Here is a 72089-nt window from a genome sequence, read left to right as displayed (position 1 = left end):
TACCCGTATTTGACACCGGAATACGGTACGAGGAATTACCAGAACACATACACTTATAAACATGTTTAACCGAGTTATAAAATTTCATTCAAATTTAAACTCTTCAAATTTTTAACATGCTTTTATAAATCTTCACGTTATAACTTCAAAATACTATATTTGTAGCAAATAGGGCTTTTGAGACCCAATACATACTCATGCAATTCAATACTTCATTTCCACTTCATTTAATTCATGATTCTCATGTTCACGATTCAATTCAATTTCTCAATCCAATATACATTTCAATACCACAATAATTGATTTAATTCAAATCAAATCATTTGCAATTTCCATTTAATTCACGTACAGTTCAATTTCATTAAGTTCAATACTAATACATATTTATCGTTTAACTTAACGTCCCCTTTTTGCGTCATTTTACACTACAAGCATGAACTTAGTATTTTATTTCCTTTCCACTCTCGTTTCCTATGCATATCACACAAGATATAAACATTAAACTCAACCATAGTCGCAAGCTAGTGCATTTAATCTATATACCATTCATGGCCTTACTTCATACCAAATCATATATCAAATATACCATACATATATACTGCGAAACTTTATTTTCCAATATGAGCTTAGACCATGATCAATAATATACAAATGTAAGCATCATTTCTATTTCCACGTTTATCGATTATAATCGATCATATAACCAATTATACATAAATCATTCATATATATATTTAATTTTCCTCCTCCTCCTCTCCATTCCACATCCTTAGTGTACTTAACACTCTTAGAAATAACATTTTCTATAGTTTCTTTATTCACCCTTATGTATATTCAAAGCTATCTATCTGAGTCTGTATCACTAAATTATTTTTATCTAGAGCTACAGAACTCCAAATTAATAACCGTTAATTTTTCCTGAAACTTGACTCACATATTCTCTTACCATAAAATTTTAAGAATTTTTGGTTTAGGAAAATAGTACATTTTATTCTTTAAAGTTTACCATATTACGCAGTCTGACAGTTCTAACCACTCTTCACTCAAAATGAATTATCTCATTGTACAGAATTCAAATGGTGTTCTCATTTGTTTCTATTGAAAATAGACTCATTAATAATTCTAATAATATAAATTATAACTCATAATTATTTTTGAACAATTTTTAATAATTTTCCAAAATCAGAATAGGGAATTCCAAAATCAATCTGTCCCTGTCTCACTAAAATTCAAATATCTCAAAATATATAACTCTTTTGCTTGCTATGTTTCTTTTATGTAAAAATAGACTCACTAGGATTTCATTTCATTTCTTATTCACCCTCTAATTCTATTTTCACCATTTTTGGTGATTTTTCAAAGTCACATGATTGTTGCTGTCCAAAACTGTTTTGTTGTTAATTCTACTTTTTCATAATTTCACTTTTTCACTTTCAATCACTATTCAATTCAAAATTCACTTTGCCATTTTCAAGTCAATATTCAATTAAATTCCATGCATATATTCATTATTCAATTACACTTAATCATTACATGATCTCATGTATTTTCACTTAGTCAATTTCCCGATGAACACTTCGGAATACTAACAAATACACGGTGGATTCAGCACAACAACCACCCTTTGTAATCAATGAAATCCGGTGGGATCAGTACATAGCAACCACCTTATAATTAATGATACTGGTTCACATAGTAGCCTACAGATAGTACTACACATGTGACCATCACTATCCAATACACGTAGTAGCCTGTACATAGTACTACACATGCGACCTTTCTTTCTGGTACACGTAGTAGCCTGCACATAGTACTACACACGTGACCATCACTTTCACTTTCACATAGTGGCCAACACACAGTCCGTGCCACACATGTGATCATTTCTGTCACTTCATTTGTATCCCTGTTTATTTCGAAGGTTCAATAGGGAATTTCTCACTTTTTCTCACTTTTCTTTTTCACTAATCAAAGTCAATTCTTTGTCTTTCTTGACTTATAATGACCCATTTAACTTATTTAACACTTTCATTCATCAAAACAGTCCTTGAATCGAACTTTAGAAAAATTACAATTTTGCCCCTAAACTTTTGTATATTTACACTTTTGCCACAAAGCTCGGAAATTGAACTTCAGCTCTTATTCTTATGTTTTCTGACACGTTGAACATTTTTCCCTTCTATGGCAACACCAAATTCCCACTCTAACACTTACTTATGAAAATTAGGTATTTTTACCGGCTCTATCATTTTACTCGTTTTCACTTAAAATCGCTTAGTAAAAGTTATTTAACATAATTTCTAGCTTCATATTCTACCATAAAATATCAAAATAAACACATTTCACCTATGGGTATTTTTCCAAATATAAACCCTAGGTTAAATTATTGCTAGAATAAGTTAAATCAAGTTACTGAGACTCTAAAAACGTAAAGAACATTAAAAATGGGGTTAGAACGGACTTACAATCGAGCTTGGAAGCTTGAAAACCCTAACCATGGCTTCCCCCTTGCTAATTTCGGCCATGAGGTTTAAGATGATGATTTTTGGCCTATTTTGTCTTTTTAATACTTTTTAATTACCAAATTACCAAAATGCCCCTAACTTAAAAATTTCCTATTTCACTTATCTTATGTCCATTTTTGTCCACAATTTAGTCAATGGTCTAATTACCATTTAAGGACCTCCAATTTAAAATTTCATAACAATTGGACACTTCTAACATGTAGAACTCAACTTTTGTACTTTTTACAATTTAGTCCTTTTGGCTAAATTGAGTGCCCAAACATCAAAATTTTTGAACGAAATTTTTACGAAATTATTTTGTAAAATTTTAGATCACAAAAATATAATAAAAATAAATTTTTCCTCGTCAAATTTATGGTCCCGAAACTACTGTTCCGACTAGCCCCAAATTCGAGCTGTTACAACTCTTCACCCCTTTAGGGATTTTCGTCCTCGAAAATCTTACCATATAGTAGATTAATGATTTGCTTCCACACAGTACATTTCAAATTCACACATGATTTTGGACTTTCATATCTCTTACAGATAATCACATAGATTCATAAAAAAAAATCAGGATAGTGATATTTCAACATTTGAAGCTACACAAAATATTAAAAAAAATTACAATTCATATAGAATGATATCAATTCTGATGATATCCCAGAAAATGTTTAGAAAGATCAATGTCACTCATAAATACTGGAATCTAAAGTAACAGAGGCAATATAACTTCACGTATATTCAACAGAACAATAACCAGTAGAAACAAAATATTAGCCTCACTCGGACTTTACCGTCAATTTTCGTATTCACACAAGGGAATAATTACCAGAAAAAGACTTGGCAATGTCAAACATAACCCAAACAGACCAATAATAATTTCATCTATTAATATGTTTAGCTAATGTTATCATACGATAAGAATTCTTTTTGAGACTAAACAGTCACATATACTTCTGAAGATAATTGTACACACAATGTCTAAAAGGAATCATAGTAACTACCCAATTATAGCTACTGTACTCAACTATTAATACAATACAAACATTATTCAACTGTCTAATTCTGTCATCAGAATTTACATTATCTCTTCACTAACAAAAATCAATCCAGAAAAGATTCTGGTTAATTCTTTCTTTAAATAACATACCTAAATAAATCATTTAATCGGATTTAACTTCTTTTGTGACAGTAACTTTGCATAACCTGAGTAGTTTTCTGAACTATCCAATATCTCTCTTTTTTTTATATTGTCTTCATTTGCTAATTCATTCACTTTTCCGACCACATTATTAATCTTCTGTACCCAACCTTCTGTAACACTACATTCGTAAGCTTATTCAACCCAAATCTTACAAATATCATTGTAACATTTTACTAATATGGGAGTGAGTCTAGTAAAGCCTTAAATTTATCTTACACATAAATGCGCATAACACATACCATCATAAATGGCCAGTTCATTGCTAATGTCACTTTCTCAAAGCATTTAATAAACATTTGCTTTTAATCACTTTTGTTCTTAACACATAATTCATATGCCAACTCAAAACACTAATTCACAATCGAAATTTCTATATAGCATCATAATCCAAATATAATAACTCATGTGCTCATATAATTATAACATTTATCAATAACAAAATGTTATACTCTTTGATCCATACCTTTACGAGTTTCAACTCATAATCAATAAATTTTCACTCAAACATTTAAGTGTTTACTTCTATACTATCAGAATTAACTCAGTTGAAAAACATATCTGTTTCATCAAGATATTTTGTCATAAAACAATACTGATAAGGGGGTGATGGTGAGGTCATAATGCCTCTAACTTACTCTCATAAATACATATATTTATGACTTTGCATTCATCATCAATGCAATATCATCATAACCACGTAGTTCATTCCAAGCAAATTAACACATCTATTTATTATGAATATTTTCTGTCACCTACAATTTTACATAATGAATTTACTTTCTCGAGCTCAATACTAATATCTAATTAAATTCCAATACTTAGCTTCCATTTTACTTACCGACATTTATTTAATTAAAGAACGTCTTACAGAATTGAGTACTTCGTTTTCTCTATGCCATAGTATAACTATGGTCGTGCACATATTTACATATTGATGCCATAACCCAGCTATGGTCTTACACAGTAGCACATATCACACCGATGTCATATCCCGGATATGGTCTTATACGGAAATCACATATCACATGTTGCCATGGTCCAACCATGGTCTTTTTCGTCAATTCATCACATATCACTGAACGAAAGTACTCATTCCTGTGTTCTACTCAATTTAATCTTCTAATTCAATTTCCATACTATTATAATATTCATGATTCAATAATAAAGACATAAAACAAAACATCATATTACCTCTAATTTAACAATTAAACATAAGATCCTATCATATGAACGTACCGATTTCACTTATTCAAGCAAATGTACATAAACACACATTCTATCTATTTAAGTAAATTCGCTTACCATATTCACTTAATCAAATATGTTGAGCACATAGCATCATATGATCACCAACATACTTGGATGAGCTTATCACAACATAAACTTTCATTTCGTTTTTTTTCAACTTATGATCATCTCTTTTCATACATGAACACATACATATCACGAATTTCTATTCTTACCTTTCCAAATTCCAACATAACGTGAGCATATTTCATTTATCTCAACATCATTTTCAATATTATCGAAAATAGCTCGGTTGAAAAACATCTCTGTCTCAACAAAACAATTTTGTTAGAGCCCGGAGATATCACACCATCACGAGTCATAACATGGCATGTATAGCTGGACTCACATATGCTACGTTTAGTCTGAGAACCGACTAAACCGTAGCTCTGATACCACTAAATGTAACACCCCTTACCCGTATTTGACACCGGAATACGGTACGAGGAATTACCAGAACACATACACTTATAAACATGTTTAACCGAGTTATAAAATTTCATTCAAATTTAAACTCTTCAAATTTTTAACATGCTTTTATAAATCTTCACGTTATAACTTCAAAATACTATATTTGTAGCAAATAGGGCTTTTGAGACCCAATACATACTCATGCAATTCAATACTTCATTTCCACTTCATTTAATTCATGATTCTCATGTTCACGATTCAATTCAATTTCTCAATCCAATATACATTTCAATACCACAATAATTGATTTAATTCAAATCAAATAATTCGCAATTTCCATTTAATTCACATACATCTCAATTTCATTAAGTTTAATACTAATACATATTTATCGTTTAACTTAACGTCCCCTTTTTGCGTCATTTTACACTTCAAGCATGAACTTAGTATTTCATTTCCTTTCCACTCTCGTTTCCTATGCATATCACACAAGATATAAACATTACACTCAACCATAGTCGCAAGCTAGTGCATTTAATCCATATACCATTCATGGCCTTACTTCATACCAAATCATATACCAAATATATCATACATACATACTATGAAACTTTATTTTCCAATATGAGCTTAAACCATGATCAATAATATACAAATGTAAGCATCATTTCTATTTCCACGTTTATCGATTATAATCGATCATATAACCAATTATACATAAATCATTCATATATATACATATATATAATTTTCCTCCTCCTCCTCTCCATTCCACATCCTTAGTGTACTTAACACTCTTAGAAATAACATTTTCTATAGTTTCTTTATTCACCCTTATGTATATTCAATGCTATCTATCTGAGTCAGTATCACTAAATTATTTTTATCTAGAGCTACAAAAGTCCAAATTAAGAACCGTTAATTTTTCTTGAAACTAGACGCACATATCCTCTTACCATAAAATTTTCAGAATTTTTGGTTCAGCCAAATAGTACATTTTATTCTTTAAAGTTTACCGTATTACGCAGTCTGACAGTTCTGACCACTCTTCACTCAAAATGAATTATCTCATTGTACAGAATTCAAATGGTGTTCTCATTTGTTTCTATTGAAAATAGACTTATTAATAATTCTAATAATATAAATTATAACTCATAATTATTTTTTAACAATTTTTAATAATTTTCCAAAATTAGAATAGGGAATTTCAAAATCAATTTGTCCCTGTCTCACTAAAATTCAAATATCTCAAAATATATAACTCTTTTGCTTGCTATGTTTCTTTTATGTAAAAATAGACTCACTAGGCTTTCATTTCATTTCTTATTCACTCTCTAATTCTATTTTCACCATTTTTGGTGATTTTTCAAAGTCACATGATTGTTGCTGTCCAAAACTGTTTTGTTGCTAATTTTACTTTGTCATAATTTCACTTTTTCACTTTCAATCACTATTCAATTCAAAATTCACTTTGTCATTTTCAAGTCAATATTAAATTCAATTCCACGCATATTTTCATTATTTAATTACACTTAATCGTTACATGATCTCATGTATTTTCACTTAGTCAATTTCCCGATGAACACTTTGGAATACTAACAAATACACGGTGGATTCAGCACACAGCAACCACCCTTTGTAATCAATGATATCCGGTGAGATCAGAACATAGCAACCACTTTATAATTAATGATACATGTTCACATAGTAGCCTACACATAGTACTACACATGTGACCATCACTATCCGATACACGTAGTAGCCTGCACATAGTACTACACATGTGATCGAAGCTATCCGGTACGCATAGTAGCCTGCACATAGTACTACACATGCTACCTATCTTTCTGGTACACGTAGTAGCCTGCACATTGTACTACACACATGACCATCACTTTCACTTTCACATAGTGGCCTACACACAGTCCGTGCCACACATGTGATCATTTCTGTTACTTCATTTGTATCCCTGTTTATTCCGAAGGTTCAACTGGGAATTTTTCACTTTTTCTCACTTTTCTTTTTCACTAATCAAAGTCAATTCTTTGTCTTTATTGACTTATAATGACACATTTAACTTATTTAACACTCACATTCATCAAAACAGTTCTTGACTCGAACTTTGGAAAAATTATGATTTTGCCCCTAAACTTTTGCATAATTACACTTGTACCACAAAGCTCAGAAATTAAACTTCATCTCTTATTCTTATGTTTTATGACACGTTGAACATTTTTCCCTTCTATGGCAACACCAAATTCTCACTTTAACACTTATGAACATTTGGTATTTTTACCGATTATGTCGTTTTACTCGTTTTCACTTAAAATCGCTTAGTAAAAGTTGTTTAACATAATTTATAGCTTCATATTCTACCATAAATCATCAAAATAAACACATTTCATCTATGGGTATTTTTCCAAATATAAACTCTAGATTGAATTATTACTAGAATAAGCTAAATCAAGTTATCGGGACTCTAAAAACGTAAAGAACATTAAAAACGGGGTTAGAACGAACTTACAATCGATATTGGAAGCTTGAAAACCCTAACCATGTCTTCCCCCTTGCTAATTTCGGCCATGAGGTTGAAGATGATGATTTTTGGCCTATTTTGTCTTTTTAATACTTTTTAATTACCAAATTACCAAAATGTCCCTAACGTAAAATTTTCCTATTTCACTTATCTCATGTCTAACCAATGGTCCAGTTACCATTTAAGGACCTCCAATTTAAAATTTCATAACAATTGGTCACTTCTAACATGTAGAACTCAACTTTTGCACTTTTTACAGTCCTTTTGGCTAATTGAGTGCCCAAACGTCGAAATTTTCGAACGAAATTTTTATGAAATTATTTTGTGAAATTTTAGACCATAAAAATATAATAAAAATATTTTTTCTCGTAGAATTTGTGGTCCCGAAACCACTGTTCCGACTAGCCCCAAATTCAAGATGTTACATATAATATGCCTTGTTTGTTTGAAGTAATGTTCTAGTTAAGTTGTAAAGTAACTTGGATAGGAACCAACTAGATAGACTAGTTTGATATCTATAATGCAGGATTCTCATTTATGTTTCTCTCGGAAACTGTAGGGCCATTAAGAAGGAAAAATTATGAAGTTTGTGACACTTTTTAAGTTCCACTATGTAGGATGGGTCATATTTATAAGTGTCAGAAGGTTTTGAAAGGGGTTCTTCTTCTTCCTTCAATACTATTCTCTAATTCTTTTCTTAAGTCTAATTGCATCTCTTCCTCGTTAAGTTTGAAGCTATGGTTCTTAGTTAATGAGTGGTTATTTCATCTCTGAGTAAGTATTACAACTCTACAAGTTAAGTTTTGAAAGGTTTAAGTCTGTAAGAGGTATATGAATAGTAATTTGTAAGTACAAGGTTTTGCATTGAGGTTATTAATGATTGAGATGATAGTAATTTGTATGAAAATGAGTTTTAATTTGGTAATCCTATGTTCTGTAAGTTGTTGTTGCTGTTGGTTCGAGAAGGATATTTGAGTTTGGAGCTTCAAACTATTATAAGTAAGTATTAGATGAGTCTCTATCCTGACTCATTTATGTGAATTTCTTAGGTAGAAGCATAAATATCTATATAGGATGATGATATCTACAATAATTGGTAAGAGTATGAGTATAGTAAGGATGAGATATGGGCTATGATGATATGTATAAAGTTTTGCTAAAAAGAGTGATGATTTGGTAAGCATGCAGGTAAGGTCTGATATACGAGATGTATGAACAAGTCAAAATGTGAACAAATCTGGGTAAGTGAATGCTGAGCAAACGTTCCTTTGTGAAGCCTCTAGTACGATAATTATATTGCTAACCAGATTGGCAGATCACAGTATGAAAGGCTAGTATAAGACCATGAGATTGAGACCCATGGCATCGTATGATATGAAAACACCCATGGTGTAGCCTCCAGTAAGATGGAAACTAGAATGGTAGATCAAGATACATGATAGTATGTAAGTCCATGTGGTTGAGACCCATAGCAAGATATGTTTGTATGTGTGTTCATGATGTAGCTTTCGTTAATGTGTATATTGAATTGGCAAATCACCATACATGAAATTTATGTATAAGTCCATGAGGGAGAAACCTATGGAACCTTCTATGAAAGTTCCCCCTGATAGTAAATGGTGACTCTATATGATGTCTTTATGGCGTACTTTGTTAGGCATTTGTGGCGTAATCTGCTAATTCTGTTTGGTAAATTGTGCTTATCTTCCTTGATGGTGAGATCTGGACAAATTCTTATTGTTTTGTAATAAGTATTGCTATGATAAGGTTATGATATGTGCAAGGTGAATTTGGTTGAATTAGATCTGTGAAGTAATAGAATAAGTGTTTATTTGTATGCTAAGAAAGGTATCCGCCATGATAATCTATTAGTGTTGAAAATGGGCGTATTCATAGTGATGAGACATATAATAAAATGTTAACATGAGTTCGTTTGTGTTATGTAATTGTTGAATCTAAGTTATTTGGAATCAGCCATATATGAGTTATATTATGTCTTCTTTTGAAATCATTTGGAACCTGAGCTATTGTTATCCTAAGTTTCTAGGGTCCCAAAATAAAGTGGTGTGGAATTCATTCGATTGATCTGTGCAGTATATTATTAGTGTGAGTTTGTATAGTATTAAACTAGGGTATGATTTGATTAGTAATTTGATGGTATTCTAATTTGCGTAAGTATTCGCCAAATGCATATGTATTCTATAGTGATTAGTATTTGTGAACAACTGTTATGGAATAAGTGTATATGTTAAAAGATGGTAGGTATGAAGTGAGATCTAACAATATTTTTTTTTGAGAAGTATCTATGTGATAAAGAGATTTATGAAATGTCTAGAAGGACCTTCAGTTAGTTAGTTAGGAAAAAATTGGTATATTAAGAGTATGGTAGGTAGCGTGTAAGTGTAAGCCAAAACCAAAATAGTATCCACCCAATACAGAAGTACATGGTTCAGAAGGATAGCTAGCACACAAATGTTCTTCCAATATTATAAAGTATCCGCCAAAGTATTTTGTAATAGAGCTCTCTAGGTTCTCTTGAGCTTACAATGTTGTTGTTATAGGTGTTTGGTAAGAGAATGCACCAGGAGGGACGACGCCAGGAGTACGCCTAAGTAGCTGCGAAGAGGGTTATTATGCATACAGTGGAAAAGTAGCGTACTATAGTATTCTGCCCTAAGAGTTAGTCTTGAGTAAATGTTTGTATTTTAATGAATTGTATTCAGTTTGATGTAATATTTTATTCCTAAATTATCATGTATTTCTTTAATATTGAGTCTTTAAATGAAATAATAACTAAAATGTTTTAAGTAAGGAATGTCTGTCAATTGTTTGTTATTTTGTTTAAGTATTGTATGTTGTAACACTTGATATTCGGACCCCGTGAATCGGGTTGGGTTGAGGGTGTTACACTAAATATAGACTTGGTATATAAGTATGGTTACTTATTTTAGAGCTAAAATGAGATTGAGATGGTTACTTTGTGACAGCCCAAAATTTACCCTAGTCGGGAAGTGGTTTCGGGACCGCTAAACCGAGTCACCGAAAGGTTTGAATGTGATGTTTATTGTCTAGAATATGTAATCATGAATGTGAGAAAATTTCAAGCTTCGATTTAGTCGATTGCATGTGAATTTAGTCAATAGGACTTATATGAGAAAATTTTAAAATGTGATAGGTCAATGCATGAGGACCTATTAGTGTATGTGGAAGAAAAAGGGGACTTGCATGTCAAATTCCCCCTCCCTAATATGTAGTGGCCGGCCATGCTATGGGTGGAAACATGTCTCCAACATGTTATGCTAGTGATGTATGTTAAGAAAAATAAAATAATGAGCATGGTGATTAAATAATGAAAGAAAGGGTGATGAAAAAAAAAATAACATGGTCTCATCCATACCCCCTTGTTGCCGTGAATTGAAGAAAGAAAACAAAAAAAAAGTGTTCATTCTTGAACATCCTTGGCCGAATAGAGGAAAGAAAGGAAGGGGAAAAGCTTGAGAAAATCGGCTATGGTGGTTTGCTAGACTAAGGTATGTTTGATATTATTCTTTGAGATTCATGTATATTTTAAGTTGTAAGTGAAAATCTACCTAGCTATGGTTCAAATTTTGTTAATTGATGGAGATGATATTCGGCCATGAATGTTACATTCTTGGTTGGTATTTTGATGTCTTTGGTGATGAGGTATGAAGATGGTTGATTTTGAGTGTTTAATAAAAAGGATGCATGAATTATTGTTAAATAATGGTCGAATGTAGCATGATTAAAGATGTGAATAAATTGAAGTTAAGGAGGTTGTCAATGAAAAATATGAGTTGGATGAGGCTTAAAGAATAAAAATCTAGGTGACTAGAGGTCAAGGACATTCGGTCATAGGCTTGTGTGCTAGCAAAATCGGCCAAGTGTTTATGTGGTGGAAATTAAGTGTTAAATGGAATGAAAATGATATTATATGGGGGTATGTATATTCGGCCATATGAGTAAGTATATAGATGATGTTAAATTTGATTATGTATAATGGGCATTAAGATGTGGAACATAAGAAATGTAGTCATATGTGGAATTACATGATGTTATAGTTGACATTGTACACACATACATCCATTCGGCCATCAACATGAGTAATTAGTGAGGATGGTTGCCGAATATACAAACATACATAAGCATGTGTAATTGAATTATGAATGTTTAACAAGATGGTTAAACTAGTGAATTATTGATTAAGCTCAAGGAGCTAAAGGAGGAGAATCAAGCAAAGGCAAAGAAAAGATCACTGAGTAGCCGAGTTGGAACCGTCTTACCCAACACAAGGTAAGTCATTAAGCATGTAGTTGGTATTATTTCAAATGGTCATAATGTTTATGTATTGATGCTGAATGGAATGAATAAATATACATATATATATATATGCATGTACGTATGTGATGATGAAATTGTTGAATGAAAAGAAAAGAGGTAAGATGTACTGAGTTGTTGATCTCGGCACTAAACGTGCGGGTATAACCATTTATGACCATGAGATTGGCGCTAAGTGCGCGGGATTAAATTGTACAGCACTAAGTGTGCGATTTGACTATGTTGCACTAAGTGTGCGAAATGAATATGATGCACTAAGTGTGCGAATTGACCATGCGGCACTAAGTGTGTGAGTTTGACTATGTAGCACTAAGTGTGCGATTTGATTACGTAGCACTAAGTGTGCGAGTTGATTATATAGCACTGAGTGTGCGGACTCAATATACATTCGTGAATCATTATGGACACTATGTGTGCGACACTATTGAGTCGATCGCGGACAGCGGATCGGGTAAGTGTCTTGAGTACATGGCTAATAGGTGCTATGCTTATACTTGGTGTTGAGCTCGGTAAGTTTGAACCTATGTGACAAATATACTTGAAGTCACGTACATAAAATTTATCGTAGGATGGGTGAAAGGCCGTTTAGTCGTTTGGTTGTAACGAAAATAAATTGATTTATGAAAATGCTTCAATGTCCTATTGATGAGTATATGGAATGTGAATGCATGAATTGATATGAAACTGAATCGATAGGTTGGAGGAACTATGGTATGGTTCGGTATGGAGGGAGTAAATTGTCTCGTTCCATTTTGTTTCCTCTTGTGATAATGTTATTGATGGATGGTAGTGCATTGCTTATGACTTACTGAGTTATAAACTCACTCGGTGTTTCCTTGTCACCCATTATAGGTTGCTTGGACTCATCTATTCTTGCGGGGTCAGGCCGTCATCGAAGTCATCACACCGGATAGCAAGTTTTGGTACTTTCTTCTTAGTTGGCTTAGAAGAACATTTTGGCATGTATAAGCTATTACGTTGTGTTTGAACTTTGGCATGTAAACTTTAAGCCATGCGAAAATGGCGCGAATGTTCGATTGAGTTGGATCAAGGGTAGGCATGAAATGGACCTAGTTACTTTCGTAACAGATGCTGGCAGCAGCAGTGTCATGAGATTGAAAAATCACTAAAAATAGTAGGAGTGGAATTAATTGATGAATAAATTATGTGATCGAAGTTCGATGAGTCTGTTTTCATGAGGAAGTAACGAAAAGATCATATGGGCAGTATATTAAGAGATAATCAGATTTTTGTGGGACAGGGCCAGAACGGTTTCTGGATTCCCTGCTCCGACTTTGGAAATTCATTATAAATTAACCAGAGATAATTAGGGGTCGTACCATATATGTACAGATTCCTATCTGAGTCTAGTTTTCATAGAAACAAACGGCATCAGTATTGAAGCCCCGTGCAGGGAGATATCCAAGTCGTAATGGGCAAAGGTCAGTGTAGTCGACCCCTGCAACATGGGAGACTTTGACTAATAAACTGTACTAATTGCCCCAACCAAAAATTCTAGAAAAAAATACATAGATGGGCATATGAGTCTAGTTTCTGGGAAAAATTACGAAACTGATTTTCGAGTTACGAAACTCAAGATATGATTTTTAAAACAACTAGTACACAGATTGGGCAGTGTCTGGAAAATAAATTTTTATAAGGGGTTAAAGTCAGTTAACACCTCGTGTTCGACTCCGGTGTCGGTTTCGGGTTCGGGGTGTTACATTTGATTGGTATCAGAGCTGGGTTTAGTCGGTTCTAGGACTACCATAGCGCGTATGAGTCTAGCTATACATGCCGAATGTTAATGTTTAAATGTGTGATGACTTCCGACGGTTGAAATGTTTTTGTTTTGATTAGTAAATGGACCCCGGTGAAGAAAGAACCCTAGCGGATGACGTTGAGAGCGCAGCGGCTGCTCCTGCACAAGGGACGCCGCCTGTTGAACCTCAGTCATCTGCGAATAATCAAGGTGAGGGGGCTAAACAAGCCTTCTTTACCATGATGAATGAGTGGGTCGCGCAATATGCCCGAACCAACCCGGCTGTCCAACAATTCCCAAATTTGAATAATCCACCCCAAGAGCCTGTAATGCCATCAGTCGCTGATCCTGTGAGGCTGAGTAAGCCACCTGTAGACTTGATTAGGAAGCGTGGGGCCGAGGAGTTCAAGGCCATAGTAACTGATGATGCCGAAAGGGCCGAGTTCTGGCTTGATAACACCATTCGGGTGTTCGATGAATTGTCATGCACACCCGACGAATGTCTAAAATGTGCTGTATCTTTGTTGCGTGACTCAGCCTACTATTGGTGGAGGACCTTGATTTCCATAGTCCCGAACGAGCGAGTAACTTGGGACTTCTTTCAAACGGAATTCCGAAAGAATTTTATTAGCCAACGGTTCATTGATCAGAAGCGTAAGGAGTTCTTGGAACTCAAGCAAGGCCGTATGACTGTATCTGAATACGAACATGAATTCGTAAGACTCAGTAGGTATGCCCGGGAGTGTGTAGCTGATAAGGTTGCTATGTGCAAAAGATTCGAGGAAGGATTGAATGAAGATTTAAAGCTACTAATGGGTATTTTGGAAATAAAAGAATTCGTAACACTAGTCGAACGAGCCTGCAAGGCGGAAGAACTTGGAAAGGAGAAGAGGAAGGCTGAAATTGAAGCTAGAGATTATCGTAAAAGATCGACGGGTAAAGCTCCGTTCTCAGCTGTAAAGAAGTTCAGGGAGGACATTAATAAGTCGAGGGCGACTGCGGGAATTTCCATCAGGGCAAGACCATCGATGGGCTCCCGAGCTACTTCGGTAGCTAGTGTGGGAAATAATCGTCACGAGAAACCTGAATGTCCCCAATGTGGAAGACGACACCTAGGTGAATGTTGGGGCAAGTCTACTAGCAGGGCCTGTTACGGATGCGGTTCGAAGGACCACTTCATTAGAGATTGCACGGAGCTGGATGAGAAGAATAAGATTCAAGGTGCAAGACCTAGTAGAGTGACATCTAGAGGTAGACCACCGAGAATTTTTAGGAGGCAGGGGTGGTAGTCAGAGGGGGGGCCTCTGATACGGCCGATCGAGCCGAGAACCGTACTCCTGCTAGAGCATATGCCATTCGCGCACGAGAGGAGGCATCCTCCCCCGACGTCATCACTGGTACCTTCACTCTCTTTGATACTAATGTGATTGCATTGATTGACCCTGGTTCTACTCATTCATATGTATGCGAAACCTTAGCAACCAGTAAGACTCTACCTGTTGAGTCTACTGAGCTCGTAATTCGAGTATCAAACCCTTTGGGTCAATGCGTACTTGTTGATAAAGTGTGTAAGAGATGCCCTCTAATAATTCGAGAATCCTGTTTTCCGGCCGATTTGATGCTTTTGCCGTTCGACGAGGTTGATGTTATTCTTGGTTTGGATTGGTTAACCGCGCATGATGCGGTTGTGAATTGCAAAAGCAAGACTATCGATTTGAGGTGCGCAAATAACGAAATAATCCGAGTTGAGTCTGCGGACTTAAGGGGGTTGCCAGCTGTAATATCAGCAATGTTGGCCCAGAAATATGTAAGGAAAGGGTGCGAAGCATACCTCGCGTATGTACTTGATGACAAGGAGTTAGAAAAGAAACCCGAATCGGTGTCGGTGGTTTGTGAATACCCGGATGTTTTTCCTGAAGAGTTACCGGGTTTGCCACCTGTTCGGGAGGTAGAGTTTGGAATTGAGCTTGTACCTGGAACTACGCCAATTTCGATCGCTCCGTATCGTATGGCACTAACCGAGTTAAAAGAGTTGAAAGCTCAGTTGCAAGAATTGACGGATAGAGGTTTCGCTCGACCGAGTTTCTCACCTTGGGGTGCACCAATATTGTTCGTGAAAAAGAAGGACGGAACCATGAGGTTGTGCATTGACTATCGACAAATGAATAAAGTGACGATAAAGAATAAGTATCCGTTACCGCGTATTGATGATCTGTTCGATCAATTAAAGGGAGCATCGGTGTTTTCAAAGATAGATTTGAGATCGGGTTATTATCAGTTGCGGATTCGAGATTCGGACGTACCCAAAACTGCTTTCAGAACGAGGTACGGTCACTACGAGTTCCTAGTGATGCCGTTTGGGCTCACTAATGCCCCTACGGTGTTTATGGATTTGATGAATCGGATCTTCAGGCCGTATTTGGATCGGTTCGTAGTTGTGTTTATTGATGACATCTTGGTCTATTCAAGAGATGAGACCGAACATGCTGAGCATCTGAGGCTAGTGTTGCAAATTTTGCGGGATAAGCAGTTATATGCTAAGTTCAGTAAGTGTGAGTTCTGGTTAAGAGAGGTTAGCTTCTTGGGTCATGTGGTATCCGCATCGGGTATTCGAGTTGACCCGAGCAAAAATTTCAGCCATACTTAACTGGAAGCCTCCGAGAAATGTTACCGAAGTCCGGAGCTTTCTAGGGCTCGCCGGTTATTACCGACGATTTGTCAAAGGTTTCTCGATGATAGCCACACCAATGACGAAGCTACTTCAAAAGGATGTTAAGTTCGAATGGACGGAAAAATGTCAGAAAAGCTTCGATCAACTGAAAACTCATTTGACTGAAGCTCCAATTTTGGTGCAACCCGAATCGGGTAAAGAGTTTGTCTTTTTTAGTGACGCATCCCTACTTGGGTTGGGTTGCGTATTGATGCAAGAAGGTCGAGTTGTGGCCTATGCGTCGAGACAATTAAAGCCACACGAGAGAAATTATCCGACCCATGATCTCGAACTAGCCGCCATTGTGTTTGCATTGAAAATATGGCGACATTATTTGTTTGGTGAGAAGTGCCATGTGTTTTCGGATCACAAAAGTCTCAAATATTTGATGACTCAACGAGACTTGAATCTGCGACAAAGATGTTGGCTTGAGTTGTTGAAAGATTACGAGCTTGTCATTGATTACCACCCGGGAAAGGCTAATGTGGTTGCGGACGCCTTAAGCCGGAAATCACTGTTTGCTTTGCGAGCGATGAATGTACACTTGTCTGTTCTACCTGACAATGTGTTAGTAGCTGAATTAAAAGCCAAACCATTATTGACTCATCAAATTCGTGAAGCTCAGAAAGTCGATGATGAATTGGTTGCAAAATGAGCTGAGTGTGTTCCGAACAAGGAATCGGAGTTTCAGATTGATGATGATGGTTGTTTGAGGTTTAGAAGCCGTTTGTGTGTTCCAAGGAATTCGGAACTCATTCCGATGATTCTGAACGAAGCCCATTGTAGCCGAATGTCAATTCACCCGGGGAGCACGAAAATGTACAACGACTTGAAACGTCGGTTTTGGTGGCATGGTATGAAACGAGACATCTCCGACTTTGTTTCGAGATGTTTAATATGTCAACAAGTGAAAGCGGAACATCAAGTGCCTTCAGGGTTACTTCAGCCGATCATGATACCCGAGTGGAAATGGGACCGAGTCACAATGGACTTTGTGTCCGGACTGCCATTGTCCGCAAGTAAGAAGGATGCGATTTGGGTTGTTGTTGATAGGCTGACTAAGTCGGCTCACTTTATCCCCGTGCGTACGGATCTTTCATTGGATAAACTAGCCGAATTGTATGTCTCTCAGATTGTAAGATTACATGGAGTACCTATTTCTATCGTGTCGGATAGAGATCCGAGATTCACCTCACGATTTTGGAAGAAATTGCAAGAAGCTTTGGGTACCAAGCTGCATTTTAGCACCGCTTTTCATCCCCAAACCGATGGTCAATCCGAGCGGATAATTCAGATACTCGAAGATATGCTGAGATGCTGCATCCTTAAGTTTAGTGGTTCATGGGAACGGTATGTACCTTTGATTGAATTCGCTTACAACAATAGTTTTCAATCAAGTATTAAGATGGCACCTTACGAGGCTTTGTACGGTCGTAAATGCCGTACACCATTGTTTTGGACCGAGCTCGGTGAAAGTAAAATTTTCGGAGTTGATTTGATTAAAGATGCCGAACAAAAAGTAAAGGTAATCCGCGAAAGTCTGAAGGTAGCCACAGATCGTCAAAAATCGTATGCGGATTTAAAACGAAAGGACATTGAATATCAGGTGGGAGATAAAGTGTTTCTTAAAGTGTCACCTTGGAAGAAGGTACTCAGATTTGGCCGTAAAGGCAAGTTCAGCCCGAGATTCATTGGGCCGTACGAAATTTCCGAACGAGTGGGGCCGGTTGCATATAGATTGATTTTGCCCCTTGAACTTGAAAGGATGCACGATGTCTTCCATGTTTCAATGCTTTGACGTTATAGATCCGATCCGTCACATGTGATTAATCCCTCAGAAGTTGAAATTCAATCTGACTTGAGCTATGAAGAAGAACCGATTCGTATCCTAGCTCGTGAAGTGAAAGAGTTGCGAAATAAAAGGGTTCCGTTGGTTAAGGTGTTGTGGCTCAAACACGGGATCGAGGAAGCAACCTGGGAACCCGAGAGCTCGATGAAAGAACGATATCCAAACCTATTTACCGGTAAGATTTTCGAGGACGAAAATTTCTTAAGTGAGGGAGTGTTGTGACAGCCCAAAATTTACCCTAGTCGGGAAGTGGTTTCGGGACCGCTAAACCGAGTCACCGAAAGGTTTGAATGTGATGTTTATTGTCTAGAATATGTAATCATGAATGTGAGAAAATTTCAAGCTTCGATTTAGTCGATTGCATGTGAATTTAGTCAATAGGACTTATATGAGAAAATTTTAAAATGTGATAGGTCAATGCATGAGGACCTATTAGTGCATGTGGAAGAAAAAGGGGACTTGCATGTCAAATTCCCCCTCCCTAATATGTAGTAGCCGGCCATGCTATGGGTGGAAACATGTCTCCAACATGTTATGCTAGTGATGTATGTTAAGAAAAATAAAATAATGAGCATGGTGATTAAATAATGAAAGAAAGGGTGATGAAAAAAAAAATAACATGGTCTCATCCATACCCCCTTGTTGCCGTGAATTGAAGAAAGAAAACAAAAAAAAAAGTGTTCATTCTTGAACATCCTTGGCCGAATAGAGGAAAGAAAGGAAGGGGAAAAGCTTGAGAAAATCGGCTATGGTGGTTTGCTAGACTAAGGTATGTTTGATATTATTCTTTGAGATTCATGTATATTTTAAGTTGTAAGTGAAAATCTACCTAGCTATGGTTCAAATTTTGTTAATTGATGGAGATGATATTCGGCCATGAATGTTACATTCTTGGTTGGTATTTTGATGTCTTTGGTGATGAGGTATGAAGATGGTTGATTTTGAGTGTTTAATAAAAAGGATGCATGAATTATTGTTAAATAATGGTCGAATGTAGCATGATTAAATATGTGAATAAATTGAAGTTAAGGAGGTTGTCAATGAAAAATATGAGTTGGATGAGGCTTAAAGAATAAAAATCTAGGTGACTAGAGGTCAAGGACATTCGGTCATAGGCTTGTGTGCTAGCAAAATCGGCCAAGTGTTTATGTGGTGGAAATTAAGTGTTAAATGGAATGAAAATGATATTATATGGGGTTATGTATATTCGGCCATATGAGTAAGTATATAGATGATGTTAAATTTGATTATGTATAATGGGCATTAAGATGTGGAACATAAGAAATGTAGTCATATGTGGAATTACATGATGTTATAGTTGACATTGTACACACATACATCCATTCGGCCATCAACATGAGTAATTAGTGAGGATGGTTGCCGAGTATACAAACATACATAAGCATGTGTAATTGAATTATGAATGTTTAACAAGATGGTTAAACTAGTGAATTATTGATTAAGCTCAAGGAGCTAAAGGAGGAGAATCAAGCAAAGGCAAAGAAAAGATCACTGAGTAGCCGAGTTGGAACCGTCTTACCCAACACAAGGTAAGTCATTAAGCATGTAGTTGGTATTATTTCAAATGGTCATAATGTTTATGTATTGATGCTGAATGGAATGAATAAATATACATATATATATATATGCATGTACGTATGTGATGATGAAATTGTTGAATGAAAAGAAAAGAGGTAAGATGTACTGAGTTGTTGATCTCGGCACTAAACGTGCGGGTATAACCATTTATGACCATGAGATTGGCGCTAAGTGCGCGGGATTAAATTGTACAGCACTAAGTGTGCGATTTGACTATGTTGCACTAAGTGTGCGAAATGAATATGATGCACTAAGTGTGCGAATTGACCATGCGGCACTAAGTGTGCGAGTTTGACTATGTAGCACTAAGTGTGCGATTTGATTACGTGCACTAAGTGTGCGAGTTGATTATATAGCACTGAGTGTGCGGACTCAATATACATTCGTGAATCATTATGGACACTATGTGTGCGACACTATTGAGTCGATCGCGGACAGCGGATCGGGTAAGTGTCTTGAGTACATGGCTAATAGGTGCTATGCTTATACTTGGTGTTGAGCTCGGTAAGTTTGAACCTATGTGACAAATATACTTGAAGTCACGTACATAAAATTTATCGTAGGATGGGTGAAAGGCCGTTTAGTCGTTTGGTTGTAACGAAAATAAATTGATTTATGAAAATGCTTCAATGTCCTATTGATGAGTATATGGAATGTGAATGCATGAATTGATATGAAACTGAATCGATAGGTTGGAGGAACTATGGTATGGTTCGGTATGGAGGGAGTAAATTGTCTCGTTCCATTTTGTTTCCTCTTGTGATAATGTTATTGATGGATGGTAGTGCATTGCTTATGACTTACTGAGTTATAAACTCACTCGGTGTTTCCTTGTCACCCATTATAGGTTGCTTGGACTCATCTATTTTTGCGGGGTCAGGCCGTCATCGAAGTCATCACACCGGATAGCAAGTTTTGGTACTTTCTTCTTAGTTGTCTTAGAAGAACATTTTGGCATGTATAAGCCATTACGTTGTGTTTGAACTTTGGCATGTAAACTTTAAGCCATGCGAAAATGGCGCGAATATTCGATTGAGTTGGATCAAGGGTAGGCATGAAATGGACCTAGTTACTTTCGTAACAGATGCTGGCAGCAGCAGTGTCATGAGATTGAAAAATCACTAAAAATAGTAGGAGTGGAATTAATTGATGAATAAATTATGTGATCGAAGCTCGATGAGTCTTTTTTCATGAGGAAGTAACGAAAAGATCATATGGGCAGTATATTAAGAGATAATCAGATTTTTGTGGGACAGGGCCAGAACGGTTTCTGGATTCCCTGCTCCGACTTTGGAAATTCATTATAAATTAACCAGAGATAATTAGGGGTCGTACCATATATGTACAGATTCCTATCTGAGTCTAGTTTTCATAGAAACAAACGGCATCAGTATTGAAGCCCCGTGCAGGGAGATATCCAAGTCGTAATGGGCAAAGGTCAGTGTAGTCGACCCCTGCAACATGGGAGACTTTGACTAATAAACTGTACTAATTGGCCCAACCAAAAATTCTAGAAAAAAATACATAGATGGGCACATGAGTCTAGTTTCTGGGAAAAATTACGAAACTGTTTTTCGAGTTACGAAACTCAAGATATGATTTTTAAAACGACTAGTACACAGATTGGGCAGTGTCTGGAAAATAAATTTTTATAAGGGGTTAAAGTCAGTTAACACCTCGTGTTCGACTCCGGTGTCGGTTTCGGGTTCGGGGTGTTACATACTTAATTGTCATGTAATGATATGTTATCGTTTAGTACATTGCAAGTTTGATGATATATCAAAGCTCACCTTGTTGTTATGTTGTGATATGTTAGGCAAACTTGGTCATGTGTAATAGTTTAATATGTATAATGGTTGGTTGAGGTAAGTTAATTGTTTAAATACATATGAACTTACTAAGCATGCGTAATGCTTACCTTATTATTTTCTTTTTTTTTTGTAGATTTTGATTTGTGGAACGTGTTGATCAAATCCTCAAGGAGCTTACACTATCCATCTCCCGATTCAGTAGACTTTTGATCGCTTGAACTCAATTATGTGTGACATGTACTTAGGAGTGCCAAGTTATTTATAATATTAAGCATGTTTTGAGACATAGTTGAATATGAACTCTTATGGTAATGACAATTTGCTCATATTCATGGATTGAATGTTATATAGTATACATATATGGATTGCAAATCAAAATGAATAGGGTATGAATGGTATAAGTAGCTTGTATGGCTTGTAATGGTTCATATGTACAAGTATTGGTGCTAATGTAGCATATTGGTTAAATGTTTGGGAGGATGATGTATGATATGTTTTGGCATGGTTTTAGGATGTTTTGAACAGGTTTAAATGTTGCTAATTGCACTTTTTTTACTGCCTTTAAGAGTTGGTTTCAAAACAAACACCAAATGGCCTATTTTTGCACCAAATAGATTCATTATCCCGACATCGATCTCCCCTCGTTGCAACGTCGGCCAACAATTTGTGTCTTCCCAGCGCCAAGTGGTCTGACGTCATGATGTGACAGACTGTTTGGTGACATCTCGACATGGAGGAAGTCACATCACGATGTCATTCTAAAATTTTGAATTCTTTATAATTTGGTCCTTGCTCGATCCCGGGTCAACTTTAGAGCTCACTAAGCCCATATAAGACTCGAGAAAAATTTTAAATTATATTGAATGATTGATATGATTGAATTATCAAACTTTTGTCTCAAGTTATTTGTTAAATGTCTGTAGTTCATCCGTTTTGTATTGTAGCACTCTGTAGCTTAGTCTCGGCGATCAATTCGGCGAGAGATGTTACACAACTATTTGAAATTGATCATTTAAGTCAACCCTCTATTAACTTGCTAATAGACTTCAATACATGCCATTAAGTCACAATTCCAAATATATTTTGATAAGGTACACCATTAGTCATCCAATTATTAGTAAATTTTTGTTTTGATCACTCAATGACGAAAATTTACAAAATGATTACTAATGGGCCGAAGACATGGCAAATTAACTCATAGGCTTTATAGCTAATCGGTCCCTAAACTATAACTAAAATATTAAATTGGTAGTTTTAGATTTTTTTTAATAGTAAATCCAAAAAAAAATTAAAATTACTAGAAATTTCTATAAGAAAAGGTTGAAAGTTCATAATTTAGTTTTGTTTTTTTAATTATAGAAGTATTTTTAAAATCTTGCAATTATGCAAAAAATATTATAATAAAAATTCACCAAATTCTAAAAGGTTTTTTATTTTAAATGCTTGAAATTACATTGGTCGGTTGCATGATTTTTTAGATCCAAGTTTGTTTGTTAGTTTGTTTTGTTTTGCTCTTTTTTGTTGTTGTTGTTATTTATTTTGAAAGTAGGTTAAAGATGATGAACATGATTGGATCACAATTTTTCTTTTTTGCTTGATGGATAATCCAATTTATGCCATATCTTTACAGTTTTACATCATGTTATTATGACCATCATGTTGAATACGTTTGAGAACTCACCTAGATTTAGAAGAATATCTTTGAAGAGTTAGAATGCCAAAAACACTACTTGGCCAATTAAATCAAAAGCTTGTGATGTTCACAAGTATTACGAGAAACAAAATTAATATATATATATATGCCTAGTTTAATAACCTTTGTTTATCTCTAATGAAGTTTTAAGATTTATATTTACTTAATTTTATATAATTCATTATGTTCTATCATGATAAAATTTTTCGAGAATAATTTCTAATAAATTAAAAAACAATCTTATTTTGATAAATCTCATTTATTTGTCATGGCATTGCTAGAGTTTAAAAACTAAAATCATTACTGCTTTAAAAAAACAGGATAAACAAAATAAAAATATATATATGAAAGTGTGAATAGAAATTACAATAATGTAAATTGAAAAAACAAAAAAATCAGAAAATTGGCAGTTGAAACAAAGATTTGATTTGAAAAATTATAGAACCCAATTTTAATTCAATTTTAAATAGGTAAATAACCAAATTATAAGTAACGATGGGTATTTATTTCTTTATTTCAACTGCTAATTTGAAGAGATAGATCAATCTTTCACAAATATCCATGATGGTAATTTTCTTCATTTAATAGAAAGCCAATCATGTTCTAATCCACTGCTAATTAACTTTTCCCGCGTTACGGCGTACGTATGCAATGATCTTTTTCTTAAAAAAAAAATTGTAGACAAATGCCTTCGATTCAATCCCCATTTGATTAAAATGAATTAATTCTACCAAAATAAAAATAAAAATGAATTAAAAAGAACCTTACTGTTGAGGATTTGGAAATAAATTTTTAGAAAAAACCGAATAAGATAAGAAAAAGAAAAGCATGGAGGCAAGGAGCATCTTTTTGTTTTAGTAGTTTTCTTAGGCTGAATGAATAGTGAACTGTTTTGTTTCATCGAATATTTATTGTTCTCTCTTTATTGCAATTTCCCAGCACTTCTTTTTCTTCATTTCTCTCAATCTACTTTTGTCTCCATACAAAGTTGAGAAGCCCCTGAGCATTTGATCCCTTCACGGTTAGCTTTCTAAGATAACTCTTTCCAGCTAATTTTATTCTACAATTTGTCTTTGATCCCATGCTGTCTTATTTTAATCTCAGTTTCTGTGTATTTTAGAAACTGGGTTGCTTTTCTTTTTACATATGGCTCAGATTTTATGGGGTGTTTTTTTATATAATCATTTTCTAACTTTCCATGCTTATGGGACTTTAGTTTATATCGTTTGATGTAAATTTATTAACCATGACTTTAATAATATTTTATAGTTTGGTTTCCTTTTAATGGGAGTTATCTGTGGCAATCACAGCTTATTTGATTCCAAAGGGAGGAATCTAACTTTTTTTTTTTTTTTGTTAGCCTTATGATTACTGGAAACTGATATCTAGTTATAAAATTTATGAAATAAGACTAGTGATTGTTGGATTCGATTTCAGTCTGGATTGGATCTTAAATTGTCTTTTATTGCTTTTTTTATTGCAGGGTTTTGGTGGGAGCTGTTAAGGGTTGTTTATTCTAATGGGGAAAGGTTCAAAAAACAACTGCAAGTCAGCATCCCACAAGCTCTTCAAGGACAAGGCAAAGAACCGGGTGGATGATCTGCAGGGGATGTTCTTGGATCTGCAGTTTGCGAGGAAGGAGAGCCGTGGCGTTGATGTTGCAGTCCTTGAGGAGCAACTCCATCAGATGCTCCGTGAATGGAAAGCTGAGCTCAATGAACCTTCTCCAGCTTCTTCATTGCAACAAGTTAGGACTGCATTCATTGGTTTAATTTGAATTACATGTATAAATTTATGTCAGTGTGAGTTTGTGTGAATTGTGGTTTGTATATTGTTAGAAGGATTTGGTTTGGCTCTTAGAAAAGGTAACTAAGATCAATTCTTTTTAGTTATGATCTCAAGGGGTGAAAATACTGTCCGAAATGTGTGGTCCTGAATTGATGATCCTCTGATGATTTACAGGGTGGGAGTCTTGGTTCATTTTCATCGGACATTTGTCGCCTGTTGCAGCTTTGCGAGGAGGAAGATGATGCAACTAGCATATTAGCTGTGCCAAAGCCTGAGCCTAATAATCAAAGCCTGCAAGTAGGAGATACTGCTGCCTCCCAAGAGGTGATTTCTCTTTTTCATTGGATTCTTTGCCTAATGATCAAAGCCTGCAGAAAATCTTTGTAGAAATTGAGTTTCTTGTTATAAATTGATCAGTGCTTAGTAGACTATTCTCGTTAGTGCAAAACGCAAATAGTCATTAGTTTCATTGTATCTAATTTGCTTGAAACTCTTTTGCACACCGAATATATGGGGATGAATATAACTTTAAAGATAGTGGATTGATACACGGCTTGGAGCCTTGTCCTATTTCTTCATTTTCTATTCGAATTCCGTTTGTATATTTGAGATTTTCCTCACCGGAGATTTGTACTAATATTTTTAACCAGCAGGAAACATGATATTTTATTAGAGCATTAAGTATGTTTCATTGATTGCACACTCGATGAATAGGAACACAGGTATAGCGAGTGGATTTCATTCTAAGTTATCTTCACACAGCACCAATAATCTCTTCTAATGAACATTTCTACCCTGTAATCTTCTTGTTAACATTTAGTTTTTAATTTATATCAATGTAATTGAGGTAAATTATTTTTCCTTTAGAATTGCCACTGATCTAATTGAGCCAATTTAGATGTTGATAGTATAGTTGGTTACTTTATAGATGCCTATCAAGTGGATTGCTTTACTGCCGTCTTACTTTATGGGGATTAAATGATAAGACTGAGCTGGCTTGTTAGTCACATAAAGTGGGGGTGTGCAGTTTGGAATTATCATATGTGCAGATAAGGGGGACCAAGCTTCTGCCTACAGGGCCTGAGTGGAGTGACCTAGAATGTGCTTCAGGGCTGCATTTTAAGGTAGGGTTGGCAAGCTTGAGAAGTCGATGAAAATTTTCCCTAATTTTATTTGTATACTTTCCTCATGTTAAGCTTTATTCGTACTTTAAAAACTAGATCTTGATTTGAGCTTACTGGGGCTTTAATCTACTTTGTCTTGTTTGTACTTCTGCATTAAAATGTAATCTTTTCTAGATCAGAAGTTTATCTCCTTTGTTTTTTTATTAATTATATTTAATGTATGAGTTCCCATTTTTCTTTGACATGTTATCATGTTGAGAAAGGCATTCACTTGCAAGATTTATAATCAATATGTTTTTACAGCGTTATGCTGTGAATCAGGGGCAACATGAGTGTGGCTTTCCATTAGTTGATCAATGCAAAGAGTCACCTTCACAAGTGTGTACCATGTCAATTAACAGCTTGGAAGGGGCTACTCAATTGGAGTACCATCAGTTTGATTTGGATCAGGATTTTGAGCATTTCTACACTGGTTATAACGGTACAGAGTTCTGTAGGGAGGATGATGCCATGCCTCGTACTTATAGCTATCTGCCAAGTATATGCCCATCGCCATCCGCATTCTTAGGTCCAAAGTGTGCACTTTGGGATTGTCCAAGACCTGCTCAAGGGTTGGGTGGGTGTCTGGACTACTGTAGTAGCTTTCATGCCGCTTTAGCAATGAATGAAGGGCCCCCTGGAATGGGCCCAGTTCTGCGACCTGGTGGCATTGGTCTCAAGGATGGTCTGCTCTTTGCTGCTCTCAGTGCTAAGACACAAGGGAAAGATGTGGGTATACCAGAATGTCAGGGAGCTGCTACTGCAAAGTCTCCATGGAATGCTCCTGGTATGTCTTATCAGCAATTCTTTACTCGGTTCTATCAACAACTTTTATTAGTGGCAAGAGAATATATTCTCTAAGCATACACTATGTTCTTTATGACTTTGGTTAAATTAATTAATTTTCTGCTGTGATTGCAGAGCTCTTTGACCTTTTGGTTCTTGATGGTGAATCAATTAGGGAGTGGCTCTTTTTCGATAAGCCTCGAAGAGCATTTGAAAGTGGGAACAGAAAGCAGAGGTCTTTGCCGGATTACAATGGGCGTGGCTGGCACGAGTCGAGAAAGCAAGTCATGAATGAATTCGGAGGACTGAAGAGATCATACTACATGGATCCACAGCCACTAAACCATTTTGAGTGGCATCTTTACGAATACGAGATCAATAAATGTGATGCTTGTGCCTTGTATCGGTTGGAATTGAAGCTTGTTGATGGAAAGAAAAGTGCGAAGGGAAAACCAGTGAAGGATACAGTTTCCTATCCGCATAAACATATGGGAAAGCTCCCCGACGGGTTCCATTCTGAAAATAACTGCTGTGTCAAAGGAAGGACAAAGGTTAATGCTAAGATTGGTGTTGGGAATTTTTTTTCCACTCCAAATGCAGTGGTACCAACGAGTGAGAAGTTCGAGTACGGCCCGAGTGTGCAGTATGACTATGTGGGCAGCTATTATCTAACATAATATAAGGAATGCGGATTTGTATACGTCTGCTGAAGCATTTACAGTCATAGAAGCGGTGGAGATTATGCATTTTTAGTAGTCTCTTTTTCTGGTTGATTATCAGAAAACCAAATCAAGCACTTATTTTTGGTGACCATAAATTTGTACAGTTAATTTGCACTTCAAAACAAGCAGTCCGTAGATCATCTCTCACATGCCATATTAGACGATCAAACCTTTGGAAGAAGGTTACTAGCAGCAGAAATAACTGTTTTTACATCAGTGCATTACTATACCCATTGAGTCATAGTAACCAATGGAAGCTAATTTTCTTTTCTAGACCTTTGATATTGTATGCTAAATCTTTCAGTTTCTCATGAAAGAATTTTTTTTTTCCGTAACTGAGTTACAATAAAATATATTTTGATTCAATGAGTGTTTGATGCTTTCTCATGTTATAATTTCAATTAAATGTAAGTTTTTTTAATGTGATTAATAGGGACGTTATTACTAAAAAAATTACTTTATAACATTTGGTATATATTAAAAATTAATATAATTAATTTAGTACAATCATCATTTTTCTAATAAACGAATGTTACTTTATAAAATTATTATTAACAAATATTTGAATTAAATATTTAATAATAATATTTTTCAATAATCTTTATTATTAGAAAATATTTGAATCAACCCATAATGTATAATCTTTTATGTTCTAATTGAATTTGTTACATGAATACATTTGAAAAACAATTTGTATATTCACTCAATATTATGAAAATGTATAATTTACAAAGGAATAATTTTCGGTACAATGACAGTGAAGTTTTTAGACTCTACAAGTAGGGTTAGAGGGTAGATAAGTGTCCTATAGGAGGTATAGTAAAATGTTAAAAAAATTACTAAAAAAAAAGGAAACACAACAATTTTTTTTAAGGATGCTTGAGAAATAAATAAAAAAAGTACATTGTTAGTATACCAAATACTAACCCATTTAAAAATGTGCTCATGAAAAATATATTTTTGTTATAAAATAAAATGATAGAAAGTAGAGAACAAAGAGAATGAGAAAGTAAAAAGAGAGCATATTTTATTGATCAATCAGAATATTTACAAAATTTCTCCAATGTTTCTATTTATAGGCATAAGAAGTATCAATGAAGTAGAGATCTACTTCTAATGACTATAAAAATTTAAAGTACATCAAAACTTATCTTGATCTTGATGGACATCCACTTAATAATATATTCATAACACTCCCCTTGGATGTCCATTGGTAGATAATGTGTCTCGTTAAAAACTTACTAATATAAAACCTTGTGGGAAAAAAATCCTAGTGAAAGAAAAAGAGTACACATATCTATAATATGCATATTATGCTGCCTTATTAAAAACCTTGCTAGGAAAACTCAATAGGACAAAACCTTACTAGGAAAAAGAGTATAGCGCTATTGACTCCCCCTCATGAAATCATCACATACTTTCTCATATTCTACGTATTCAATCTTGAATACTAGTTTTTCAAATGACTATTTGAATGTATTTGTTAAGCATTTACATCACCATTCTTTTGAAAGTCATGAGTGAGGAAAATTTTGAGGGAAATATATTTTGGTCTCTTCAAGAGTTTTAACAATAATCATAATAAACTTTAATCATGATTCTTCTATAAAAACACAAATATGTATTTTGGATCATTTTATAATCCTCCTTCAACTACTATTCACTAAGTCAAATTTACCACATATGTTCAAATTATTTTAATTCATATAAATGAACAATTTCCTGATAATTTTAATATGCTTCTAGCATCCTAAATCCTTCAATGATTTTAATATAAACTTTACTATATAGTGGTTCATAAAAAGGTTGTAACAACAACCATTAGATACAAGTTAAATCTTTTATGAGTTGTCAAAATAATATATCTAAGGGTTATTACTTCCACCACAAAAGAATATTATTTTTTTTCATAATCAATTCTAGAACTTGGAGAAAAACTTCATATTTTTATTTTGCTTTTACAAAACTACTTCATTTATACCTTTAGATATTTGGATTACTGGTCTACAAACTCCACGAATTTAATTGTACTTGAGTTACATCTTTCTATTTTGATGATTTATTTTATATCTATATTTCTCAATAAATTTATTCAAGATCCTCCTTTTATTTCATTATTTCAATAATAATATTGCATTCAAAATCATTGTTGCCACTTTTATTATTCAGTTTCACATTTTTTCGAATTGACATAACTTATCGAGATCTCTTATTATTTTAATTTTCATATTCAGGTACCTAAATCTCTTCTAGATTTTTACTTATTAGTTATGTCTTGGGTCTCTTCTGGAACTCCTGCCTCTACTATATGACCATTTAAAAGAATTTTCATCTTTGGAACCAATGAATCTATTATTTATTCTAACTGATTGTCCTACTAGGACTTTGATTCCAATTAAAATATTAGATGGTATATAACACTTTGTTATTCTCATCAAGTTTGTAAATACATTTGACAGTTAACTTGTAATGAGTTATCCTTGTTAAACTTTTGGTTAAAAATACTCTCCCTTAACTCATTGCAAGTTATTATTGTTGGAAAAAACGGGTTTGAAAAACGCAACAGAAAATAAATTTAGGGAAAAACTAGAGTTTTAAAAAAAATTCCAATACAAGATGTTGGTTTTGATATCTAAAGTAATAAACACTTGATCAAAATTGTATCTTTTTTATTCACCTAAGATGAGCCTTCGACCAAGTAGTTTTCTCCGTTATCCTCAAGCTCATGTCTGCCGAGTGTGGACTCGCTTCGAATCAGAAAATTTTTCACAAAAATTACCAATGGGGTAATTTTGTAATTTCTCTAAACTTTTAGGTCTAGTTTTAAATCAAAAAAATATCTTTAGAAATTTTCTTGAATATTCTCTTTAGAGAATTTTCTCTCTACAACTTTCTCTCGAATTCAAGTGTGTGTAAATAATGACTCAATGCTCTCTTTATATAGAGAGAGTTTAGGCATCTTGTAACTCATCAAAAGAATAATCATTTAAAGTAGATGAGTTAGAAGTTACCTTAGGATCATTGATGGCCATAAGGCATAAGTTGGCTACTTCATCATCGGATGAATCTTCACCACTCCAAGCAGCAACATAGGCCTTTTGTTTGCTAGACCCCTTCTTTTTAAGTTGAGGACAATCATACTTGATGTGTCTTGGTTTCTTGCACTCATAGCAGCAAATAATAGGATATTTCTTCTAGGTAGATTTAAGCTTAAGTCCTTTTTTTTTTTGAAATTCTCTTCCTTTGTTGAACCTCATGAATATTTTGAATCTTCTAGCAAACATCTTCATCTCTTTATATTTATCCACCTCTTCACTTGATTCATTATCGTTATTAGTGGTGGATTTTAGAGCTTTACCAACATTCTTCTTCATAATTCTTTCTTTTTCACTCCCTTTGTTAAGTCTCATATCATGTGTAAGCAAAGAATCGATAAGCTCATCGAAGAAGAGTGATTTGAGATCTTTTGATTCTTCTATTGCCTTCACTTTAGCTTTTCAAGACGTTGGGAGACTATTGAACATCTTCTTCACCATCTCTTTCTTGGGATAGATCTTCCCAAGGGCTTTGAGACCATTGATGATGTGGCTGAAGTGATCAGACATCTCCTTGATTCCTTCTTTCGATTTTTCTTTAAACAACTCATAGTCAAGGGCGAGAAGACTTATCTTGGACTCCTTAACTCTACTTGTCCCTTCATGGGTGACTTCAAGCTTGTCTCATATTTCTTTAGTATTGTTGCACAATGAGACTCTATTCTACTCATTCACACCAAGAGCACAAAATAAAGTGTGCATAGTTTTTGTATTTAATTGTATCTTCTTGATATCATTGTTATCTCATTACTCTATTCCTTTGGGACAATAACACCTTCGACCCTCTTCATTGGAATGAATGGTCCATTTGTAATTATCCTCCAAACTTCATAGTTATTGGCTTGGATGAATAGTTTCATTCTTGTTCTCCAATATGAATAGTTGGAAACATTAAATAGAGGAGGCCTCATGGTGGAATGCCCTTCTCCCAATATGGTGGAATTTGGCTCGAAAGTGGATGTTATTTTGTAGAATGAGTCGATGGTCATTTAAGCTTCTTCGAAGATCTTCTCTTGGTTGTTATACCGTCTTTAAAGGCTAACTCTGATCCCAATTATTAGCTCGAAAGGATCAACTCGAGATCAATGATAGGGAGGATAAATCAGCCTTTGAGAAGTTGTGATGGAAGTAACAAAAATTATGCAACAAAGAACACAATGATTTATAGTGGTTCAGCCCTAATTGCCTACTCCACTACCTTAGCTTTTCACAACTAAGGATTTTCCCAAAATCACTAATTTAGCAACCTTTGAGGACAAGGTTTAACCTTACAATATCTCTTAACACTTATACCCCAAAATCTTAAGATACAACTCCCTTAAGGTTTCTACCCAAACCTTAAGAATAAACCCTCTCTCAAAAGAGATACAAATAAGCAAACAAAGAAAACAATCCTCAAAGATCAGGATGTTTGCTAACTAAGCATAAATACAAAAAAGAACACTTGAGCTACATGAATACAATGAAAACTCACAAGTGTCTACAAAAAAATGTATGAAAGAATTAAGCTCTAGGTTGTTTTGATTCATCTTTAAGTTTTGCACATTGCTCTTCTTGTTGCTAGACTTTTGGAAGATGGTATTTATACCCTCTAATTGATTTCCAACCGTCGTGGTTGTTGTGGAAGTAAATATAGTTGTTGGGGATGAAATATCAGGTCATTAACTGCACCTACAGCAACGAGTACCGATACCTACTAAAAGGGTATCGATATTTTTTTGTAATTAATGCATATTTCAATAACTGTTGTAGCAGGAATATCGATACCTTAGGAAATATATCGATACCTTAAGAAAAGTATCAATACCGAATCGATACCTACTAGGGTTTGAAAGAAACAGAATGTTAATTTGGTATCGATTATCAGAGGGGTATCGATATCTTGTAAAATATCGATACTTAGATAAAAAAAGTATCGATACTTTTTGTCCTAGAGCAATTCTAACTTGTTTGAATATAGTTAAAACATATTTGAAAATGTTTGACTCAATTGAAATCATTTCAACTTGATTTTATCAAATTACTCAACTTTACTTTTATTCAAAAACATTAATTTGTTATATCAAAACATATTATCCAATAAGGCTTAGTTTAACAATTGCCCATAAGTAGATCTTTCACAGTCAAATATTTAGTTTTCAACTCCTTAATAGGGATGATGACAAAAGAATATTACAAAGATAGTCACGATCAATTAAATTTATAACAAGAGTAATAAATATAAATCAATAATCCAATCCTCTTTTTATTCATATGAAATATAATTTTTTTCTCATTTACAATCTCAACATGAGATCCATAACAAATATCTTTTAAAACCAATGAATTAACCATCACAAGATATTAATATATTAGCTCTTTTGGAGCTTTCAACTAATTTTGTACTATCAAATATTGGAATAATATTTGTTTGTTTCAGTACTGAATAAGATAAATATTTTCTATCTGTAATGATAAAATTCATTACTACATTCTCATATCTTTCTTCAAATAATATTAACAAAAACAAAATATTTGGGCATGCGCCACATATGTGGCCAATAATCTTTCATATTACATTGATAACATAAGTTATCTTTACTCTTTGAAGAGTTATCTTGAGAACTCTCATTGTTCTCTTATTTATTACTATGTTCCCACTTTTAGTGGTCTATGATTATATCTTTTATTTTCTTTATATTTGCATTCACTTTAGGGAATGTAACAAATCTAGTAGGACAGACTTCTAAACACCTCCATTGATTTTTTATTTCATAATCACCATCACAAAACATGCGTGGATTTCAAATTAAAATATATCTATTCATGTTGTCATGATTAGTCTCCAATTATAATAAACATGATATAATAAATAAATCATAGTAAAATACACCTGAGATTCTTTAACATCATTATTATCACCCTGGCTATTATCATGAGTACTATTACAAGTAGTAAAACAACTTTGTCTTCGTAATAACATTTATAATCTAAGAGTAAAATAAATCATTTAATAAACAAAACCAAAATTTTCGTGTACGATGATTGAAAGTTATTTGATACACAATGTATCAAATTTTAATATCACATATATGTTATAAAATCTTATGAAGCTTCTAATCAAATATTTATACATTCAATTTAAAAGATATAATACAATCATTAAACATTAGCAAGTTAATAAGACTTAGTAGATCCTATCAAAATTCCTTTTAATCAATTATGGTAAGTTAATAACACTTTCCACCATAATTTTAATCAAATTATAAGAATATTTAATGACAAGAATTTAATAATCAAATCTTTAAACATCTAAATATTATGCATATTATAATTTAATAAAATAATTTTAATTTAAAAGAAACCTTAAAGTAATAATATTTTTCATAAAATAATTTTACCAAAAATCAATCAACAAAGGAGAAAAACATACTACGTAAGGATTATATATATATTTCCATGAAAGGACATAAAAAAGTATAGAGATTTATGCGTACCTAAGTGGTTAAAGGCTCTAATAATTACTCATAGTGTGCAGACCTCAATTGAAATAGCAGCAGCTCTAGGAGATAATCGACAATAGCAAATTTTGAGATATTTTTATGACTTACAGAGAAAAACAATTAAAAGAGAATGGTGTTGATAACGTGTTCTAAAATAAAAGGACAGAAAGTAAAGGACAAAGAGAATGAGAAAGCAAAGAGAGAGCGTATTTTATTGATCAATCAAAATATTTACAGAGCTTCTCTGAAGTCTCTATTTATAGGCATAAGAAGTATAAATGAAGTAGAGATCTACTCCTAATGACTATAATAATTTAAACTATATCAAAACTTATCTGGATCTTGATGGACATCCACTTAATAAAATATTCTTAACAATTTTAAAATATTTTAACAAAAAATATAAACATTTACTTACTTTAAATAAGAGAACATCCAACAAATGTGTTTTTTTTAGGCTTAACTCACGATTTAGCCTCTGAAGGACACTCAATTTTTTTTCATTTTGGTACTTTTTTTGTCCCAATTTGGTACCTAAAATATTAATTTCCTCTATTTTTGGTTCATTTTGTAACGAACGTTAAATAAAATCTGTTAGGTGGCTGAAAAGCACCACATGGCATATTTTGACTAATGAAAAAAATGCCACATGGCAACCAGGCTTATTTAAAATAAAAACATTAAATTTAGATTTAAAAAATAAAAAATTATAATATTAAATATTTAAATATTAAAAAAACTTGACGTTGACCAACCTTTAACTGGAGTTGGCCGATCGTTAATCGGGCAATGACTGACCATGCGACGCTATTAGAACACGTCATGTGTCCTTTTTTAATATTATATTGATTAAAATTTTAAACAAATCATATATAATATATATAAATTAAAAAAAGTTGAATTTTTTTATAAAATTCTTAAATATATAATTTTAAATTTTAAAAATTCAAAATAATATATAAAAATTGAAAATTTTTATAAAAATTTTGAAATAAAAGTAATTAAATTTCAAGTAATCTTGAAATTTAAATACCTTTTTAGGATTATATATTTTAGAATTTTATAAAAAAAATATTTTTAATTATTTTTATAATTTTTTACGGTTTTTGTAATAATAATATTATTTTCTTTTCCATTATTTTATTCTTTTTGTAAATTTTATTTTTATAATTTTTTACAATTTATATGTTTTCTAGATATTATATATATTTGTGAACTTTTATATATTTATTTCTATTTTTATATGTTTTAATGTGTAAACACATTTAATTAAAGAAAATATTTGGCTTTTACCATAAAAAAACACCACGTGGTACTTTGTGATAGGCTATAAAATTTTTTTTTAACGTCTATAAAAAATGGACTAAAAAAAATAAGGTATGTGTGTGCTTTAGGTACCAATTTGGACAAAAAAAGTTTAGATACCAAAAAGAAGAAAAGGGTATATTTTAGAGGCCAAATTGTGAATAAAGCCTTTTTTTTATTATGAATAAGTTAATACCCTAAACACAAATAAGATTATTTTTTTTAACTCTATCAAAAATTGGACTAAAAGTATAACAGAGGTATACTTTAGGTACTAATTTGAGAAGTGAGTGTACTTTAAGTACCACTTTTTGGCAAAAAAAAATTGAGTACCAAAATAAGAAAAAAGGTATAATTTAAGAGCCAAATCGTGAAATAGACATTTTCTTTATTATGAATAAATTAATACCTAGATACAAATAAATAATAATAATTTAAATAAACTTTTAAATCAATTTGAAAACCACATCCACATTTCAACCAATTAAATAAATTTTTAAATTCAAATCCAAATATTTGTTTTAAATCTAAATTCCTTTACTATTTAAATTAAATTTAAAAATAGTTGTAGAAATCAAAATTAGTTAAATTATTTAACATATAAAATGAAATTAACTATCCATAATCTGAATTCATATTGAATATTCATCATCTAAATTCATTCGACAAAAATAAAATGAATTAAGATACTAAGTACCCTAATTAATATTCATTATCTAGTTAATATCAATATCTACATCAACTACAGATAATAATTAAAATATCCAAATCTAAAAAATTCAATTTACTTTAATAAATATCTAAATCTGCACTATCTAAAGTCATTATCACTTCATCTATGTTAGGAAACTTATAAATTATTTCAAATTTGGCAAGAACGACACGGTATTCATGAAAATAATATTAATGTCAACGTTACTTATTATTGTGAAAATCCTTTTACACTACTTTTGATTTACTTAAATGGAATAAAGTTATAATGAAATAGAATTATGATGGAATAAAGCTATAATTACTAATTCAATTATTTAGTTGAATGAAATAGAATAAAACTATAATTGTATTCTTATATTTGATTGAATGAAATAGATTTATAATAGCATAAAAAAAGTTAAAATTACCAGAATACCCTTAACAAAAACTATTTTAAATAAATGATTATTTTTATTAAATTTTTAATAAAATTATTATTAAATATAATTTAATAAAAATAAAAAAAATAATTTAATCATATTTTAATATAATTATTATTCAATATGTAATATGTAATATGTATATTCATATTACTTCAATAATATAGTAAAATACTTAATAAATATAGTAAATTTTAATTAATATATAAGTTTTTTTTTTACTTTTTCTTTCTTTAGTTTATTCTCCCCTCAAATGTTTATTATTTGGAGAAAACCTTTTATTAAATTTCAGATTCCAACAACGATCATTGCTGTCTCCACCGCCACTTTAGTTGTGACCAATCCAAAATAATTATCTGATTCTCCTCTTTTTCTTTTCCATCTTAGTTTTGTTTTCCTAAAATTCATCACAAAAATCCAGATCTACATAAAAATTCAGATCTACATAAATTATTTTTAACTTTCATTACTATTTTTGCTGTCAACCATCATGCCCATCACCACCAATCGAATACCCATCCACAATAACTGTGAACTAAATCAAAAATTCTCTTCAATTTACTGCAAGTTTCTCTCTTGGAAATGTGTTGAATAATTTTTGTTCTTACCATTTTTTTCTTTTCCCTTTTGATTTTTGATTGGGTTAAAATGGAAATAAAATAATAATATCTATTTTAAGTTGCTTAGAATAGCTATTCGAAGTAAAAAATGACTACTCAGGAACTTTGAGGAATAGTAGTCCCGTAATGAGTTATTCTGCTGAATATCATTCAGTAAACCAAACTAACGTCGTCCTGTAGAACTTAGGATAGATGTAGAACTTAGGATAGACATGGAACCGGTCGGCTATTACAGCCAACCAAACATGCTGTTAATCTTTCAGCTCTTGGATGATAACACCGGATAGCTTTGAGTAAAACCATGTGCAGCATCATTCATAATAGGATCACGTAGTTGCATTAAATCAACATAACAACACGAAACGAGTATCTGATAGCCCTTTGACGAAGTTCTTGCTTAGCATACAATGGATCATTTAGGCTATTCATACCATAAGATGCTGGAAGATATGCATACATGCACACCAACTACTCCCCACAGAAAACTAACATAATTACAGCCTTGGTAAGTACTATAACATCCATCGCTACTGCTAGTCCCATTCAGATGTTGAAACCCGTTTTCTAGGTACATAACCTTCATCCTGATCCCCATCATCCTCTTCTTCAAGGTTGTTAACACGTTCACATTCATCAATCCATTCACTGTATCTGAGAAGTCACGGATATATGCAAGAGAGTGAGGTAAAGACTAAACTCCACACTGATAGGCGACGGAGTAAACACTAAAAATCACATTGATATGCACTTACATGTCTATTGGTTCAGTCAAAGCTGCAAATACATAAACAAAGAAACATGGATGAGTCAATAAAAAGCCAGCCAACTTAGCTTTCATCACAACTTGCAAAATATTTGAAGTTCTTTACCAGCCACAAGGTATTGGTATCATAAGTACCTGTTATAACAGTGCTAAAGCTTTCCTGGCATATTCTGCAAGAGGCTTCGCCAATCAAGTTCTTCATATCACTGGAACAGAAAAGCAAAATATATTTTCACATAAATTCTTATGATACAAACGCCATTTTCACATAATACAACTTTTTCCTTTTATCTTTCATCAAAGACAAAAATGGATAACAATGTTTACCCATTGAAAGTTGAAATAGAAGCATCTTCCCAAAATTATCTCAGTTATTAGGTCACAATATGGGCACAATTTCTCATAAAACAAGCATAAGAAGTTTGTACTTACAGTCGGCACTCAACACTGGTTCCATGGTTACAAAAGGGGCAGCTGAACACAGTGTCAAGCTTATCCATTCGCTTCTTAGGAGCAGGCTTTGCTCTTGATTTCCTCTTTCCCATACTTCAATTCCTTCAACATGTCAAATTACAAGTAAAATAAGCATACAAATTCTGAAATTACAAAGTCTTTTTAAAAAAGTTCTCAAAGAATACCAGATTCTTCAATTCAAACCCCAACTAATTATTTTAGACATTCTTCCTTCGGGAAAAAATAATTAGTTTAAGCGGTAAAACAAAATATTTTTTCCCCTCAAATTTCTCAAAAAGCATTTAAATTCGTTCTTCGATTTTCTGTTCTTCTTAAGGTTACGCAACATTGGAAAAAAAAGAATTAGGCAAATTTCAAAGGCTAATCAATCCGGCCGACAAAACATCCACCAGATTAATCTAAGCAAAAAGAAAAAGAATAAATTTTTATTTAGAAAACAAATGATAACGAATATAACTCGAAACTCATCGATAAAGAATCAAGTAGAATAATTGAACTTACAAGAGGACGATCTCGATAATCGTAAGGAGCGAAAACCCTAACTTTTCGATGCGTTTCGAAGCAGAGATAGTAGAAGAATGAAAGAGGGATTTAGATTTTCTAATTTATAGAGTTAAATGCAAGGCAGTTGAAACGACACCGTTTTCTTGAAAACAGTTGCCCAGACCCACGTGTCCATCTAGCTAACCTGCACCTACCCTCAACGTTCAAAACTAAAAATTAAAGGAAAAAGAAAGGTAAAAACCCTTCTAAAATCCCTAAAACCCTCTGCTTTCATCACCAATGGCTTTCACTCATTCACTTTCCCGTCCATTTTCCATCCAATTCCCCTCTCATTCCCCCCAAAAGTTCACTTCTTTCCCCAAGCTACCCTTCCGCAACCCCAAGATTCCCTTCCTTATCCTCTCCCGTTCTTCTCCTAAGCCGGCTCCATCCACCGAACAGGAAGCCCTAAAATTCATAGCGGACTCCGATGGAACCACGCTTCCTTGTGTTCGAACCTACGAAAACGACCTCGCTCGCCTCACACTCGTTGGGGCCGTTAGCTTCGATCAGGCTTTGACGGCTGCTGCTGCTGATGGAGGCCGAGCCGCCACCGAGCACGTCGACTCCGGTATCCCCGCTATGGTTATTGAAACTGTTTTCCCAGGTCCAACCGCTAAAAGCGCCACCGTTTCTACACGATTGGTTCGTTCATTCCCGTTCTTTATCAAAATAGGAAATTAGCCGTTAAATATTTATCTAATTTTTTTGGGAACAGTTTTTGCCGGCTAGGAAAGTTAAAGAAAAAGCTCAAAAGCTGAAAAAGTCATTTTCTGAAGATATTTTTTCCGGAACATCATCAAAAAACATACTGGCTATGACATTTAGGCAAGTGGTTATGCAAAAGATTTGGAGTTTCGAACTGATTTTGTTTCGACCTGGAACTGAAAGAGATATGGAAGATCTTGAAAATCCAAGAGAGGTTAGATAACCGCTGGTATTTCATTTTTGTGGATTCTGTTCAAGTTTGTTATCTGTATGTCGGATTTTTCCGTGTAATGCCATAATTAATGTTTTTTCTGCAGGTTCCACTTGATACTGATAGGTTCGGTTCTCTTGTTATGCATTTACTATCAGCAGGTTCCAGCCTCGTTCACTCTCCGGTCATCAGAAGAAAGGGTTATCTCTGTGCTCGGTGAAGTAGTTTGCATCTCAGCTTTACAAAGCACTGAAAAACATTTCCTGGAAAATTTATTGGGAAAAACTCCCTCAAACTTCTTTCGGTGGTTTCGGAAATCAAAAGGGATTGTATCAAAAGATTCATCTGTTTTTTTACATAAAGTGTTTGAAGATGAGATTGTTGAAAACGCCAGGAATCTTCTTGAAAGTTTTAATTCCAGTAAAGAGAGTTTCAATGCTACGGATCTGAGGCAGAAAAACTATTGGTGGACTCATCCTTTGCAGTCTAAGCTGGAAAAGAATGGTGGTCATGAGTTTAGTGCTTGGACAAGTGAGTATATACCTGCCTATCGGCTGGAAATAGATGCAAATACACTTAAGAATGTAAAGTTTGAAGGATGGAGAGAATCTAACGGGAGTAGGTGGCAAGTTCTTCTGACACACTCCCAAATGGTACTTTATTCTTTCCCTTTGGTGTTTCATCTTTTTCTTTATATATTGTATTTAGCTTATTAGTGTGCATTATTTCGCAGATACTATCCTTCTCTTTTGATGCTAGCTTATAAAAATTTGTAGGTTGGATTAGCTGATATATTAGATATGTACTATGAAGATGATTACACACTGCCCAAGAAACAACTACACAGTGGCATGGTTGCCAGTTACAACAGCTTGACCAAAGCAAAGGTATCAAAATGCATATTGATTGTTAAAATTTGAAGCTCTATTGTTGTTTGGTTTTATCATACTTTTGTTTGCCCATTGGCTGACCTTCGCATATTAGATGTTTAGAAATTTTAAGATAGGAGGTGACTGTAAATAATTTGTAATTTAATAAATCAGTTAAGCAAATATTAAACAAGTTTTAATGCTTTTTATTGTGGAAGTATGTGTAAGATTATTGATAATGCTTGGAGAAGTGTTAAACCCAGTACTGGATAGACATATCAAGGATGTTTGAAACTATCTCTTGGAGAATATTCAATAGTAATTGTTAGAATTTCATGAACTCTATGCTATATTTGACTAATTTGAAATTTTTTGTTTTCTTCTCTTATTTTGTGGTCTTTTTCTTTTCAAGTTGTTTAGCCTTTTATGAACTTGAAGGATCTTGCTGATAAAAATATTGGTATTTGAATTGAATCAAGTTCTTAGTCTTTGTCTAATTGTTTCAATTTCTTACAGAGGAACTCTTCTTTCTTGAAAGTAATATCTTCCATCATTGCAAGTGGAATTCTTCTTATTACCATCAGTACTATCAGTCTATTTAGTTTTCCCTATCTAGGCAGAGGAGGGAAGTACCTTGGAAAATCTCGGTCTCCATCATCAATTATTAAGTCTACAACAATTCAATCTGTAGACGCTGAAAAGGTGGGAATACACTGGTCTCTTTGTAGCTTTGTAGTAATTCAGTTTCAGTAATATCTGTGTATTTATTATTGTATCCATGCTCTGTTAATGCTAGTATTAGAATAGGCAAACTAGTTTTCCCTAGAAATTTTCTATGCTATTAGTCCTTGTGGGGTTGCATGTATTTTCTTTGCTGCCAAAAGATTCATGTGATTTAGGAATGTGATATATAACTCTAGAGCCCCATTTAATTTGTAGACTGAAGAGGAATCTTGTTGAAGAAATATTAGCAACAAGAAGAAAAAGTATTCGTAGCTAAACAAACTTAACCATCAGAGGAGAAACTTGGAGGAAGAGTAACTGCCATAAAGAGAAAGTTTTAAGACAGCCATCAGGGCACATCCTGTTTCTTGTTCTGCTTGCTGATTAGTTTGCACTTTTGCGACAACAATACCTAACCAAGCTCAGATGGCCAGGAGCAATGCTTATTTCCTGAAAAATTTTATTTCTCAAGATTTAATCCACATCCCATCCATGACCTAGAGCACTTTGACAAACACAATGTTCTTGAAAACTATTTCCAACTCTCTCAAAAATGTTATACTTCCGTTTCTTACTGTTGATTCTTCTAGCAAAGAGGGAACTTGCTAGCTTCTTCAGAGACCCATATACTGTTCAAGGAGCACCTGAATAGCTGAACCATTCTAGGACAGTGCTTGTACATTAATATGCTTTGAACTTGTGTGGTACATCCCTGTTTAATAAGTTAAGAGAATGGACTAAGTTTGGATTAAGAGTAAGTTTAAAACTTGCTGGTGGCTTGATTGTGCATAATATGGTCGCAATGCATTCAAGTGAACATCCCTAGCAATATAGAGGCTAATGTTTGAAACCTTCAATCGTAGTTTCTTTTTGAAGTTCTGTTCTCTTTTATCTTTTCTGGTTTATTATTATTTTTTATTAATTTAAAAAGTTGCTTTTAATGTATCAACTGATCTTGATTGAGTATTGGTAGTTGGAGACATTTTGTGTACTGGTAATCCAAAAGATTAAGGATGCTTTTGGCTGGCCTGGTGAAATAGCAACAGAAACCAATATTGGTGCCTGGATTGGTGAAATACCAAGCTGTCTAAAAGCACCTCATCAAGCTAATTCTAATAGTGAGGACAATTCAACTAGTTTTGCTGATGTGAAAAAAATTGATGCTGATATAAAATCATCTGTCCAGGATATTGCTAGTTATCAGGTAAACTCCTTGGTTTAGATTTTGCTTTTATGTTCTGTCTGCTTTTTAGCTATATTATTTTAGCTAAGCCTTCTTTCTAGCTATATACTAGGTGTCAGAAAGAAAAGAAGGAGAAAAGTGAAGTGGGAGCAACCTTAAGTTGATTTTGGTTCTTGACACGCTTAATCTGGTGTCTATTTAAATTGATTTAGCTGGCAACTATAACAGCAAAATTGGTTGCAATCCTGGATTTGAATCTCAATTAAAGTGTTTTCACATGGTTTGGTACTTGTTAGAATATAAATATGATCAGAAATTTAAAAGAATCAAGCTTGCCTTGGCAGTGCAGCCTATATTTCTAATTTGATTGCGTCTCCCTTTGGTTGGTATCATCTAGGTGGTTTTATCAACTGAAGGAAAAATAATTGGGTTCCAACCTACAAGTCGGGTGGGTGTCAATCACTGGGCTGTGAATCCCTTAACAAAAGAGCTATATGGTGGGAAAAAACTCTCCCCTGGTAAGAACTTACATTTGTCATGTATTACTACTCCCAATTTAACCCTGTTGCTTGTTGGCTTGTGCTAATATTTTCATGTTATGAATGTTGCAAGCAGGTTTAATTGAACCTCGTCTCAAAATCCAACTTCCTAATGAGATTGTTGTACTTGAGCTGTTGATGTCAGTTAACCCAGATTCCTGCTTTGCATTGGCTAGGCCAATCCAATGATCATTGCTTGGTTTGATTTTAAAAAGAGTTAATTGTAATAAAGTCGATGGCATCAATAATCCAGGTCCTTTCTTTTCCTTTCATTTTCTTATTAACTATTTTGGTTGAAGTTGGAAAACGTGTAAAGGTACATCTCCAATGAGATTTCATTGGGTGCAATCTCATTCATATACGTTTATAATATGTAGAATGTTCTTGCCTCTAGCCATGTTTACAAATGTATGAGAATGATATGCATATCAATACAAGTGTGATTTATGATTCTTTTAAGGTTTTTTTTTTCCTTTAGGATTTATGCTGTTAAATGAGAACAGAAATTCTATAGAAAATATTAGCCAAAACTTGTGGTTATTTACATAATCAAGCTAGTAAAATGGGTTCAGATTTTGTTTCGCTAAATTCATTTATTGTGGTTGACATCGAACATAAAAATTACTATCGATCTTTGTGTTCCCGGTGACTAGTGTATTTATGTATTTATTTTTTGAAAATAAAATGAATTTAGCGAAAAGCTTAAATTTGAGGCACATCGAAGTTAAAGTTTGGCCTGTATTTAGCTGAAGCTGATACAAGAAAAAGCGCGGGTTGCAGTTGGCCATAGTATCTCCTACAAATTCCCTTCCCAAGCGGAACATGATAGAGGTTGAGCCTTTCTTCTTTCAAATCTCATAACCGTCATTCCCTTTCCCTTGGCATTGAGACAACGGCGGTGATTTTTTATTCTTCTTGCGCCAGTTAATTTCTTCAAAGGATGCTATTGGTTTCTAAGACATCAAGGTAGATTGAAGGGACTTGTGATTAGGGTTAATATATATAGGTACTTAAACGTGGTAATTTTTACTTATTTAATAAGCCTAATTGGTATCTAAATATGAAAATCATAACTTAACTTGGTATTTTTTTAGGTACTTTAAATACGTTATAAATTTTAATATTTTTTCATGTCAAAATGTGAGATTACTGTGTATTCATGTTATTAGTCGTCAGTGTCACACCAATAATGTTAGGTACTTAAAAAAATACAAGTGGGCTTATGGTTTCCAAGCTTAGGTATTAATTAGATAAAAATAAAAGTTTAGGTATCTAGCATGTATAAGTTGTCAAATTCAGGTATTTTTATATGTATTAACCCTTGTACTAAAAACTATTTTGAAAAAACAATGATGCTGACAAGATTGCAAATAACTGCAAATAAGGCATTTGACAATGGGTACTATTGTTGATCTATACGATTGAGTGTGTTCGTTATAACTCATCGATCCTGATGATGATGAATATTGGTAAAGAAAATGACGGGAGAGAAAATCATTTTGGTTTTCATATAATCTTAATAAATATATTACAATTTTTTCACTCACATTGTGGGCAAATTTTGGCATGTAACTTTTAAAAAATATTTAGGTACATTGGTTGTTTCATTTGAAATTTAAGGAAATAGGTTGATTTTGGTATTGGTGACAAAAACGTTTCTTGTAGAAAGCATTTTCAAGTGATGTAGCAGAAGAGAGGGGGAAGCACAAGTGATGTGGCAGTGAAAGCGCACCCTATAACACAGCCTACGAGGTGCACTTTCCCCTCTCTCCAGCCACGTCACTCAAATGTTTTCTACACCCTCTAATTAAACTTTAAACAATAAAAAAGAAATTAACGGTTAGATTAAATTTTGAAAAGACAAGAATCCTAGAATAAAGATATTTGAAAACTCGAGAATCTTGAGATAAAATTTAAGTCATCTTTTTCATGACAGAATAAGAATATGATCTTAATTTTTTTTTAAAAAAAAAACGCTTTAAAAAGAAGCATTTTTATGACTTGTCATGTTCGATTATTTTCAATATTTTGAAATATGTTTCATATTAGTGGTAGAGTTTCTTATAAAATGAAAAATGATATGGTCAAGTTTTCATAGTTAAAATTTGAGCTTTCAATCGACCTAATAAAGTAAATTAGTTGAAGTAAGTAAATTTGGTGCCATTTGAGTTGGTTAATGAGTATTTATTTTTTTGTATAATGTTTTCGTTTTAATTTTATATTAAAAATGTGAAACAAGTTTCCTTTTCTTTTTTTACAAAAATGAGTAGAAAAATTAAAAATTTTATTTATTACGACGGTCAAATTTGTGACATCAAAATTGGGATCGTTTTTGTATTAGCCCAATCTACAAAATTGGTTTTCCATCGGATGTCAAATTGAACTAGCTTTTGTCAAGAACTAGAAGAAAAGTCTCAACTTCAAGTTGGAGGAGGATTTCGAGTTGAAATATAAATATTTAACATCAATGAACCTTGTTAAATATGATATATTTGAGCTCAAAGGCGACATGGATGTCGAGTTAATGCTTGATACACATTGCTCAATTAAAAATGTTATACTAGAGTTATATATCTAGTTTGTTAATGTAAATGAAGGTGGTTCAAGTTCAACAACAGTCCAAGTTAATTTGTTTCGAGAATAGAAAGCAAAAGTTCAACCACATGATTGTCCGATGGTTTCACGACATTATTACAAAACTCGTATCAAGGAATGCCAAAATCATCAATGGAAAGGCATTCTTCAATTTCAGCCTTCGATTTTGACTTTGGTGTACAGTTGGGGCTAGTTGGTAACCCGTACGAGAGATCTTGACATGACATTCTATGAGTGTTTTTTTTATTTTAACTTTGAAACATCGATGTTTTATGCTAGACACAGTTATGCGGGTATACGATCAAGTTACACGGATGAGCAATTCATAAGTAGTATTGATTTTAATGTAAGGTTGACAAGAACGGATAATGTTCACCTTACAAGCTACACTAACGTAAGGACATCCAAGCTTAGATATGAAATCGCAACTGGGGTTGATAATGAAGGGGAAGTTGAGAACAAAGAGGAAAATGAGAACGAAGAGGAAGTTGAAACCGATAATGATCCAATCCGAGAGTTCGAGTCTGATGGTTCAGAAGTTACATTATTTTTTGAACTAGATGCCATTCATTCCTACTGACTAGAAGGGATTGATTTTGACAATAAAGGTCTGAACAATGCTGGAGGAACCCAACCAAATTTTACGGCATATGAACTTTCTCCTTACATGCTTAATATCGACATTGATGCTAAAGATGAGTTAGAATTTTCAAAATTTCCTCATAGAAGATTGGAGTATCGGGTTCTACAAATTTCGATGATTTACTAGTTAGAATGGAGTTTTCCTCTAGAAATGTTGTAATAAGCAATATGCATAAAGCATGGGGTTAATTTTCATGTTATAAAATTGCGAGAGAAAAAATATAAGACAATGTGTGACAATAGATGTTCATGGAAAATCATGATATCGGTGAGAAAAACGAGATTCTAGTTCACGTACTTGTGTTGTTGCAGGTATGTCATAACCATGTCATATTCATTAAACATTCTACATGAACCATATTCATCAAGTATGCAGACCTTTACAATTAGATCCTTTATTCATTTCTCACCTTTAGTACTCAATTATAAACATTGTAAAATTACAATCTAATATTATATATAGATTCACAATTCAATAACAATCAATACATAAAAGTACAAAACCATATCCTATGAACTTAACAGATACAAACAACAACAATTGAAGTGTTAAGGATTAATTTGTAATTTTCAAATTTTTTCTTCTATTATTTATCGGTTGGTTCAAATCTTGATCTATATAGTAATTTATTTCAAATTATTAATTCCAACTATCTTCTAACAGCTCATTTAAGGCATATGACAACTTAATTTTATTTTACATAAATTTTCAAAAAAAATTCATTTTATTCAATTTAGTCTCTAAAACCGAAATCGCTATTTCTTTAAATTTTAAGCTTTGTTTTTCAATCCGATTTCAATTTCATCCTTCTATAACCATATAAAATAAATAATTATAGAACTTTCATACCAATTTCAATTTTTTTTGTTTTAGCCCCTATACTCAAAATTAACAATTTTCACTTTACAATTTAATCCTTTAATTAATTCTAAGCTTACAAACAAGCCATTTAACAACAAAAACATCAATGACAATATTTCAAAAATTTAACAATTTTACGATTTAATACCCAGGATAGTTAAATTAAGCTGCAACGATCTCAAAAATATAAAATTTACTAAAAATGGGATTAGAAAAGCTCACCTTTCATAGATGAGTAGCTTAGCCGAACAACCAAGCTTCAACAATGGTTGATGTTTCTTTTTATTTTTAGGTTTCGGTGGAAGAAGCCAAAATGAATTTATAATGGTCACTATTTCATGTTTTAACATTTTATTATTAGTTATTTAATTAAAATTTTAACAACCAAAATGACAAAAAGGCTCCACTAACAGTCCATTGTAATTAAAAAGGGTTTATTTGACAATTTAAGCTTTAAAAAATTACTAATTAAGCATTTAGCTAATAAAATTTAATAGCGATACACTTTTGCGGTTTTTACGATTTAGTCATTGTACCACAATTAACCACTAATTTGACTAAATTACTTATCCAAAATTTAATTTACCAACATAATAATTTCATAAATATTTAATAAAAATATTTACAGTATCGGTTTATGAAAATGAGATCCCAATACCTTAATTTTTAAAAACACTAACTTTAGGATCAAACCACTTATGCTTTAACTAACTGTTCAATTAACAAATTTATCAAATAAAAATCCAATATAACACTATAATAAACTCGTAAATATTATTAAATAATATTTACTAACACGATCATCGAAATACAGGGTTCTAAAACCACCGTTTCTGGTACCACTAAAAAATGGGTTGTTACACCAAGGCAAAAAAGTTTTCCATAGTCTTTTTTTGACATTCAAGTAATGTATTGAAGCATTTTGGTACTGTAAGCTAATAGTCCAAATTGATGGCACATCCATGTACGAGAGATAGTTTGGACATTCAAGTCATGTATTGAAGCATTTTGGTATTGTAAGCTAATAGTCCAAATTGATGGCACATCCATGTACGAGAGATAGTTTGGACATTCAAGTCATGTATTGAAGCATTTTGGTACTGTAAGCTAATAGTCCAAATTGATGGCACATCCATGTACGAGAGATAGGCCTAGGATGGTAATCCGAAAATCTCGTGAATAGCTTTTGCAATTGTTGAACAAAAAATTACAGATGCTTGAGACTTCTTGACTAATTTGAGAAGGTATGTTGTGTCGCAACCCGATATATGTATCATTTGTGATAGGGAACTCGAAACATAGGTTGTGATCGATCGATGTGGAAGCTTATGGGATCATGCACACCATATGTATTGTATACCATATTGGGTCAAATTACATAGGCTAATTCCACAAGGATGAGAAGCGACAATATGTTATTAATATAGGCTAATTCCACAAGGATGAGAAGCGACAATATGTTATTAATATGGGTATGTAGTAAATATTATTTTCTATATCATTTTTTAACATGTATATTGTTTGCATTCATGAATATACTCTTTATTTTTTTTCCGAAAGGGTACGAGTTCGTCCAACATTGATTTCATGAAATGTTTGACAATTTACGAGAAATTAACAGAAAATGTGTTGAATACCTCGATGGGATACACAATGAATAGTGGACTCAATCATATGATAGAGGTCTACGATGCGACTATATGACAATGAACTTAACAGAATACATAAATTTTGTATTGAAGGAGACATATCATTTGCCAATAATATTGGTGGTCAAAGAAACATATTTCCACTTATCAATCTTTTCAAAGCGAGTAAAAGGGCAGACACATTTGGCATGAGGAAAGGAGGAAAGATATGGTGAAAAGTGCAACAATACGAACTTTATGTCTATAGCGTGTCACCTGCGTCCAAATGAAATATTTCAAGTCATGGGGTTCCATAGATCGGATAAAGGAATCATGGAGGATCGTATCCTGTATACCTGAAACAAAGGACCTGCGATTGTGAGAGATTTCAAGCACTTTGTTTTTCATACGCACATGCAATTGCTGCATGTGTCTTGAAACATATGGATTGCATAAAGCATGTTGATGAAGTGTAAAACTAAAATGAATATATAAGGTATGCAATTGCTCCATTTGAAATGCTATCGAATATTTAGTTGCGTCGCAAGCCAAAAGGTTAACTGAAATCTAGCTAGATACACAACAATATGGATATTCAATATAAGATAGACCAACAGAAGTTATTTAGTTTTTGTAGGAATCCAAGACATGTAATAAATCATGTCCACATTTGGGGGAAACATTGAGGCGAGAATCAAATTAAAAAAAATTAATTAATTGAGTTATATTTATACATTTTTTTGATAAATATACAAAAAATAAACAATTTTTTTGATAAAATGTAAATAAGTAGATTAGTGATGTAAAAATACAATACAAATGCTAGTGGAAACATTAGATATATAAATTAAAAGTTAACAAACTAAATAATAATAAATATGAAAAATTTAAAATAAAGAAATCATCTACATCATGAGGCCGAATGTGTGCTACAATCTGATGAGTGTCGATTACGAAGAGGACTTTGTTATGGTTAGGGTTTCGGCTCATCATCATCATCATCATCATCATCATCATTGCCATCGCCATCTCTATCTCCACTTCCACCTCCACCTTTATCTCCAACGTAATCTTCATCTTCGTCTTGTTCTTCCATGTTAAATTGCATTTGCATATTAGAATGTCATTGTATAACATTGGTTGTATTAGTAGGTGATTGTGAAGGAGACCCGCTTTTGAAGAATAATGATTCTGGTGGTCTTTGCGATACTATTAACGGAGAAATATATGGTGTCGAACAATCCGGTTGTACATAAAATGTTAGAATTGTAGCTGATGACAGATGCATTGGTGTTGTTGACAATAGTGGCGTGTAATATGCTCCTGTGAATGGAAATGGTGCAAAAAATATTCTTGGAGAAGGTTTTGATGCATGATATTATGTGCATAATTTGGTGCTTGTGTGAAAAACATGGAGTCAATAAAATGCACCAGAAAAGTATGAACTGTACTAACCAGGAGGTGCATCCATCTGTATAAAATTAGGGGTTGGAGCTAATGATGAACACGATGCGTGTACTTTTGATCGAAACCTTATATGGGGTCGTGTTGGTCTTTTACGATGAATTTGTCTACTTCTTTCCTCTTTTGGCTTTAGATATGACTGACTATGAAGTTTAAACCACGTCATTTAAATCGAAGGTGTTGTCAAATTCGGTCTGACAATTGGTTCACACATAGGCATGAAATCATACTTATGTTCCCACAAGTAGATATACTTGGCACAAAATTTAGGCCAATCTTCATTGATTTTTCCTTGTAAGTCAATCTTGTGAAGTTTATCGAGGTTCTAAGGTTAGGGCAGAAAATTTTGCACAAACCCAAACTAGGGCATCACTTGATCAGATTCAAGTATCTCAACCATTGCAAAAATTATCAATGACACTTTGGCATACATATTGTGATTCATCAAAAATTTGGACTAGATGCATTCTTAAATTCTCGAATCAAAGTATGACATCCATTCAAATTGTAGTACGAAATTATAAATTTCATTATGTACCTAATATTAAATTTCAAATCTTTACGTAATTATTATGTAACTAAAAAATTCAAAAACTAATCTCAACTTCTTCAAATTCCACTACAGCAAAACAGGCTTTTAGCGGCATTTTTAGCGGCGTTTGGACAAAAAGCGCTGCTAAAAATCGAGCATTCGCGGCGCTTTACGTGAAACACCGCTATAGATTGAGCATTAGCAACGCTTTCAATAAAGCGCCGCAAAAAATAAGCATTAGCGACGTTTTTTGTAAAAATGCCGCAAAAAACCTAAGCCCAATGGCATCGTTTTCTGACCTTTCGAGGCTTTAGTGGCGCTTTTAGAAAAGCGCCGCTAATGCTCCAGTCTTTAGTGGTGTTTTTAAAAAAGTGCCGCTAATGCTCGATCCTTTAGCGACGTTTTTGAAAAAGCGCCACTAATGCTCGGGCCTTTAGCGGCATTTTCCAAAAAAACGCCGCTAATGCTCGAGGATTTAACGACGTTTTTGAAAAAGCGCCGCTAATGCTCGGGGCTATAGCGGCACTTCTTGGAAAATGCCGCTAATGCTCGGGGCTATAGTGGCGCTTCTTGGAAAACGCCGCTAATGCTCGGGGCTTTAGCGGCGTTTTTGAAAAGCGCCGCAAAAACATTTTATCTGTCTATTGACTATTTAATTGGTTTATTTATATTAATTAAAATTCAATTTATTTTTAATTGAATATCTGTTAAAAATGGATAAATTTGAAATAATGACACTTAGAAATAATTTAAAATAAAAAACATAGAAAAATATTTGTTAAAAATGAAAAAATTAAAATACTATTATTTAAAATAATTTTAAAATTTTTTGGGTACATTACTGATTGTTTTTAAATTTATATATTAAATAATTTCTTATGTAATCGTAAAAAGAGATAGTATTAATTTTAAAATATTGAATTAATTATCACTATAGTTTAGGGTTTTTGGTTTAGGGTATATGATTAATTTAAGATTTAAGGCCGGTTTAGGAGTTAATAGTGTAACGTTTAAGGAGTATGGATTTAGGGTTTATGATTTAAGGGTTGGGATTTAAGGTTTAAGGGTTAGGGGTTAGGGGTTAAAATTTAGGGATTTATAGGGTTTAGAGATTTAGGGGTTGGGTTAAGGTTTATGGTTTAGATGAGTTAGATTTTTTATTTAGGGTTTAGAGGATAGAGATTATAGGTTTAAGGTTTAGATTAATTAGTGTTTTTTAATTTATATATTAAATAATTTTTTATATAATTGTAAAAGAGATAATATTAATTTTAATATATTAAAAATATGATTATAGTTTAAATTATTTAAGAGATAATAGATAAACTTTATATATATTAAATGGTTTAGGATTTAAGGTTTGGGTTAGGGGTTAGAGGTTTGGGGTTTGGGGTTTCAGATTAAAATTTAAAGTTTTGTGTATGGTTTAGGGTTTGGGTTTGGGTTTAGGGTTTAAGATTTGGAGATTAGTGTTTAAGATTCCTTTTTAATGTCTTTTGTCTCTTTTAATATCTATGTTTCGGGTTTAGGGTGTATATTTATGGTTTAGGGTTTAAGGCTTTTGGTTAAAGTTTTAGGGTTTAGATTTTAGTTAATACGATAAAGGTTTTTGGATTTAGGGATTAGAGTTTATGTTTTAGGGTTTAGGGTGTTATAGTTTACATTTTATAGTTTATGGGTTTTAAGGTTTCAAGGTATTCGGCTGTTTAGGGTCTTAGGTTTAGGGTTTAAGGTCTTATCCTCTTTTTTTTAATTATAAATTGACTTCTCTTTTATATATGAAAAAGAAAAGTTAATTTTTTTACTTTAATTCATTAGAATTTAATCTTCGTACTTTAAAAAAAACTAATTTAAGAATAATTAATAGAATTATTAAAATTTTAAGATACTAAAATTAAATTATTTGTTAATAGTAGAGGGAAGAATTGTCTTCCATCATTATATTAAATTTTAAAATTGAATAATTAAATAATTTCATATGAAAATTTTAGAAAATTTAACAATTAAAAATAATGTTATATTAATGTATCAAAGTATAATTTTATAAAACTATTAAAAATTTTAACAATTGTGGCGTTTGAACCAAAAATGCCGCAACAATGTCTTAAAAGTTATACAAAACGGTGTTGTTTGGTTACAAGAATTTGTTTATTGTGGCGTTTTTATCTGAAACGCCACAAAAGGTATTCAATAACGGCGTTGTTCTACAAATGCCGCAAAATATGTATAAAAAAGTGTACGTAAACGACATCGTTTGCTTAACGTATTTTAAGTTATTAGTGGCGCTTTTTCTTAGAATCACCACAAATGGTAAACTGTAGTGGCGTTTTTAGCAAAAATGTAATCGCCTAAATTCAAGGTTATCAGAATAGTGGTTTCGGGACCACAAATCCGATAAGGAAAAAATTATTTTTCTTATGTTTTTATGGTCTACAATTTCACAAAATAATTTTGTGAAAATTTCGTTCGAAAATTTCGACGTTTGGGCACTCAATTTAGTCAAAAGGACTAAATTGTAAAAGTGAAAAAGTTGAGTTCTACATGTTAGAGGTGTCTAGTTGTTATGAAACTTTAAATTGGAGGTCCTTATATGGTAATTAGACCATTGGTTAAGTTGGTAGACAAAAATGGACATGAGATAAATGAAATAGGAAATTTTTAAGTTAAGGCAATTTGGTAATCTAGTAATAAAAAGAATTAAAAAGGGAAAAAGATGGCCAAAAATATCATCTTCTTCATAGTGGACGAAATCAGCAAGGGGGAAGCCATATTTATGGTTTTTCAAGGTTCCAATCTTCATAGTAAGTGATTCTAAGCCCCGTTTTTAATGTTCTTTACGTTTTTGAGATCCCGGTAGCTTAATTTAGCTTATTCTAGCAATAATTTAACCTAGGGTTTATATTTGGAAAAATATCCATAGGTGAAAAGTGTTTATTTTGATATTTTATGATAGGTATGTTAAACAACTTTTGCTAGTCGATTTTAAACGAAAACGAGTAAAACCCCATAATCGGTAAAATACCTAATGTTTATAAATACATGTTAGAGTGGGAATTTGATGTTGTCATAGAAGAGAAAAATGTTCAGCATGTTATAAAACATAAGAATAAGAGATGAAGTTTAATTTCCGAGCCTTGGAGAAAAAATGTAATTATGTAAAAGTTTAAGGGCAAAATTTTAATTTTAAAAAAGTTAGAGTCGAGGGCTGTTTTGATGAATTAGAGTATTAAATAAGTTAAATTTGCTATTTTATATCAAGAAGAACGAAACTCGAGGTTAGACAAAGGGAAGAATAAAGTTGAAGACTAAGTTGGTGAATTGGGCTATATTTGGTACCAAGGTAAGTTTACGGTAAATAAATGCAATATTTGAATAATTATTATTGATGCTGTTAATTTCCAGCAATTATATATTTATTTTATGAAATTATTTAATGTTAACTCAAGTATGAGATGACAGAGAATCAGTGTTAAAATGCCCCGTTGAAACATGATGAATGTATTGGATACAAATGTCATGACATTTGGGTAAAGAGATCCCATGTAAGACATTGGCATCCTTGAGATCATGAGAGGTCCCATGTAAGACCATGTCTAGGACATGGCGTTGGCACCGAGATGAGAGGTCTCATGTAAGACCATGTCTGGGACATGGCGTTGGCACCGAGATGAGAGGTCCCCCGTAAGACCATGTCTGGGACATGGCATGGGCACCGATATGAGAACATCCCATGTAAGACCATGTCTGGGACATGACTTTGGCATGTTATGATCAGAAGAGACCCAAGTATCCTTATTATTCCAATGTGGCTCAACGGGCTAGTAAACAAATCATATACATGAAAGTTCAGTTAAAAGAAAAAATAGCAAGCTTAGGTGAGTTATAAGAGTTAAGAATTTATCAAATTAACAATTGATATTCAATGATGCAGCAAGAGAAGAGTAAGTTATGCACACTAGTATACTAAGTAAACAAGCAAGAGAACTAGAATGAGATTAACTAAAGAGTAAACTAGAGATATAGACACTTTAGTTTAATTATTTGTGTTTAATGTTGTTATTTATTTGTTAGTAAACTTACTAAGCTTTATGCTTACTTCTTTTATTTCTCTTTCTCTTATAGTATTGCAAATTTACTTCAAGGATCCTAAAGAAGTCGGAGATCGTCCACACTATCAACCACAACTGCTCGGTATTTTATGATGAAATACGTTTGAGTTATGACATGTATAGGGATTTAGTTATTTTGCATGTTTGTAATTATTATTTTGCTAAAGAATGGTGTGTAAGTATTTGATGATGAATGGTTATTAAAATTGTGATAGCCCGAAATAGGGCCTAATCGGAATAGTGGTTTCGTAACCACAAATCCGAAGTGAAATAGTTTAATTTTATAAATTTTTATTAGTTACTGATTGATTGAAATATTGTGTGAAAATATGGATATAAAATTTTAATGATTTAGTGCCTAATTGAATTTTTAGGACTAAATCGAGAAAAATGCAAAGTGTGTCTAATTAGTGATTAAATGACTTAATTGAATTATTGCATGAAATTGGAAGTGTTTATGTGGCAATTAGACCATGAATTAGTGTTATGGACACAAAAGGATATTTCTAGAAAAATATCTAAGTAATGGGTCAAGGGCATTTTTGTCCAAATTGAATAAAAGACAAAATAAAGATGAAAACAAGTGTTCATCTTCTTAAAATCAGACGTTTGCTGCAAAAAAAATTCATGTCACCATAGCTACGGTTCTTGAACTTCCTAAGCTCAATTGTAAGTGATTTCTTGCCCCGTTTTTAATTATTTTCGTATTTTTATGCTTATTGAAGCTTGAATTTCATGTTTCTACCATTTAATTTAAATGAAATTAAAGTTTAAAAAATTGACCCATTCATGATATAATTGTAAATTGATTAGTGATGTTAGATAATGAATGTTTGAAGTGTTAATTACAAGTTTTACTAGATGAATTTCAATGAAAATGTTGAAAAAGGGCTAAATTGTGAAAGATGGTAAAGTGTGCATAAAGTTGTGATTTTGTGAAATTGAGGGCTGTTATGAGCATGAAATATGATTTAGTGAAGTTTGAAATTTAAGAAATTTAGTGAATTTGATTTTTACGAGCTTAGGGACAAAAGTGAAATTTTTGAAAAGTTATGGGGAAAAATGTAAATTTGTCAAAATGTTGTGTATGAATTGTATTTGAATGAAATATTGATAAAATGTATTAAATTGTGTTAATATAGATCAAGAAAGAAGAAATAGTGCAAGTGATCGGGGAAAAGAGAAAGTTATCGACTAAATTACAAAAATAGTCGTTTTGCATCCAAGGTAAGTTATATGTAAATAATAGTTATATTTGTATAAATTGTGAATTGTATTTGATATGTGAATTAATATTGAATGTGGAAGGAAAATTGTTCATGAATTATTCAAGTGATAAAGTGTTGAAAATAAAGTGTTAAGTGTAAATTCCCGGTTGAACTTAGGAATAGAATTGGATACAAGTGACATGTCACTAGAGACCAGTGTTACAGTGTTACAGTGTTACAGTGAGCCCCGGGTGCTGGGTGATCTAGCATGTGTTGCAGACACCTGACAGCTTGTGTGAGCAGGCCCGTGGACATTTCCAGTGTTATTGATCAGTGGTAGCTTCGGCTACATTTTAGTGGTAGCTACGGCTACATATCAGTGGTAGCTTCGGCTACATATCAATGTGGCACTTATGTGCTAAATCTCTACGTATCCGTGTATATTCCAAGTGTTCAACGGGATTAATAATGAATTAAAGTGAATATGAAATGTTAAGTGTGAAAATGTATATGCAAGTGAATTGGTAAGATTGTGCATGTGTAAGTGATTGAAATTGCTAAGAAATGTTTTGATTAGTTATATGTTAAAAGTGTTAATTATTAAATGAGTAATTATTGTTTACATGTAACTTACTAAGCTATTTATAGCTTACACATCTCTTTCTTTCCTTTGTTTTATAGTGATTTGAACTTGATCGAATAGTGGACCGTCGGAGCTCGTATCACACTATCATAGCCATCTCGGTATTATGTGCTTTTCAAAATGTTTAAACTATGGCATGTATAGAGTCTTAATCATTTTGAGCATGTTCAAATGATATGGCTAATGTTAGCTATTGAAGTAGTTATTAAAGAATATGTTTTGGTGTTATGTATGTTTAAATGGTAACTAATTCAAAGAAGCAGTTTCTTTGACAGCAGCAGTGACATGAATGTGAAAAATCACCATAAATAGTAAAACTGGAATTAGAGGGTGAATGATATATAGAATTAAAGCTTATCAAGTATATTTTTACATGAAAGAAACGGTGTAGGCAAAGGAATTTTATATTTTGAGATATTTGAATTTTAGTGAGACAGGGTCAGAATGGTTTTTGAAGTCCCCTGTTCTAACTTTAGAAAATCATTATAAATTGTACAGAAAGAATTATAGGTCATAATTTATATGTGTAGATTCCTTAGTGAGTCTATTTTCAAAATAAATAGACTATAACCTTATATGAATTCTGTACAATGAGATAATTGATTTTTAGTGGCAAGAGGTCAGATTTGTCGAGCTGTGAAACAGGGGATACTTTAATGAATAAACTGTACTAATTGGCTAAGTCAAAAATTCTGAAAATTATATGGTAAGTGGGACTGGAGTCTAGTTTCAGGGAAAATTTACGGATTTAAATTTCGAGTTCTGTAACTCGAGCTATAATTAAATTAGTGACAGTCACGCAGGTGGACAGTTTTGTTGTGAATAGTGAATTTAATTTTAAAAGCAAATTTTTATGCTCCGAATTGGTAAGTTAAATTGGATGACATCTCGTACTCGATTCTGGTGACGGTCTCGAGTAAGGGGTGTTACAAAAATGGTTAAGTATGAAGGTGTTTGTTGTTATAAGAGTCTAGGTGATAAATTATGCATGGAAATCATGAAAGGGGTAAAATTTTGCAAAGAAACAGAATTCAGGTAGCACAGTGACGTGAATTTGAAAAATCACCTAGGATAGTATATAATGAGTTAGAAGGTGAATGATATATATATTGAAATATTATTGAGTCTATTTTCATGGAAAATTAACGGTTTAACAAAAGAAATTTTATATTTTGAGATATGTGAATTTTAGTGAGACAGGGTCAGATCTGTTTTTGGAGTCCCCTGTTCTAAGTTTAGAACATCATTAAAAATTGTAAAAAAAATGGTTATGAGTTATAGTTTATATGTCTAGATTTCTTATTGAGTCTATGTTATGTAGAAACAAGTAAGAACTTCATATGAAAACCCTATAGTGAGAAAACTTATTTTTAGTGGCAAGAGGTCAGGACAGTTAAGTGGTGAAACAGGGGAGACTTTAACTAATAAAATGTACTAATTGGCTGAACCAAAAATTATAAAAATTTTATGGTAGAAAGATATATGAGTCTAGTTTCAGGGAAAATTTACAGAATTATATTTAGAGTCCTGTAGCTCGAGTTATAATCAATTTAGTAACTGCTGCGCGATTGGATAGATTTGCTGTAAATAGTGAAATTAATTTTCAAAACAAGTTTTTATGCTTCGAATTAGTAAGATAAGCTAAGTAATGCTTCGTGCTCGACTCTGAAAACGGTCTCGGGTAAGGGGTGTTACAAAAAATGCCGCAAAAATGTGCTAATAATTTTTTCTTAACGTCGCTATTTCATTTCAAGAACATAATAATTGTTCAGCACGTCGTCGTTTTCTTCCAGATCACAGTTGATCTAAACCCTTTCCCTCACCCAGGCCCTAATTCCCTTCCAAATCCCTAACCCCCCTTCGAAATCTCTTCCAAATCCCTAATTGCACTCATTCATATAGTTGAACCTGCATAACTAGCATTGGTTTCTTCGATTCTTCATTTTGTCGGTTTACTTATTGGGAGCATCTATTTCGGTTTCATCATAGCAATTAGACGAAGACAGAGTAGAGGATATTTTGGTTTTTGGGTAAGCTTGAACCAGTTTAATTTCCATTTTTTTGGGTGTTAGGGTTTGGGTTATTATTGTTAGATATTAATTTTTTGTTTATTTCAAAGTCATTGTCTTGTATAATCTAGTGAATTCAAAACTGTTTTAGGGTTTCCATTCGCTAAAGACATTCGCATTCCACATTGTCACGATTGGAATCTGTTCGAAAGTGACTTGATTTATCTTCATCGTCCTAAAGGTACCTTCCTTCTTCTCTCTTAATTCTAGTTTTAAATCTTTGGTCTGTTTAGGGTTTTAACCATTTACTGTTACATTTTGACAATAAAATGTATCATTTCGAATGCCTGAATGTATCTTGTATTGATATATAATTTTAATTTGTTTGTAGGATCAAGTAATTTTGGTATTTAAAATCGATTTGTAAGCATATTCTAACTGTTATTATGCATTTAGAGCAAAAATAACAAAATGAATAAACATTAGATAAACTTTAGGAGTACTGTCATTATGCATTTAAGAAATTAGAATTAGCGCTAAAATAACAAAATGAAAAGACAGTAGGAGTACTGTCATTATGCATTTAAGAAATTAGATAAAAACTGAACAAAAGGTTAACCGAACATTGGTTTTGTTGGCAAAAGTTGGATACATTGGTTTTACAATGCGTACTTAAGTTTAAGTCTCACCAATTGCTACTCTCATGTATGAATCTCCACTTCCCACCATAGCTAGTTGTCATGGGTAAAATTTTATCCTGTTATATTTTGATTTTTGATTTTGTCATATGTTTTTGTAATTTTACTTTGTATTAGCCTGATTATTTGATGGGTGTCGAATCCACCAATATAAACCTACGCCTAATTTGCGATTTAAGCAGTATAGGGAGTAGGGTCGATCCCTAAGAGACTGGGTTTACTGTAAATTGTTCCTCTTTTGACCCGATTTATGTCGGGACAGTTGTCGTGCCCAAGAAGTTCGGGGGGATAAAATTTGAATACCTGAAATAAATAAATAAAATGCGTGAAAAGAAAAAGTTAAAAACATAATAATAAAAGCAGTTAAATAAATATGAAGAAAAATTAATTAGAATAAGCTCAGCTTTAGGCATGAGTTTTCCTCGTCTTTGAACCGATCCTCGAAATTAGATGAACTCCTCTTTTCTAATAAGCTAGTCATAGCTACCAAGGACGCCTCGGACACCAACTCTTCCTTGTGTAAATTAGTTATGGAACGTCCAATAACTAACCCTTATCGATCGAACAACCACGAAACATTCGTGATTTAGAACTCCGGCAGCTTTGCGTTCTAGAAGAGCCTAGCTCGAACCAATGCCCTCAACCGCGTGGGACATTTAAATCCAGTTATTAGTTCCCTTGACGGAACCAAACAGCAATCTCCACTTGGCAAGCCAATGTGTTCACAGAAAACCAATTAGAAACGTTCCTTTTGGAATTCCAACTGTACGCCTAACAACACTAAATCAAACGACGTCTTTTTTGACTTAATGTTGATCTGACTTCGTGAGTTGACAAAATCATACTCTTAATCCGGAGAAATAATAAGTACTGGAATTTAGGAGTTAATTTGCTCGGGTGCGTAACTCACAGGTTTTGACGAGGCTAATTTCAGCCTAAAGCTGAAATGGATATTAATAAAAAAAACTTGGTAATTAAAAACTTGATTAATGACTTGATTCAAGACTTCATGATAAAATGAACAAAGTAGTCCACTATTTATACTAGTGGCTTTGCTAAATTAAGAGCCAACTAGTATAGAAAATCAAGAAATAATATATTAAAAATCCCTACATAATCTCCCACTAAGTCAACAAAAATTTCAGCTAATTAATCTTGGAAAAATTCTGCTTTGGTCCTCCTTTGCTTCTTTATTCAATCTAGCCCAATTGTCTCCTTTTTCTTCTATTTAGCCCCAAATTGCACCCCTGCACAAAATTCAACAAAAACATGGAAAAATAAGTGGTGCACTCTCATAAATTAACCAATTTAATTACATAAAATATGTAACTTTAGCATTTAATCAAATCCCCCTACTTAGCTTATGCTAGTCCTCGAGCATTTTGTATATATCTGTAAAAAGAAAAAAAATTTCTCAAAAATAGGACATGACCACCATGGTTTGCACAATTCAACAATTTAATCCTAGCACAGTAACATCTCAAATAACCTAGCCTAAGAAGTAAGTAAATATATTTCAGAATTTATTAGAGCTTGATAGACCTACCCCTAATTTATTTTTATTTATAATAATAATAATAAAAATAATTTTTTGTGTACTTAGGACATTTTCGAATTTTTTTACGCGAGACAAGATTACAACCCAAGCACCATGTTCCGGTTACTCGATTCGGATGTCTCGAAGCGGGTTATTTCACCCTACTCGTGATAGCTTGTTAGTGGAGTGAGTGCAAAGAAATTAGATAGTCACATGAACCTTTTTGCACGAGATGTGATGACAACCCAAGCACCACATTCCGGTTACTCATCCCGATGTACAACCCCAATTTTTCACTCTTAACATTCGTATCAGATGAGTATTTATTCATTTCTTCTTCTTTTTTTCTCTCTTTTTTTAAGAAGAGAAGGCAAAAAATTGAGATGTGATATAAGGTAGGCAGTCAAGCAAACTCATAATTCCTATAAAAAAAAATTTTCTTACCCACTAAGTCTAGGCTATTGAAAAGTTTATGTGTAAAGAACTAAATAGCTAAATAGGTCAAACCATAAGTGTACCATCCTAATTTATCAAAAGAAAAATTTTACCTTTTACGAAAAACATGCAAAAACAACGACAACGAATAAGCAAAATAGAACCAATATATGTTCCCTTCCCCCTACTTATTTTACATTGTTCCTAATGTAATTTGAATTGGATTAAATGGTAAAAAAGTAAAGGTAAGTAGGGAAAGGAAAAAGAAACTCCCCATGTATTTCAACGTCGTGGAGGGTTGCTTAGTAGGTGTGTGTCCACGGTGTTAAATGGTGGGTAGGTGGATTGGGCCTTGGCTGAAATTAAAAGAATTTTGTGGGCTGACATGGGGGATTTAATTTTGTCTTAGAATGTCTCCCTGCAAAATAAAAATAAAAATAAATAATAAGAAAAAAAATTAAAATGTGTATTTTTTTTATTTCTTGAATTTATTAGCTAAGCTATAAACTCGAGAAATAAATTATTAAAAACCAAGATTACAAGATTTGGTGAAACTGTCGTGATACATGCACCAAGTAAGTTCCCAGGAAAGAGAGGTGAGTCACAATGGACATTCTTAAGTATCAAGTCTTTCCTTAGACAGAACTGATCCTCGACATGCATTTTCATTTTCCGTTTTACCAAAAATTTTATTTGCATAAAGGGAAAAATTTGGGTTGCCTCCCAACAGCGCTTTGTTTAACGTCGTTAGCTCGACGACCTGTTATTTAAATTATGGGCTCCTCGAGAACAATTGTAAGTGTTGCCAGTTCCCGGCAACGGCGCCAAAACTGATGGGTGTCGAATCCACCAATCTAAACCTACGCCTAATTTGCGATTTAAGCAATATAGGGAGTAGGGTCGATCCCTCAGAGACTGGGTTTACTGCAAATTGTTCCTTTTTTGACCAGATTTATGTCGGGGTAGTTGTTGTGCCCTAGAAGTTCGGGGGGATAAAATTTGAAGACCTGAAATAAATAAAAAAAATGCGTGAAAAGAAAAAGTTGAAAACAGAATAATAAAAGCAGTTAAATAAATATGAAGAAAAATTAATTAGAATAAGCTCAGCTTTAGGCATGAGTTTTCCTCGTCTTTGAACCGATCCTTGAAATTAGATGAACTCCTCTTTTCCAATAAGCTAGTTATAGCTACCAAGGACGCCTCGGACACCAACTCTTCCTTGTGTAAATTAGTTATGGAACGTCCAATAACTAACCCTTACCGATCGAACAACCACGAAACGTTCGTGATTTAGAACTCCGACAACTTTGCGTTCTAGAAGAGCCTAGCTCGAACCAATGCCCTCAACCGCGTGAGACATTTAAATCCGGTTACTACTTCTCTTGACGGAACCAAACAACAATCTCCACTTGGCACGCCAATGTGTTCACAGAAAACCGATTAGAAACGTTCCTTTCGAAATTCCAACTGTACGTCTAACCACACTAAATCAAACGACGTCTTTTTTGACTAATGTTGATCTGACTTTATGAGTTGACAAAATCATACTCTTAATGTGGAGAAATAATAAGTACTGGAATTTAGAAGTTAATTTGCTCGGGTGCGTAACTCACGGGCTTTGACGAGGCTAATTTCAGCCTAAAGCTGAAATGGATACTTAATAAAAAAAACTTAGTAATTAAAAACTTGATTAATGACTTGATTCAAGACTTCATGATAAAATGAACAAAGTAGTCCACTATTTATACTAGTGGCTTTGCTAAATTAAGAGCCAACTAGTATAGAAAATTAATGAATAAAATATTAAAAATCCCTACATAATCTCCCACTAAGTCAACAAAAATTTCAGCTAATTAATCTTGGAAAAATTCTGCTTTGGTCCTCCTTCTTTGCTTCTTTCTTCAATCTAGCCCAATTGTCTCCTTTTTCTTCTATTTAGTCCCAAATTGCACCCCTGCACAAAATTCAACAAAAATATGAAAAAATTAGTGGTACACTCTCATAAATTAACCAATTTAATTACATAAAATATGTAACTTTAGCATTTAATCATTATTACTCAAACAAGTTTTTGTATTATAATAAGTTGTATTTGTACTTGTAAACACTCAAAAAAATAAATGGTAAACTACAAATTCTAATATGTGGTTTAATTTACGTTTTGGTTACTGATCTTTAAAAATTTAATTCTTATTTTATTTTCTTTTAACTTCCCTTTCCTTTAAATTTTTTCCTTTAATTTCTTTATTTTTCTTCTGTTTCTTTTTCTCCCTTTCATAACAGAAGCTAAAATGCAAAGAAAAATAAAGCTTGGGTTTTAAATTGCCCAGGGCAACAGAAAAAAGTAACACCTCTAATAGGATTGAAATCTATTTATATTCAGTTCAAAATATTTTTCCTATATTTTCTTCTCTCTGTGGACTCTGAAATATTTTTCCTTGTTCTTATTTGTGTAGAAAACTTTTTTTGGTTAATTAAATGTCTTCTTTTCTAATTCTTTAAGTAGGTACTCCCTGCTTCCGTGGGTATGGTAGGAGAAATGGAGAGCGTAGGAGGAAGTCAGTTCGTGGATGCATTGTTAGTCAAGATCTTTCAGTTTTGAACTTGGTTATTGTGAAAAAGGGTGAAAATGATCTTCCTGGACTGACTGACACTGAGAAACCAAGGATGAGGGGTCCGAAGAGAGCATCAAAAATCAGGAAGTTGTTCAACCTGTCTAAGGAGGAGGATGTTCGGAAGTATGTTTATTAAGCTGCTTTTATGATAAAATTCAATGCATTTTCTGAGTACCATTTGTTCTTTCTTTGGTACAAAGTTTGCAACAATTCTGAGCTACAATTTTTGTTAAGCTTATCTTGGATTTCGATTTTTGCATTTCATGGTAGCTCTTTTCTTCTTTGTTTGATGCTTCACATCTATTTTGAACATTTTCAGGATGCAGTTGATAACAGGAATGTTGGAGTAAATTCTAGGAAGCCAGAAGTTAAAAATGATATAGAAGAAGAGATGTCTGTGAAGCATCTGACAATGAAGAAAAGAGTCATTTGTGAATTGCAAAATCAATAGGTTAACCCCAAACTTGTTGGCCATTCAAAGAAGAAATCCAGTCACTTTCGTGCTCGTGGCTGTAAAGCAGCAATTGAGGGGTATAGCCAGCCTTCTCTGCCAACAAGAGGTTTATGCCCTTCAATCTAATAATTTCTCATTTAGTAACCATGTGATTTGCATTTATTTATGCAAAGCTACATGACTTAAAGACAGAATTGAGTTTAGAAAGGAAGATAGGAATTCTAATGCAAGGCCGACTATGGATTGTGGCATGATGCACCTGTCGTTGTCTGTGTTTTATGATGAAGTTTACGTGGCTGAAGATTTTAAATTTGGATGATCCATTTATTTGGATGTATCTTCCCTCTGGCAGGTGAAATGCTATATGAAGCAGTTACTATCAGGGTTAGAGCATTGCCACAAACAAGGTGTTTTGCATCGTGATATCAAGGGTTCTAATCTGCTTATTGACAGTGAAGGCATTTTAAAAATTGCGGATTTTGGGTTGTCTACTTCTTATGACCCTGAGCAGAAGAAACCCCTGACTAGTCGAGTAATCACTCTCTGGTACCGTCTACCTGAACTACTTCTTGGGGCAACTCATTATGGTGTTGGGGTTGACCTCTGGAGTGCTGGCTGCATTCTGGCAGAACTGCTTTCAGGGAAGCCTATAATGCCAGGAAGGACAGAGGTATTAATTTTTCTCTTTTTCTTTTCTTCTTCGCTGAGTTTTTGAATTCTTCCTGTCTTTTCTTTTCTGTGAATCTGATGGAATGCAAGTGGTATTGGTTATGTAATTACGATTAGAAATATTTGGTCTTCCTGTTTGTTGCTTATTGTATTTGTTGTGGAGCCGCCAGTGTCAAGTCAGATGAATATATTATGTGGCTATGATGTCTAAAATCTAACTATCAGGTGTTTGTTCCATAACTAGAGCTTCTTCTAATTGGTTTAGTTATGTAATGTAATATTTTCAATTTTTTGATAAAAAATTTCTTTTCTTTTATTGGGCTAACGTCCTATTTATAGATTGAACAACTGCATAAGATATTCAAGTTATGTGGATCCCCTTCTGAGGAATATTGGAAGAAATCTAAATTGCCAAATGAAACACTCTTTAAGCCGCAACAGCCATACAAACGCTGTATAGCAGAAACCTTCAAGGATTTTCCATCTTCTTCTTTACCTTTAATTGAAACTCTGCTTTCGATAGACCCTAAAGAGCAGAATACTGTTACTGCAGCTCATAATAGTGAAGTGAGTTGTATCACCTTAGTTAATGCATCTCTCAAGAAAATCAATATTTTGCTGTACCTGTAATCTCTATTTATAGTATTTGAAAATAGCTTTTGTGGATTTACTTTGCTAGATAGCCAGACCAAGAACATGTTGTGCATGCCAGGGACTTCCATGATGTTTATCGTTTGCGTTATCATATATCCACTATGGAATACTTGATATTCTGTTCTCACCATTGGCTTGCTGCCTTATCTTTAAACCAGTTTGTGAAATATTTGGTTTCTGTGTTTGCAGTTCTTTATGACTGAACCATATGCTTGTAATCCATCAAGTTTACCAAAATATCCTCCCAGTAAAGAAATTGATGTAAAATTGAGAGACGAAAAAGCAAGACGGTTGGCCAGCTTCCCCTTTTCACCTTTTGTTTTCTTTGCCTAATTTGGCTACATGTTGATTGCTGATATACATTTTTCCTGTACAGACAAAGAAATATAGCCGGCAAAGTCAATGCAGTTGATGTTACCAGGAGAAGTAAGAGTCACGAACGCCCTACTCGAGCAGTTCCAGCCCCTGAAGCAAATGCAGAGATTCAAGCAAACTTAGATGTGAGTGTGAGACTTTGCTATACTTCCAATTGTCAATTGCACCTTATAAGGTTCAAGTTGATAAAGTTTCCAAGCAGCATATTTCTTGTGATGTAAGTTAGTTCAGTTATGAATATTAGCGTTATACTTGGTTCTCATGTGTCGAGCTTTAGATGTATTGCTAGTCACTAGTACCTTTGTAAGCATAGTTGCTTAGCATTAAACCTACAGTAATCACTTAAAGTTCTAACTTTTGGATTTTAATTGTGTTATTAATTTATTATTTTAAATTCTAAATTCTAAATTTATTATTTATTATATTTAGTTTTACAGTTAAAATTTTCGTAGAAAATTTAATTTAAATAATATTTTTTATTTATCCTTAAAACATAATATAATATTTATCATAGAAATAAATATTATTTGAAAAAAAAAATTATTTTTTTAAAGATATATTTTTAGTGGCGTTTGTGTGAAAGTGCCGCTAAAGGTCTGTTCTATAGCAGCGTTTGTATGAAAAAGCGTCGCTAAAGATCTGTTCTATAGCGGCGTTTATGGGAAAAACGCTGCTAAAAGTGATGATCTATAGCGGCGTTTGTGGGAAAAGCGTCACTAAAATTCATGACCTATAGCGGCGTTTGTGGCAAAAGCGCCGCTAAAAGTCATGATCTATAGCGGCATTCGTGGGCTAAGCGCCGCTAAAAGTCATGACCTTTAGCGGCGTTTTTGTAAAAGCGCCACTAAAGGTCATGACTTTTAGCAGTGTTTATTTCTAAAAATGCCGCAAACGTTAGCAACATTGTCAACAGCGGCATTTTTTGCTACTTTTAGCGGCGCTTAAAAAAACGCCGCTAAAAGTCTGTTTTGGTGTAGTGCTCGTTTAGTATACTTACATGACTCGCATTATTGTTTCACTTGTTCAAATAATATGTTATTCTAAAAATATAATAATAGAAAAGATAAGCTGATAATTCTATTATTAAATGAATCTTACCTTATTACGAGTGAGAATTGAAAAGGGAAGTTTACTAAGATACATAAAAGTAAGAGATACCATGTCCATGACTGAAGAAAGAGTATACAACCATCGATTTTAATTTTCTGTGCTCTAGTTCCCCGACACATCTCTCGATACAATGTAGTTAGGACAATTGATTCCCAACTAAGTCACATGACCTTTTTTAAGTTGATTAGTTGTAGGAATCACCTTAAATGTAGTAGATTTTGAGATTTATCTTGCATTGGAAGAACTTTGATCAACCTTAGTATGAATGTTCGAGCGAATTGTTGTCGTTCTACCACACTAGCAAAGTTGTTGAGGTATGAAAATTATATTCTAGTCATTTCATATTTATCTAGTTACCACTAAACTTGTCTGGCACATTGCCTAATAGTTGGTGGCAAATTGGCCTCCAAGCACCAATGCACACTACCCCCGTAGCGACTGGCCCATCAATTGGTAGGCCGAGTTGTAATGTCACCTCCTCGTTTGTAATTGTACACTCACTACACGAAAGATGAAATGCGTGTGTTTTAGGTCTCCATCTTTCCAACAAAGCAGTGATAAATGCGGACTCCAATTTAGTCTCGCCAAGCATATGAGACACATGTAAGAATCTCACCTCTTCCAACTATTATTCAACAACATGTGGTTCTCTCACACTTAAATTATGTATATATGTTTCGATAATCCAATCTTTATCTTGATTATATAAACATAAAAAATAAAAAATATTAACAACTTAATAATGATATAATTAAAATAAAAAAATATTATAATATTTTCTTATCATCTGTAATTAGACACTGAAAATGTGTGATCCAAACAAATTAGAGACATTGACATTTTTAAAATCTGTAACATTTATCAAATTAAAAAAGATTAATTAATTTAGACAATGAAATAAACTAAAAAATATATAATATTATTAAATTATTACTAAATTAACAATTTGTTTAACATTAAAAAATATTAAACCTATTAAAAAAGTAAATAAATTAAAAAATAAATTACCTTATTTTACTTGAAATCTTTAAAATGATGAAAATCAAATAAAATCCAAGAAATTACAAATAGTTAGGATAGAAAATTGAGAAAAGAATAATTTGAGAGAAAATTGAGAGATTAGATAGAAAATTAAGAATAAAAGAGTTGAGAGAATAGATAAATAAGTTTGAATGAAAAAAATTATAAGTGTAAGGGATATATAGGGAAAATTTTTATAACCGTTGAAAGCTGTTTAATGATTTTTATTTTCATATTATAGTCGTTGGTCCAAAAGTTAGAAAATTAACTTCCTTGATTTTCTAACAGTTAAAGATACAACGATTAACTTTTAAAAAAAATGTATAGCGCTTTTGTCACGTAACGATTTACCTCCCTAAATTTCGAAAAAATTCGACTTAAATAGTTAATTATTTATCAAAAACGGCATATATGCCCACATTGTGTGTATCATAATTGATTGGAACTTCTCATAATTGCTAATGATTAACAGATACTTGTAACAAATTACTAGACTCTTCCGCTCATTTAGCTTGTGTTTAATGACAATTAATCTAATATATATCAATCATGATGTTTTTGTAATCAGATTGGTTTGCTATTATTAATTGCTCTAAAACCATCAATAGTAGTTCAAACAACGATTAGTCATTTCACTGTTTAATCTTTGTACATTCAATATTAGAATAAATAAAATTGTAAATGAAAATAATATTAAAATGGTTAAAAGATAGTAAATGTTTATTTACTTTTTAAAATATTAAATCATAATTTAATTCGAATAGAAGATATAGTCTCAACATTCATACAAACGGAAAAAAAAAATTCTAATATATAATATCAACATTTTTTTCATTTTAGTTTATAAATTTTATATCTATTTTGTTTTCATCAAAAAAGCGTCAAAATTACACGAAAGCAAACATTATTATATAAAAGATTTAACATTCAAAGACAGGAAGTCATAACGAATCCATTACATAGGAACTAAGGCTTAAGCTAAACATATCATATAGAACATTGTAGGTAGAGGCGAATGACAGGCCCCCTCCCCCTAAATGGAGAAGTTGCTATTTAAAATGATTAAATTATAAAGTAATTTATGGTAAAATTATATTTTGACCCTAAAAATAAAATAAAATTATGTTTAATTATTTTAAAAATAAAATTTAATACATTAAAAAATTATGTTTTTATTTTTTGAAAAATATATTGTCTGATTCTGTTCCCACTAAAAGAACTTCTGGACTCACTCATGAGTGTGAGCGCCTACTTGAAAATAGACCACATTGAAAAAAAGTTTAGTGACAAATTTAGCTACTAACATTTACATGTTTTGTCAAATGGCTCTAACTATAATTTTGAGCTTTTTTTTGCCATCTTTTTTTCAAATTACTTTTTTAATAGATTTGATGAAAGTGCAGATAAAAAAGTTAACGGGATGATGTGAAAATTCATGTGTGGAATATTTTTAATAAGATATAATTTATTACTTAGATAACCCAATAAAATAATTACATGTGGAAAATAATAAAATAAATAAATAATTCATTAAGTTAAAAAAATAACTCTTAATTTAAAGAAAATAAACGTAATTATCTAAAAAAAGGTTTCAAAATGAATGCATACATTCAGTATTTTCAGTTTGATTTATTAATTATCTTTTTGAAACCTCTCAGTAAACACACGTATGCATTCGTTTTGAAATATTTTTTTAGATAATTACATTTATTTTCTTTAAATTAAGAGTTAGTTTTTTAATTTCATGTATGATTTATTTATTTTGTTGAGTATGACTCACATTTCAATCAAATTTGAGAGATAATCTCCCAGTTAAACTCTATTTATTTGTTTCAGTCGAGCTCTGATTAATCTAGATTATTTTATTATTATTTGACCTACAAATTTAGCCTATAAATAGGTTATTTTAAAACCTTAGAAAATGCACCCATTAAAGATTAGAACTTATAACACTTTTGGAGAATTTTTGTGTTTACGTTTTGAGGGTTTTTTATTTTCGAGTTTCGAGGTTTAGTATTTATCTCCATCTTTTTCTATTATTGTAAAATTATCTTTGTCCGTAGTTTTTTATCCTCTTTGAAGGGATTTTTTCATGTTAAATTTGTGTGTTCAAATTCTCAATTTCTTTTACTATTTTTGCTTGTTCATTGCTTAATCGGGTCGATTCTCTTATCAGAGCTAGTTCAATTTTCGTAGATCAGCTCGTTCAGAGATAGTAACAATAAGGTTTGACATTGAGAAGTTCGATGTTGTCACAAACTTCAATCTGTGGTAAGTTCGGATGATGACAATTCTAGTTTAGACCAACATGAAAAAGATCATTACCTGGAAAAAGCCTGAGAATCTAAATCAGATAGAATGAGAAGAGCATGATGAATATGCCCTATCTGCAATCTAGTTATGCCTCGTGAATAGGGTATTATAGGAGACATTGATGGAGAAAACCTCATCCGCATTGTGGTAAAGGTTAGAAACTCTTTATTCGACTAAGTCTCTAGCTAACCGTTTAGTGTTGAAATAACGTCTATTTACATTTCGCATGAACGAAGTTGAGCTTCTTAGAGATCACATTAGTCAATTTATTACTCTTTCAAATGATTTACAGAATGTGGAGGTTAAGATTGATGATGGAGATCAAACTATGCTATTATTGTGCTTTTTACCCTCTTTATACAATTCTTTCAGAGAGACCCTGATTTATGGTAGAGACAAACACGACAATGAGTTTGGTTCGGATAGCAAGGCAGATAAGTAAGCTTCCGTTTTCGTAGCATTAAAGAAGTTAGACAAAAAGTGTCACTATTGTAAGAAGTTAGGTCACGTTAAAGCAAATTATTATAAATTGTAAAATAAAAGGACTGCTGAGAGTATCGAGGAAGATGTAGCTGGTGCTAATTTGGCTGATGAAAGCAGTGATGATTTCTTATTAGTGTCAATAAGTGATAGCTCTGAGCTTACATTCGAGTCGATCCTAGATTTGGGATGTTCTTTCCATATG

The 72089-nt window shown here is 32.9% G+C and overlaps 5 protein-coding genes across 9 annotated transcripts; 4 read left to right on the top strand and 1 right to left on the bottom strand.

Moving 5' to 3' along the window:
• Positions 1 to 24474: 24474 nt before the first annotated feature.
• LOC107944327 (transcription factor VOZ1) lies at positions 24475 to 28550 on the top strand. 2 transcript variants are annotated; one of them, XM_016878153.2, is made up of 5 exons: positions 24475 to 24746; positions 25209 to 25472; positions 25688 to 25837; positions 26941 to 27463; positions 27598 to 28550. In XM_016878153.2, exons 2-5 carry the CDS (start codon positions 25245 to 25247, stop codon positions 28137 to 28139), a joined length of 1443 nt encoding a protein of 480 aa, XP_016733642.1. In that variant the 5' UTR covers positions 24475 to 24746; positions 25209 to 25244; the 3' UTR covers positions 28140 to 28550. The 2 variants fall into 2 exon arrangements, with proteins under 2 accessions (XP_016733642.1, XP_016733643.1); XM_016878154.2 differs by having other exon boundaries at positions 24491 to 24746; positions 26959 to 27463.
• Positions 28551 to 38133: 9583 nt separating this feature from the next.
• Positions 38134 to 39750, bottom strand: LOC107941193 (transcription elongation factor 1 homolog). Its single transcript, XM_016874744.2, has 5 exons — positions 39558 to 39750; positions 39015 to 39137; positions 38718 to 38788; positions 38572 to 38593; positions 38134 to 38470 (listed from the first exon to the last, which is right to left on the bottom strand). Exons 2-5 carry the CDS (start codon positions 39125 to 39127, stop codon positions 38353 to 38355), a joined length of 324 nt encoding a protein of 107 aa, XP_016730233.1. The 5' UTR covers positions 39128 to 39137; positions 39558 to 39750; the 3' UTR covers positions 38134 to 38352.
• A 26-nt stretch (positions 39751 to 39776) lies between these two features.
• On the top strand, positions 39777 to 44291 carry LOC107941192 (uncharacterized). 4 transcript variants are annotated; one of them, XM_016874741.2, is made up of 8 exons: positions 39777 to 40244; positions 40318 to 40521; positions 40680 to 41171; positions 41295 to 41405; positions 41904 to 42089; positions 43084 to 43314; positions 43691 to 43811; positions 43909 to 44291. In XM_016874741.2, exons 1-8 carry the CDS (start codon positions 39840 to 39842, stop codon positions 44019 to 44021), a joined length of 1863 nt encoding a protein of 620 aa, XP_016730230.2. In that variant the 5' UTR covers positions 39777 to 39839; the 3' UTR covers positions 44022 to 44291. The 4 variants fall into 4 exon arrangements, with proteins under 4 accessions (XP_016730230.2, XP_040951825.1, XP_016730232.2 ...); XM_016874740.2 differs by having other exon boundaries at positions 39780 to 40244; positions 40677 to 41171; XM_041095891.1 differs by lacking the exon at positions 43084 to 43314 and having other exon boundaries at positions 39778 to 40244.
• Positions 44292 to 46692: 2401 nt separating this feature from the next.
• Positions 46693 to 65260, top strand: LOC107941188 (40S ribosomal protein S6-1-like). Its single transcript, XM_041095593.1, has 3 exons — positions 46693 to 46957; positions 64701 to 64936; positions 65129 to 65260. Exons 1-3 carry the CDS (start codon positions 46693 to 46695, stop codon positions 65258 to 65260), a joined length of 633 nt encoding a protein of 210 aa, XP_040951527.1.
• Positions 64450 to 67329, top strand: LOC107941189 (probable serine/threonine-protein kinase At1g54610). The gene is made up of 6 exons (XM_041095827.1): positions 64450 to 64538; positions 64698 to 64932; positions 65129 to 65369; positions 65616 to 65933; positions 66776 to 66876; positions 66963 to 67329. The coding sequence occupies exons 4-6, from the start codon at positions 65628 to 65630 to the stop codon at positions 67180 to 67182; spliced, it is 627 nt and encodes a 208-aa protein (XP_040951761.1). The 5' UTR covers positions 64450 to 64538; positions 64698 to 64932; positions 65129 to 65369; positions 65616 to 65627; the 3' UTR covers positions 67183 to 67329.
• Positions 67330 to 72089: the final 4760 nt, after the last annotated feature.

This window comes from Gossypium hirsutum, chromosome D06 (genome assembly GCF_007990345.1).
Source record: "Gossypium hirsutum isolate 1008001.06 chromosome D06, Gossypium_hirsutum_v2.1, whole genome shotgun sequence".
Classification (NCBI taxonomy): domain Eukaryota; kingdom Viridiplantae; phylum Streptophyta; class Magnoliopsida; order Malvales; family Malvaceae; genus Gossypium; species Gossypium hirsutum.
Note: the sequence above shows the minus strand (reverse complement) of the source record. Positions and strands in the feature narration are given on the sequence as shown.

Bases quoted from the DNA above. Each gene is read 5' to 3' on its own strand.
- LOC107941188 (XM_041095593.1), top strand. From the start codon at position 46,693: ATGTTTTATGCTAGACACAGTTATGCGGGTATACGATCAAGTTACACG. The intron at 46,958-64,700 runs GTTCAGAAGTTA...TTCTTTAAGTAG, and splicing joins CCGAGAGTTCGAGTCTGATG to GTACTCCCTGCTTCCGTGGG. The intron at 64,937-65,128 runs GTTTATTAAGCT...GAACATTTTCAG, and splicing joins AGGAGGATGTTCGGAAGTAT to GATGCAGTTGATAACAGGAA.
- LOC107941193 (XM_016874744.2), bottom strand. From the start codon at position 39,127: ATGGGAAAGAGGAAATCAAGAGCAAAGCCTGCTCCTAAGAAGCGAATG. The intron at 38,789-39,014 runs GTAAGTACAAAC...TTTCTGTTCCAG, and splicing joins ACCAGTGTTGAGTGCCGACT to TGATATGAAGAACTTGATTG. The intron at 38,594-38,717 runs GTACTTATGATA...ATGTATTTGCAG, and splicing joins CTTTAGCACTGTTATAACAG to CTTTGACTGAACCAATAGAC.
- LOC107941189 (XM_041095827.1), top strand. From the start codon at position 65,628: ATGAAGCAGTTACTATCAGGGTTAGAGCATTGCCACAAACAAGGTGTT. The intron at 65,934-66,775 runs GTATTAATTTTT...CTGTGTTTGCAG, and splicing joins TAATGCCAGGAAGGACAGAG to TTCTTTATGACTGAACCATA. The intron at 66,877-66,962 runs GTTGGCCAGCTT...TTTCCTGTACAG, and splicing joins AGAGACGAAAAAGCAAGACG to ACAAAGAAATATAGCCGGCA.
- LOC107944327 (XM_016878153.2), top strand. From the start codon at position 25,245: ATGGGGAAAGGTTCAAAAAACAACTGCAAGTCAGCATCCCACAAGCTC. The intron at 25,473-25,687 runs GTTAGGACTGCA...GATGATTTACAG, and splicing joins CAGCTTCTTCATTGCAACAA to GGTGGGAGTCTTGGTTCATT. The intron at 27,464-27,597 runs GTATGTCTTATC...CTGTGATTGCAG, and splicing joins GTCTCCATGGAATGCTCCTG to AGCTCTTTGACCTTTTGGTT.
- LOC107941192 (XM_016874740.2), top strand. From the start codon at position 39,840: ATGGCTTTCACTCATTCACTTTCCCGTCCATTTTCCATCCAATTCCCC. The intron at 41,172-41,294 runs GTACTTTATTCT...AAAAATTTGTAG, and splicing joins TTCTGACACACTCCCAAATG to GTTGGATTAGCTGATATATT. The intron at 42,090-43,083 runs GTGGGAATACAC...GAGTATTGGTAG, and splicing joins AATCTGTAGACGCTGAAAAG to TTGGAGACATTTTGTGTACT.